The sequence below is a fragment of the Kogia breviceps genome, chromosome 2, assembly GCF_026419965.1.
Source record: "Kogia breviceps isolate mKogBre1 chromosome 2, mKogBre1 haplotype 1, whole genome shotgun sequence".
In the NCBI taxonomy this organism is placed as follows: domain Eukaryota; kingdom Metazoa; phylum Chordata; class Mammalia; order Artiodactyla; family Physeteridae; genus Kogia; species Kogia breviceps.
This window is the reverse complement of record NC_081311.1, coordinates 158,276,048-158,336,302: the sequence shown is the minus strand read 5'-3', so window position 1 is coordinate 158,336,302 and position 60,255 is coordinate 158,276,048. Positions and strand designations below refer to the sequence as shown.

General features: G+C 37.3%; 1 protein-coding gene across 4 annotated transcripts; it reads right to left on the bottom strand.

The window, feature by feature from the left end:
* Nucleotides 1-10,792: 10,792 nt before the first annotated feature.
* Nucleotides 10,793-54,203, bottom strand: NAB1 (NGFI-A binding protein 1). 4 transcript variants are annotated; one of them, XM_067026463.1, is made up of 9 exons: nt 51,613-53,907; nt 49,107-49,255; nt 44,707-45,544; nt 33,433-33,566; nt 30,736-30,787; nt 19,480-19,569; nt 17,096-17,258; nt 14,917-15,033; nt 10,793-13,329 (listed from the first exon to the last, which is right to left on the bottom strand). In XM_067026463.1, the coding sequence occupies exons 2-9, from the start codon at nt 49,127-49,129 to the stop codon at nt 13,241-13,243; spliced, it is 1,506 nt and encodes a 501-aa protein (XP_066882564.1). In that variant the 5' UTR covers nt 49,130-49,255; nt 51,613-53,907; the 3' UTR covers nt 10,793-13,240. The 4 variants fall into 4 exon arrangements, with proteins under 4 accessions (XP_066882564.1, XP_066882565.1, XP_058910645.1 ...); XM_067026464.1 differs by having other exon boundaries at nt 17,096-17,255; XM_059054662.2 differs by lacking the exons at nt 49,107-49,255; nt 51,613-53,907 and adding an exon at nt 53,943-54,203.
* Nucleotides 54,204-60,255: the final 6,052 nt, after the last annotated feature.

Genomic DNA, 60,255 nt, shown 5'->3' with positions numbered 1-60,255 from the left:
ATATTTTCTCCCATTTTGAAGATTGTCTTTTCATCTTGTTTATAGTTTCCTTTGCTGTGCAAAAGCTTTTTTTTTTTTTTTTTTTTTTTTTTTGCGGTACGCGGGCCTCTCACTGCTGTGGCCTCTCCCGCTGCGGAGCACAGGCTCCGGACGCGCAGGCTCAGCGGCCATGGCTCACGGGCCCAGCCGCTCCGCGGCATGCGGGATCCTCCTGAACCGGGGCACGAACCCGCGTCCCCTGCATCGGCAGGCGGACCCTCAACCCCTGCGCCACCAGGGAAGCCCTGTGCAAAAGCTTTTAAGTTTCATTAGGTCCCATTCTTTTATTTTTGTTTTTATTTCCATTACTCTAGAACGTGGGTCAAAAAAGATCTTACTGTGATTTATGTCAAAGAGTGTTCTGCCTATGTTTCCCTCTAAGAGTTTTATAGTGTCTGGCCTTACATTTCGGTCTTTAATCCATTTTGAGTTTATTCCTCTGTATGGTGTTAGGGAGTGTTCTAGTTTCATTCTTTTACATGTAGCTGTCCAGTTTTCCCAGCACCACTTTTCTTTTTAAAATAAATGTATTTATTCATTTATTTAATTTTTGTCTGCCTTATGTCTTTGCTGCTGCACGTGGGCCCTCTCTAGTTGCTGAGAGCGGGGGCCACTCTTCACTGTGGTGCGCAGGTTTCTCATTGCGGTGGCCTCTCCTGTTGCAGAGCATGGGCTCTAGGTGTGCAGACTTCAGCAGATGTGGCACATGGGCTTCAGTAGTTGTGGCTCACAGGCTCTAGAGCACAGGCACAGTAGTTATGGCACACAGGCTCAGTTGCTCCATGGCATGTGGGATCTTCTGAGAGCAGGGCTCGAACCCATGCCCCCTGAATTGGCAGGCAGACTCCCAACCACTGTGCCACCAGGGAAGCCCCCAGCACCACTTATTGAAGAGACTGTCTTTTCTCCATTGTATATCCTTGCCTCCTTTGTCATAGATTAGTTGACCATAGGTGCATGGGTTTATCTCTGGGCTTTCTATCCTATTCCATTGGTCTATATTTCTGTTTTTGTGCCAGTACTATATTGTCTTGATTACTGTAGGTTTGTAGAATAGTCTGAAGTCAGGGGGTCTGATTCCTCCAGCTCCATTTTTTCCCCTCAAGATTGCTTTGGCTGTTCAGGGTCTTTTGTGTCTCCATACAAATTTTAAGGTTTTTTGTTCTAGTTCTGTAAAAAATGCCATTGGTAATTTGACAGGGATTGCATTGAATCTGTAGATTGCTTTGGGTAGTATAGTCATTTTCACAATATTGATTCTTCCAATCCAAGAACATGGAATATCTCTCCATCTGTTTGTGTCATCTTTGATTTCTTTCATCAGTGTCTTACAGTTTTCTGAGTACAGGTCTTTTACCTCCTTAGGTGAGTTTATTCCTAGGTATTTTATTCTTTTTGTTGCAGTGGTGAATGGGATTGTTTCCTTAATTTCTCTTTCTGATCTTTCGTTGTTAGTGTATAGGAATGCAAGAGATTTCTGTGCATTAATTTTGGATCCTGCAACTTTACCAAATTCATTGATTAGCTCTAGTAGCTTTCTGGTGGCATCTTTAGGATTCTCTATGTATAGTATTATGTCATCTGCAAACAGTGACAGTTTTACTTCTTCTTTTCCAATTTGTATTCCTGTTACTTCTTTTTCTTCTCTGATTGCTGTGGCTAGGACTTCCAAAATTATGTTGAATAATAGTGGCGAGAGTGGACTTCCTTTTCTTGTTCCTGATCTGAGAGGAAATGCGTTCAGCTTTTCACCATTGAGAATGATGTTCGCTATGGGTTTATCATATGTGGCCTTTATTATGTCGAGGTAGGTTCCCTCTATGCCCACTTTCTGGGGAGTTTTTATCATAAATGGGTGTTGAATTTTTTCAAAAGCTTTTTCTGCATGTATTGAGATGATCATACGGTTTTTCTTCTTCAATTTGTTGATATGGTGTATCACGTTGATTGATTTGCATATATTGAAGAATCCTTGCATCCCTGGGATAAATTCCACTTGATCATGGTGTATGATCCTTTTCATGTGTTGTTGGATTCTGTTTGCTAGTATTTTATTGAGGATTTTTGCATCTACATTCATCAGTGATATTGGTCTATAATTTTCTTTTCCTGTAGTATCTCTGTCTGGTTTTGGTATCAGGGTGATGGTGTCCTCATAGAATGAGTTTAGGAGTATTCCTTCCTCTGCAATTTTTTGGAAGATTTGAGAAGTATGGGTGTTAGCTCTTGTCTAAATGTTTGATAGAATTCACCTGTGAAGCCATCTGGTCCTGAACTTTTGTTTGTTGGAAGACTTTTAATCACACTTTCAATTTCATTACCTGTGATTGGTCTGTTCATATTTTCTATTTCTTCTTGGTTCAGTCTTAGAAGGTTATATCTTTCCAATAATTTGTCCATTTCTTTCAGGTTGTCCATTTTGTTGGCATAGAGTTGCTTGTAGTAGTCTCTTAGGATGCTTTGTATTTCTGCGGTGTCTGTTGTAACTTCTCCCTTTTCATTTCTAATTTTATTGATTTGAGTCCTCTCCCTCTTTTTCTTGATGAGTCTGGCTAAAGGTTTATCAATTTTGTTTATCTTCTCAAAGAACCAGCTTTTAGTTTTATTCATCTTTGCTATTGTTTTCTTTGTTTGTATTTCATTTATTTCTGCTCTGATCTTTATGATTTCTTTCCTCCTACTAACTTTGGATTTTGTTTGTTCTTCTTTCTCTGGTTCCTTTAGGTGTAAGGTTAGATTGTTTATTTGGGATTTTTCTAGCTTCTTTAGGTAGGATGGTATTGCTATAAACTTCCCTCTTAGAACTACTTTGTTGCATCCCATAGGTTTTGGATCATCGTGTTTTCGTTGTCATTTGTCTCTAGGTATTTTTTCATATACCCTTTGATTTCTTCAGTGATCTCTTGGTTATTTAATAAGGTATTGTTTAGCCTCCATGTGTTTATGTTTTCTTTGATTTTTTCCCTGTAATTGATTTCTAATCTCATAGCGTTGTGGTCGGAAAAGATGCTTGATATGATTTCAGTTTTCTTAAATTTACTGAGGCTTGATTTGTGACCCACGATGTGATCTATCCTGGAGAATATTCCATGTGCACTTGAGAAGAAAGTGTAATCTGCTGTTTTTGGATGGAATGTCCTATAAATATCAATTAAGTCTATCTGGTCTATTGTGTCATTTAAATCTTGTGTTTTCTCTGTAATTTTGTGTTTGGATGATCTGTCCATTGGTGTAAGTGAGGTGTTCAATTCCCCCAGTATTAATTGTGTTACTGTCGATTTCCTCTTTTATGGCTGTTAGCAGTTGGCTTATGTATTGAGGTGCTCCTATGTTGGGTGCATATATATTTATAATTGTTATATCTTCTTCTTGGACTGATCCCTTGATCATTAGGTAGTGTCCTTCCTTGTCTCTTGTAACATTCTTTATTTTAAAGTCTATTTTATCTGATATGAGTACTGCTACTCCAGCTTTCTTTTGATTTCCATTTGCATGGGATATCTTTTTCCATCCCCTCACTTTCAGTCTGTATGTGTCCCTAGGTCTGAAGTGGGTCTCTTGTAGACAGCATATATATGGGTCTTTTTTTTGTATCCATTCAGCGAGCCTGTGTCTTTTGGTTGGAGCATTTAATCCATTCACTTTTAAGGTAATTATCAATATGTATGTTCCTATGACCATTTTCTTAATTGTTTTGGGTTTGTTTTGGAGGTCCTTTTCTTCTCTTGTGTTTCCCACTTACAGAAGTTTCTTTAGCTTTTATTGTAGAGCTGGTTTGGTGGTGCTGAATTCTCTTAGCTTTTGCTTGTCTTTAAAGCTTTTGATTTCTCCATTGAATCTAAATGAGATCCTTGCCAGGCAGAGTAATCTTGGTTGTAGGTTCTTCTCTTTCATACCTTTAAACATATCGTGCCGCTCCCTTCTGGCTTGTAGAGTTTGTGCTGAGAAATCACCTGTTAACTTATGGGAGTTCCCTTGTATGTTATTTTTCGCTTTTCCCTTGTCGCTTTTAATAATTTTTCTTTGTCTTTAATTTTTGTCAATTTGATTACTATGTTTCTCAGCGTTTTTCTCCTTGGGTTTATCCTGCCTGGGACTCTCTGCGCTTCCTGGCCTTGGGTGGCTATTTCCTTTCCCATGTTAGGGAAGTTTTCGACTATAATCTCTTCAAATATTTTCTCGGGTCCTTTCTCTCTCTCGTCTCCTTCTGGGACCTCTATAATGCAAATATTGTTTCACTTAATGTTGTCTCAGAGGTCTCTTAGGCTGTCTTCATTTCTTTTCATTCTTTTTTCTTTATTCTGTTCCACGGCTGTGAATTCCACCATATGTTCTTCCAGGTCACTTATCCATTCTTCTGCCTCAGTTATTCTGCTATTGATTCCTTCTAGTGCATTTTTCATTTCAGTTATTGTATTGTTCATCTCTGTTTGTTCTTTAATTCTTCTAGGTGTTTGTTCTTTAATTCTTCTAGGTCTGTGTTAAACATTTCTTGCATTTTCTCAATCTTTGCTCCCATTCTTTTTCCGAGGTCCTGGATCATCTTCACTATCGTCATTCCGAATTCTTTTTCTGGAAGGTTGCCTATCTCCACTTCATTTAATTGTTTTTCTGGGGTTTTATCTTGTTCCTTCATCTGATAGTCTTCTGCCTTTTTATTTTGTCTTTCTGTAAATGTGGTTTTCATTCCACAGGCTGCAGAACTGTAGTTCTTCTTGCTTCTGCTGTCTGCCCTCTGGTGCATGAGGCTATGCAAGCTTCCTGATGGGAGGGACTGGTGGTGGGTGGAGCTGGGTGTTGCTCTGGTGGGCAGAGCTCAGTAAATCTTTAATCTGCTTGTCTGCTGATGAGTGGGGCTGGGTTCCCTCTCTGTTTGGCTTGAGGTGACCCAGCACTGGAGGCTACCTGGCTCTTTGGTGGGGCTAATGGCAGACTCTGGGAGGGCTCACGCCAAGGAGTACTTCACAGAACTTCTGCTGCCAGTGTCCTTGTCCCTGCAGTGAGCCACAGCCACCCCCCACCTCTGCAGGAGACTCTCCAACACTAGCAGGTAGGTCTGATTCAGTCTCCTATGGGGACACTGCTCCTTCCCCTAGGTCCTGATGTGCACACTACTTTGGGTGTGCCCTCCAAGAGTGGAGTCTCTGTTTCTCCCAGTCCTGTTGAAGTCCTGCAATCAAATCCCTTAGACTTCAAAATGTGATTCTCTAGGAATTCCTCCTCCTGTTGCTGGACCCCCAGGTTGGGAAGCCTGACATGGGGCTCAGAACCTTCATTCCAGTGGGTGAACTTCTGTGGTGTAAGAGTTCCCCAGTTTGTGAGTCACCCACCCAGCAGTTACGGGATTCGATTTTATTGTGATTGCGCCCCTCCTACCGTCTCATTGTGGCTTCTCCTATGTCTTTGTATGTGGGGTATCTTTTTTGTGAGTTCCAGTGTCTTCCTATCAATGACTGTTCAGCAGTTAGTTGTGATTCCAGTGCTCTCACAAGACAGAGTGAGGGGACGTCCTTCTACTCTGCCCAAGATAACTATTGATAATTTTTTCTAGTTTTTTAAAAAAAATTTTTATTGAAGTAGAGTTGATTTACAATGTTGAGTGAATTTCTGCTGTACAACAAAGTGATTCAGTTATACATTTATATATTTTTCATATTCATTTCCATTATGGTTTATCACAGGATACTGAATATAATTCCCTGTGCTATACAATAGAACCTTGTTGTTTATCCATCCTACACATACTAGATTGCATCTGCTAATCCCAAACTCCCAATCCTTCCCTCCCTCACCTCACCTCACCTCCCCCTTGGCAACCACACATCTGTTCTCTATATCTGTGAGTCTGTTTCTGTTTTGTAGATATGTTCATTTGTGTCATATTTAATTTATTTGTTTTAAATTTATTTAATTATTTTTATTTTTGGCTGCGTTAAGTCTTTGTTGCTGCGCACAGGCTTCTTTAGTTGTGGTGAGCGGGGGCTACTCTTCATTGAAGTGTGCAGGATTCTCATTGCAGTGGCTTCTCTTGTTGCGGAGCATGGGCTCTAGGTGCACGGGCTTCAGCAGTTGTGACTCGTGGGCTCTAGAGCGCAGGCTCAGTAGTTGTGGCGCACGGGCTTAGTTGCTCCATGGCATGTGGGATCTTCCCAGACCAGGGCTTGAACCCGTGTCCCCTGCCTTGGCAGGCGGATTCTTAACCACTGTGCCACCAAGGAAGCCCATTTGTGTCATATCTTAGATTCCACATATAAGTGATACCATATGGTATTTGTCTTTCTGACTTACTTCACTTAGTATGATAATCTCTAGGTCCATCCATGTTGCTGCAAATGGCATTAGTTCATTCTTTTTTTATGGCTGAGTAATATTCAATTGTATATAAACACCACATCTTCTTTTCCATTGCTCTGTCAGGGGACATTTAGGTTCTTTCCGTGTCTTGGCCCAGTAGTTTCTATATGTGTGTATAGTTAAGCTGTATCTGCATTTCAAAGTGTTTATTGTGTTATACATTGATACAGTACAGGCCACTCATTTGAGAGGAAATTTGACAGGTTAGGGTGCACATGGACTGGCACCCAACAAGTGGACTGGCCCAAGTTACTACTTACTAGGGGTGTGATAACTAATTACCTAATCTGGAGACCTCCGTTTCCTCATCTGTAAAATGAGGGTAATAATAATTACCTCATGGAGTTGCAGAGAGGATTAAATGTACAGCCGTTAGCCCAGTGCTAGAAAATGGTAAATTTGATATATGGCACTACTACACCTGTAACTGGAAGTATAAGCCTCAGTTTTAGATCATGTGCTTTGCAAAGCAGAACTAGTTGTTTTTTTAATAAAGGAACATACAAGTGACTTATTTTTCCTATAAATTATTATATACATAATAGTTAAAATCTTGGGAAATTAGGTCTCTCTCCTCACTTTTAAATATTACAATATATATATTTTTTCTTCTCTTTGAATAAGTTAGGTAACCTAAAATTTATTTCACCTTCCATGTTAATCTTTTTTTTTTTTTTTTTTTTTTTTTTTTTTTTGTGGTACGCGGGCCTCTCACTGTCATGGCCTCTCCCGTTGCGGAGCACAGGCTGCGGACGCGCAGCCTCAGCGGCCATGGCTCATGGGCCCAGCCGCTCCGCGGCATGTGGGATTCCCGGACCGTGGCACGAACCCGTGACCCCTGCATCGGCAGGCGGATTCTCAACCACTGCGCCACCAGGGAAGCCCCATGTTAATCTTTTTAATAAGTGGATATTGCTTTTTAATATTCTAAGAATTGGAGTTAAGTACCTGGTTATACCTGTGATATGTATTATTTTACACAAGCTGTCTTCCCGTAAGTAAAACTCAGAAAGATGTGCTCCAATTTGAGAATTAGCTGATGCATGCAGAAGAAATTCACTCAATCAATGTATGGGCATGATCTGATGATAGTATAACTGGCTGATTTCAGAAAGGAAAAAGATGACCTAGTCCATTTTAACTGTTGATGTAAAACATCCTTACATTATGTTGTCAGAGACCTGAGGGTAGAAAGTGTGTACTCCTTTTTGGAATTATAACTAAAATGATGTGACTCTGGAGGACCCACAGTATGAGAACATGCTACCAAAAAGATCACTTTGTCTTCTGGGAAGGATACTGAATAGCAGGGCATGGGGTAGACCACAGATGTTTGGCTTAACAGTTCACAGTTGAGGATGGTAAGTAGTCTCAGAAAATTATAAAATGCCTCTGCTGAGCCAGTTACCGCTAAAATTCCACCTACGTGTGCACTACTTAAATACCTTCCTACATACTTGAGCCTTAGTGACCTGTCAGCAGAGGGTGTCTGTGACAGTTACATGAGAATGGCCTTATTTGCTTAGGACTGTGTGTGGGTGTTGAACACAGCACTTTTAGCATAAATTTATGAGGTGCAAGCTTTTAATGCAAAGATGACTCATAAGGTTTCAGAATGTGTAAATATGAGGCACAATCTAATTTATACCGTCACTGGTACTCACCCACAGCAAAACTAGCCTGGGTTGATTACCAAATTGTTTGGACTACTAGGGAATTCACAGAATTTGTCACTCTTAATAGGCTGATGACAAAAATTCTTGGGTTGATTGTAACACTTGTTTGGTGCTACCATCTTAAACCAGTGATACATGTACTTAATCTGCATTTTGCAATATTATGTTTGATGGCAGCATTCAATTAACTCTATTTCCGAGACTGTGAAGAAGTCAATTCTTTTGAGAAGTTACACTGGAAAACTTAGACAGCAACTGTATAATACAGTAAAAAAATTTAGAGGCAACAGAAAAAGGATCATAACTAAACATTTGATATGGATGTTGAAATAAAACTAAGATCAGCATTTTTTGTGATTCGTTTCTGATGAATTACAAAACTCGCATTTCTCTTGCAAGTTTTATGCAATTGCTATAAAAATGTCATAAAATTTTCCTTTAACTGAAGATGAACTGGTAAAGAATAGACCTTTAACCTTATTGGGAGCAATACTTGGAAGTAGATTATTTAGCTGTCAGAATAATAAAACCTTGGAAACTGTGATCAGATACAACCAGGAGACCCAGAATTCAATAGGATATTGTTTTAATACTTCAAAATGTTGTGGCCCTTAGGAGACAGGAAGAATATGAAAGAATAAAAATATAAAGGATTTTAAACAATTTTGTAAATCGAATCAACCATTATTCATAGCTCCCTTAAAATTGCTACTGATACTATGTATAAAATAGATAACTAATGAGAACCTACTGTATAGCACAGGGAACTCTACTCAATGCTCTGTGGTGATCTAAATGGGAAGGAAATCCCAAAAAGAGGGGACAGATGTATACATATAGTTGATTCACTTTGCTGTGCAGTAGAAACTAACACAACATTGTAAAGCAACTATAATAAAAATTTTAAAATAAACTTATGGATAGAAAAAGATTTATTTATAAGTTGAACTTTAAAAGTTAAAGTGTTTTTGGATTCTAACTTTACCAGTTTATTGTGAACTTACAAAATAAATTTCTGATTAGCTCTGCATAAAAAATTTAAAATACCATAGAGGTGTTTTTTTCCTTTTTAAAAAAATTTTGTAGGTCAGTAGAAACAAAGGCCAGAGAAGAGGTTTTAAAGCTTTAACTACTGCATACTCAGAAAGTAAGAAAAACACTGGCATTTAGCTTTTGATCACTTCTATGTAAAATAAGAATCATAGAGTCACTAAAGAAACAGTCAACACAGGAAGGATTTTTGAAATTAAACATATTTACAATAAAAACAAATTTCTGGACATTGGATCATTCTTTTATTAACTTTGGAGGCCCACTTGAGAATCTCATTTATGAGAACACCCACAGATAATAACAAATAAATAAGCCTGTATTCCCTGAAACACCACCCATGCACACAGCTGGACCATAAGTTGGTTTTTAGTTAAATAGTAGCTACCATATTTGGTCTTATGCTTCAAGCTGTTACAAACACAACACGTTTGCTCAATTCTAACTTCAGCTTTTTACTAACTGAATTCATTTCCTATAAGAGATAGGCCTCCTAGTTTCATTAGGTTAATGTCTTGTTGATTTTCTTTTGAAGACTCAGTGCAGTATTAAGTGAAGTAACCAGCAAAATGGGTACTGTGTCAGTAATACTTAAAACATTTGAGTAGCCAAGTGAGCAGACCATATGTTAGGAAATTCCTTGCATGCTTATTTAGGTTTCAAGTCTTTCAATACCATCAACTATAATTGTAAAGGTACACTAGGTGCTCATAATCACCAAATCTTAAAGCTTTTACCCAAGTGGTTTTACTAATTAAGGACAGGAAAAAGCAATTTTTTCCCCCTGCCTTCTGATAGGTTCAATGGGACTGTCAAAAGAATGATTATTCATGGCAAGCATTATTTTCAAGCATTCAGCTTAATAATTTTTTAAAAAGTGACCTCAAGGTGAAATGTACTACCATTATGACTTTATAATGAGCACATCCCGCCTCTTTCTGTTAACTATTCCTGTCCTGGCTGATCTCGAGTCTCACTCACTAAATGTACTTTCTTTCACCTGTAAAGTATCTACTACCATAATGCCCACTGAACACAGAATGCAGTTAAATGTCAGTTCCTTATTCATCCCTCTGTAACACACTGAAATTTGGATTTTATCTGAGTGGTAATAGTTCCCATTCAACTAGGTATTGGGTTCCCAAAGGGCAAAGACCATGTCTTATATTTCTTCTGTGGCCTCCACCCTCACCTGAGTGCATGGCTCAGCACTGAAGCTCTTTATTAATCTACTAAACTCATCAATTACAATTTTGTTGCAAAGCTTCTGCTAATTCTCTACCACAGGTTAGTTGAATTTCATATAATTAGCCCTTAATACTGAGACCAAATCACATTAACACCTTGCAAATATTAGCATACCATGAATGTTAAATCCTAATGTTCCCCCATTTATTTATTAATTTAGTTGGTTAGACATGGTGGGTAGTTTTCAAAATGTCTTTGTAACATTCTCTTAAGTGAGAACAAAATAAACCAAACTCTCTCTGACAGAGCAGAGTACCTGTCTGCCAAATAACTTTATAAAAATGAAGGTAGCTGACAATAATATTTAGTCTTAAGGTATAAGCCCCTGGCCCCTAACACTCAAGCCCAGACCAAATGAGACAGGGGAGACAGGTAGGCTAATACTACTGTGAGGAGTGCTATGCAGAAAGCTCTATAAACAGAGATACGTGGGGCACACAAAGTCTTTATTGCCACAGGAAGCAACTGCACTCATCCCACCTCACCAATAGCTTTAATAGTCACAGAAACGCAGACTTCACGTAATAAAGTACAAAACAGACTTGGGGAGAAATGGTCCCTTGGACTATATTGGTTGTAATACTGAGGTAACCAATTGACCTTGTTCAGTGAAAATACCTCTAACACATCATTTTTCTAATGAAAAAAATCAACTAGTTATAACATCCAATTCATATATACAATTCAAATAAAAATATATATTATTTGCTTCAATGTATAGCAAGTTTAATACATTAGTGTTTACAAAATAAAAACTGTATTCTACTGAAATTTTTCTTGTGCTTCCCCCTTATCACTAAGCATGAAAGACCAGAAAAGTATGATACTTAAGGAAACTTATTTATGGATTTAAAGATGCAGTTTGTGCGGTCATGAAAGACAGATAAATATTAGTTGGAAGATTACCACATCTTTAAAAATTTTTGCTTATTAAAATCTACAAACTTGAACCATAAGACACAATTTTAAAAAAACCCACAGAATTTCTCAAAATAGATTAGAATACAGGAAATGTTTCATGAAACTACTGAGATACTAACCAGTTCTATGGCTAATATTAAAAACTGAACAATCTATGTAAATCGTATTCATACTATTTCTACACACAGTGAACAATACAATCACAATAATCAACCTCAAGCTAGCAACAAAGTTGCAAGGTCCATAAGAAGCTTCTTCAGTGGGCAAAACACTATGGTACAATGAAAACATTTAGGAAGGGAAAAAAGCCTTTTAATAGTATAAAAGTTGTTTACTGGTGTTTCTACTGTAAAGCTATTCTACAAATCAAAATGAAAAAGGAATTATATATGTGACAGTGATCAGAGACTACAGTGCAGACATTTCATCTAACATTTGGCTGATGAATTTTAGTATAATAGATTATAACTTAATAGTTTTTACATAGTTATGACCTAGACCAGAACCAAAAACAACACAAAGAACACATATTCCAAGTCAATGCACTCTTCTCAGCAATATCTGGGTTTAGATGAATCTGGAGGAAGTAGGTAAAGCTGTCAAACATCTTCTCTTAAACCAACAGAAAAAATGTAAATTGGTAGAAGTAGTATTTGTTTTTCACTATGGATTCCAATGTGAAGTTCTAGTAAGTATGCAAGGATGTTATTAACATTTAAGCACACCCTCATATATAGGCATACAACCCATTAATTAAATAGGGAGAATTAAAACAGATTTTCAAGTTAAAATGAGTTTTAAGAAAAAACTGCATTCATAAATCTGAAAAGTATATGAAAATGAAATTGTAAAATAAATAATATGTGTCAACTAAACCTCCACAGAAATATGCCTGCAAATGTGGATGCACTGATTGTCTAAACTTGTGATGGTCTGCATGGGAAGACATTCCCCAGGGAGAGCCATCTAGCTTCTCTGACTCTGGTGCGTAGAGAAGAATTTCTAGATATAAAACAGTACTTACTCTACTATATATTATAGCCTTCATTAACAGTCACCATCCTTATCACATTTCGGGTTAACTTACTATGTCTTAATCTATATAACACATTCTGAAATAATAATTTTAAGTCAAGGCTTTTACACATCTGTCCACTTGTTTCTAGTTCTCTGTCCAACTAATAGCTTCCTATTTTTGTTATACCTTAAGTAGCTATCATAAAATGCAACCTGGGTCAACTAGGTAAGAGAGATTTTTCTACTCTATAGCTCATTTTTTTGACCTTACTCCAGTATTTATTGACTATGTGCCTAATTAAGCCAGTAAGAATGACATTTGACTACTAAGAAATGACACATTTCCTATTAAACAAAATCAGTTTTATCAGATATTAAATCTACATTTTCCCGACTTAAATTGAGTATTTGCTTTCCATTTTTCCAAAGTCACTGCAACTTTGCCAATAACTACATCACTTAAACTTTCTTTTTTATGACTGCAAAGATTCTAAACTCTGACATACAATAATATTTACGCAAAACACACTTAAAGTAGACAATGTAATTTCAAGTAAGATAAACTGTATCCACACCTATTGGCCCAAACAGGTCTCAACATCTAGATTGTACTTCTATAAATTATACAAATACATTGTACATTCTTAAATAATTAATGCTTACAATATTAATTTGTAAGCCTTTCCGCATAAAATGACTTACAGAGGAATGTGGATCAGTATTTCTGTTACAGATTGTAACATTCTCTTAATTTTCTTTTGTGGCTGTAGTTTTGTCTTCCTGGTTTCCACAGATTACTGTATCAGTCCTTAAGCTTTGGCTATGAAATCTGTTTGTGCTGAATGAGGCAACATTGGTTATTAAGGCTTATTTCTATGATGGAGCATTATCCTTAAATCTGATGCCATCTCCAGAGAACAGTGGGAGAATCATAGCTATCTTGAATCTTCAGGCTCTGTTTTGATGACTTTCTTTTCTAAGGTAAAAGCTGAGTGAGGGTAGTCTTTTAAAATCCCCAGGCTCTCTGTATAAAAAGAGAAACACAAAATGTATTGATACTTTAAATCAATGGTCACAAAAAAACAAACTCAAACAAACTTATAAACAAACCCCCAAATTCAAAAGCAAGCAGTATCAACTATTCATGACTCTGCAATTCCATATAAAATTTTTATGTTTACAGAGTTGAGGTTAAGAGTTTGGATTCTGGATTTATATTCCATTTCTGCCAATTACTAGCTGTATACATCTCTGGGCAAGTTATATACTTCTCTAAGCCTTAGTATCTTCATCTATAAAATGAGGATAGTATCTATACAGGGGGATATGAGACTTAAATCATAAAATGTATGTAAAGCACACAGCATATAGAACCTACTGATTTTTATTTAACGCTTGGTCCAAAGTGATACATAAAATATATAAAATAAAACTGGTCACTCGTACACAACAAAGTTACTGTCAAAAATATTTACTATCAATGAAGATATGAGGCAGAAAAACAACTTCCATGTTTAAACATGGAACTATTTTAAAAAGTTTCTCTAGCCATGAAACCTTAAGGTGGGAGAAATAGGGATAAAAGAATGAAGATTCTATTTTCATAAGGACTCATTCCTTGGAGTTACATGTATAATTATTTCAACCTCAAACAAATACTACAGAATGACAATAAAATGTAATATTTACATGAAGTACTAATACTGGGGGATACACACACACACACACACACGCACACACACACACACACACACACACACTTTAAAAAGGATTCTAGAAAAGTAACCAACATTAATAGCGTATCTGAAATTAGGCAGTTCACTTTACGAATTTCCCTCTCTATACAGAAATTCAGCATAAGAAGAGGAATAAAAATAATAGCTACCATTTACTGAGTTCCTACCAGCCAGGCAATTCATATAGGCTATCTTGTTTAATCCTCATAACTATTCTATGAGGCAGAAATTATTTCTGTTTTACAGATGAAACAACTGACTTCAATTAACTCCTAAAGTTACTTTAACCCAAAGACTGGATGATACCAGATTCTTTCAAATGGTGTTGGTGTCTAATACTTTTAAGTCTGTATAACTCACTTTACTTGGATAAAAACATGAAAACACCAAACTATAATAAGGAACAGCTTGTCCTTTTATGGAGTTCAGTTTACTTCTGAAATACAAATATTATCCCCCAAATGCAGCTGCATGAAAAATTTAGATTTTGGTACACAAGGTTTTCTTAGCAGGACAGCAAACATATAGTCCATCAATTTCATATTATGAAACGCTGGAAAGGGGAATTACATACCTGAAACCAGCCATTTATTATCTGGTTCAGAATTGTGTATAAAGTCACCATTCATGTAACAGCTAATCAAACTAATCTCAATCTTCAAGAGCTTTTCCCTGTCAGTCCTTTGGAATATCATGTTCTCAAAAAGACTGGCTATTAATATGGCAATCTATTACTTCCAAGGGGAGGAAACGGACTAGTAACATTATTAGTAATGACCCTTTTTTAAGGAGGGGGACAGTGGAAGTTAGGAGATTAGAATGGAAAGATGTTTTATTCAAATATTACTCCCTCTAATCACATCCCACATTCTCACCTGATGAGTGGGACTTCGCCTCACTGGAGTAATGTCTACTTAGCTCCCCATCCACCACAAAATGATGGAGTTGTCTATTCTGTAAATTAGGCATTTGGAGGTTCAAAGGTCTTTCGCCTAATGAAAAGAAAAAAAAAGCTATATGAGTAATTAAAGACGCATCATGGTTTTTCTTAAAAATAAGTTTTCACAAATCACCTGAATACTTCTTAGGAAATAAGTAAGGAAAGTCAAAAGGCACTGAAGAATTTGAATAGCTGGAGAAATATCTAAAGTAATAGTTTAGGAGGAAAATGGCAACTCATGCTAGTCTCAAGATTTACCATTCTGCCAGGACATTTTGAAGAGCTAATCACAAACTAAACAAAAGACTGAGATTTCCAGTATGCACTCCAACTCTGGCAGATAATGCATCACCTCTGTAGGGCATTTTCTTACTAGTGCAACCATTTTACCAAGGCAGGTCATTAACCACATAACAAATACTACAGAGACAGAGATGGCTTCAAGCCAATTGCCCATTACTAGAACAACAACAACAAAACCTATGGCAAATCCATGAAAAAATACAATTAGAACAGATATGGTAAAAACGGTTTCATATGCCAAATCATACTCTATCATAAACCTAAATCCATCATACTTAGAAAATTGTTACCCTACACTGGATTATCCTGGGGTCACAAATTAGAGTCATCAAATCTTTCATTAATGCCTTTGCATCTTAACTCCAGGCTTTAAAAAAAAATTAACTAATTAATTTATTTTTGGCTGTGTTGGGTCTTCGTTGCTGCGCACGGGCTTTCTCTAGTTGCAGTGAGCGGGGGCTACTCTTCATTGCAGTGTGCAGGCTTTTCATGGTGGCTTCTCTTGTTGCAGAGCACGGGATCCAGGCACAAGGGCCTCAGTAGTTGTGGCTTGCAGGCTCTAGAGCCCAGGCTCAGCAGTTGTGGTGCACGGGCTTAGTTGCTCCACGGCATGTGGGATCTTCCTGGACCAGGGCTCAAACCCGTGTCCCTGCACTGGTAGGCAGATTCTTAACCACTGTGCCACCAGGGAAGTCCCTTAACTCCAGTCTTAACTGTCAAGGATGACTGGAGAAGTTAAACAAGACTTCCACTAACAAGTATCTGTATTTTAAAAAGGAAGAACGTTCTTTGCCAGTACTCTGATCTGCTGATGTGTAATATTTTACTCTATAGTTGAAGAATACTGGTTAAGATGGTATTCTTACTTAGAAAGAAATCTTGTTTTTTTGACTACAGTAACCACTCTCTGAAAAAAGTAAAATAATACATTAAAAAAAGCCCTACAAAATTGTTTTTCTTCAAACACTATCACTATTTGAAACTAGAGGATCTATTTCTATACCTATATGCTATACTTCTACCTCCACTCAAATGCAAGCTCTAAGGGAGCAGGGACTTTATCTTATTCACTGCTGCATTTTCAGTGCCTAGAAGTGTGCCTGGCACATAGGAGATACTAAAAAAATATTTGTTGAATGAGTGAATGACAATGACTTGGGATTTTCTTCACATGAGGATACAAAAGAATGAAATAATTTTTAAAATGGTAAAAATGCTCATGAATCAAAACTTTCTGCACCTGAGTTTAAGAGAACAATTTCCGAAGTATACACCACACAAAATATTTTCATAGGGACTACAGGCCAATGTGAAGCCTGAAAGAAGACAAAATTTCTACAAGTCTCTCCATTCTTATACTGTCTCTTCAAATCTCTGTACTCGGTCATAGTACTTTAGAAGCAGTCACTACATTCTCTTAGGAAACAAATGTTATAAATTTCAGACAAATCTGTTTATGAAGTGTAAAAAAATCCAAAGTTTTACTCTTTTAAAAAACGATAAACATCTCCCATGGAATCCACTTCTTCAGGAAAAATGATCTGTACTGTTTACATCTACCATTCCTATCCACCCTCTACAAAATACATGTCAATCACATGTGCCAGCTATTGTTTAGGGATAATAAGGTTTAAAAAAAACTCTACAAGTTATATTTGCAGGAAGAATTCTTTCCTTTTTAGAAAAAGGGACAATTTAAAAATTAATTTTGATAGAGAACCTATAAAATAATCCCCATAAAATATCAAGTTTAAAAAATCAGCAATTTTTTGTTTCCCACTGAAGTACACAGAGTCACTCTAAAGATGTACCTTGTCCATCAGCATTATCAGAAGTCAAGCCATTAGGGCTGTGCTCTTCTGAGCTTTGCCTGTAAAGTCCTGCACACAGTCTTCTTTCAGCATGCTGCAGTCTGTCATAGCCAGCTTGGGTACAAAGGAACTCCATTTGCTTTGCCATCACCTTTTCAGGCTGCTAGTAAGTAAAGTGAAAATAAAGTAACTAAAACATTCTAGATTTTTTAATGGTTTAAATATGCCAATTTCAGACTGCAGCAAACATATTTAGTAGTCATTAAAATTAGTTCATACTTCATGTGGTATACACGTTCCATAAATACGCACTGATGTCTATATCATGTTAAAACACAGAATGTTAGATTTTGTACAAAAGGAAAAAAGCTTTCTGCTCAATCCTGTAAAGAGAATTCCATTCTAGCTCAAAAGCAAAATAACCTTAGCTTTGTTTTCTAAGATACTGAGTCCTTTTAAATATTTTTTTAAAAAGGAACCTCTCAGAGCAACAGCAACATCTGTTATAAACTGCTTCTAAGACACAGGGCAAAGTCTTGGCATTTTTATTTTAGGATCTAGCACTATACAAACTCTGATATGATGACAGTATATTTGGGGGAGAAAAGGTGTAAAACGGCTGTCTAGAAGAACAAGACGAACACACCTCCCTCTAAAATTAAGCAATGCAAATTATGCAGAAAAACATCAGTGCCAACGAGGATCTTCACCTTCATCATGGAATGAAACTGCAGTATTTTCCAACCCATCATAAAAAGACATGTTTTAAAGTACACAATTAGTTGGCTGACATATAAATTTATCTCTGCATGAGTTCTCTAAGTCACTTCTCTATGCACTGCTCTAAATTACCTATGTGTGATAATACCTATGATAGTCAAAGCAGTGATATTCTGCCAAGGAGGTAATAGTCAAAATACACAGATAGGAATCACTGCCATGCTATATAGAAGAGCAATACAAGGCATCTACTATATAAAATTATATATATGTTACAAACAATCCTGATTCACAGTAGTAAAAATCAATAGGTGAAATATATTAACTCACAGAATAGGATGAAAGCTTATACTATTATTCTGAATCAAATAAACGAATGGATAAAGAAGATGTGGCACATATATACAATGGAATATTACTCAGCCATAAAAAGAAACGAAATTGAGTTATTTGTAGTGCGGTGGATGGACCTAGAGTCTGTCATACAGAGTGAAGTAAGTCAAAAAGAGAAAAACAAATACCGTATGCTAACATATATATATGGAATCTAAAAAAAAAAAAGGTTCTGAAGAACCTAGGGGCAGGACAGGAATAAAGACGCAGATGTAGAGAATGGACTTGAGGACACAGGGAGGGGGAAGGGTAAGCTGGGATGAAGTGAGAGAGTGGCATGGACATATATACACTACCAAATGTAAAACAGATAGCTAGTGGGAAGCAGCCGCATAGCACAGGGAGATCAGCTTGGTGCTTTGTGACCACCTAGAGGGTGGTCACAAAGGGGGGGGTGGGAAAGGGGGGGTGGGATAGGGAGGGTGGGAGGGAGACGCAAGAGGGAGGGGATATGGGGATATATGTATATGTATAGCTGATTCACTTTGTTATAAAGCAGAAACTAACACACCATTGTAAAGCAATTATACTCCAATAAAGATGTTAAAAATAAATAAATAAATAAATGAGATCAAAAGGAACCATAACTTCAATTCATTTAAATTTGTTACTAATTAATTAATAAAATTTCAATAAGATTTCTGAGGGGGAAATGTATTTTTCATCCTCTTAACATGAAAACACAAAATTTGGCACTACTAAATCTGACCAAAAGCAGTCACTAGTGAGAAGATCAACAGGAATAAAACTTACAGTACTTTCTAAAAGGCAAAAATGACTTTTTAAAATGTTAATTTCTGTGAACACGATTAAATAACTTAGCAGCAAAAGTACCTGAAGCTACATATTAATTAATTTTTCATTATACATGAATTGAAATGATTCAACAATAGCTACAATGTTGACTATTAATATATTATTGAGAACTAGAACTATTTTATCTCAGAGTTGTATTACACACATAATCAACATGGCTGTTTTCCCGGTATCAAGTTGCTTCTTTCTTAAGTAGAGAATCTGCACTAATTCCTACAAAACTTCAAAGAATAAATAAGTAGCAGATGTCGGGTTCTGCTCACAAAGCAAACTACACTTAGTTGATACTGCTATCTCACTGATACAGCTGTGGATCAGATGACATTGTAAAAACAACCAGAAATAAATTCAGTCTTTGGATGAAACTGAATTTAAAACTGAAGCTAGTCGAAGCAGCCATTTATTTTTTAACGTACAGATGCTGTTATGAAATAGTAACTGGTGGATGATGTTACCTGTGAACTAAGAGCAGCGAGTTCCTCACTCTTAGCTTTAGCCTGCTGGAAGAGTGTCTGCACAGAGTCCTGGAAATCTGGAAACCCATCCTGTGGGTCAAAGAATATGTCCTTTTTACTTTAAAATAACCATATTATCAAAAACTCAGAAAATGAAGTAAAGAAATCCACCTTAATCCTATTACCTAAATAATCATGATTAAGATTTTAATGTACAATACTTCATTTCAGTCTCTCAAGGTACAATTACCTTATTTCTACAGTTGTAACCTCAATAAAAACATAAATGAAAAAGATTAAAAAGTTTATACATCCACAGTGTTTTACACTGGAACATAGATTTTATGATCATTGATAATAATGATTATATAACATTTCATCTGGTGGTTTGACAATTTAAAGACTAACTTCATATTGGACATTTAGATTATTTGCCTTATTTTTGGTTTTATGAAAAACACTGCAAAAATATTTTCATGGAGACAGCATTTTCCATAGTTTAGATGATCTAATACAATAGGTTCCCAGAAGTAGAATTAGTGCGAAGGGATGAACATTTTTATGTCCTTTACATACGTTACTCAAGGGCCTTTATTGCTTTATTTTATCATAAGCAATATATGACAGTTTTCCTTGCCAGTACTGGGTGTTGTTTTCTTAATTGTTGCCAATTTATACTTTTGTTTTGATAATCAAAAAATTTTTTAATTTTGTATACTATAGTTGTATATACTTATATTTTACTTTGTGATTTCTTCTATTACTATACAATTCAAAAAGACATTCTCCTTTAGAGATTTGAGAAGTACTCAAAGCTACCCTCTAGTTTTCTAAAGCTTTATTTTATTGCTTCTTTTGTTTTTTAAATTTAACTCTCTATCCCATCTGGAATTTATTTTGTTATATGTAATGTGGTAAAAATCCAAAGTAAATTCCCAACCTGAATTTCTGCAGAATTCTCCCATGCTGACTTGTGATTTCTCCTTTACCAGTTCAAAGGACAGGCGATAGGGCTTTGGAATTAGAAAGACCTGCACTTGTGTTCCGATTCCACCACCACTTACTAGTTACATAACACTGGATGAGTAACTTAACCTTTCTGAACGTTAGTTCCTTCATATGAATAATAAGGATAAGAGAACCTATCTATTAGGGTTGTTGTGAGATAAAGTGAATGAGATATTGCCTTTAGCATACAATAAATGCTGAGTATCAGTATGTATTCTTATATATTCTTATTTATATGGATTCTTATATTAAATAGTATATTCTTATATTAAACATAAGTATATTCTTATATTAAGTAGAGTGTACTTGGGGCACTGTACTCCTGCACAACACTTCAACTTAAATTATTTCCATTTTATACCACACACACAATACACATATGCAAATCCGTTTACTAATTTTATCAATTTTTTTTGGCCTGTTTAGTGCTCCACATGAAATTTATAACTATAAACATCATGATAGCATGGTTTTACTAACTTTACTGAAAACTACTCAAGAAACCCTCAAAGACATTGACTTTAACCTCCAAAACATTTCTCTCCTTGTTTGATAAAGCTGTATATTTGTAGCAAAGGGTGAATAATGAAAAACTGAAGTTATATAATAACAGAGCAGGAAAAGTTGTAATAATAACAAAATACCTTATTTGAAATATGAAACACTGGTTCAAAGGTTTTCCCCATTGGGGTCTTTTCAAAAAATTATTTCTCCACTGCAAATCTCATGTTTTCAAATACTTCATCTACCAAAATTCATTTCCTAGGTAATAATTAATTTCCCATTTTTTTAAAATTCAAAGACATGAAATAAAATAATTAGAATCAAGAGCAAATTTAACATCTTGAAATAGTTTTATGTAGCTCCATGGTGGGTTACACAATCAGCCTTTTTAAATTATTAAAAATAGGTACCTTTCTAGGCCCCTACAAGACCAAGGACCCTGGGCTTAGAGGAATGTATAGAATATAATCATTAACTGAGCTAGAATGAATTTTATACAAGTGTATATACTTGAAATCTAAATGAAAAGTACACCTTTCTTAGTCATTCCGTTTTTCTCCTAAGAATTTACTTAGGCCTAAAAATCCAGCTTTATCTTTAACACACTCTCCTTTAAGTTCTAAAGGTCAGTGAGGTAAGCTAGTAGGAGATTTAGAAAACAACATCAATAAGAGCAGCTATCATTTTTCAGGTGCCTACAATGAACCAGTTCCTGACTATGTTCTGTAATTTACTTATATTGTCTCATTTAATCTTCACACAAACAACCCTGGGTTTCCCTCATTTTACAGCTACAGAGATTAGCTTCAAAGCCTATGCTAAAATCACAAATTCTTTTGAGTTGCCACCTTTATGAGACTCACAACAGCAAATAGAGGCATTTCTTTTATTTCCTTTACTTTAGAAGACAGATCCAAAAAAAACATTGCTGTGATTTATGTCAAGGAGTGTTCTGCCTGTGTTTTCTTCTAGGAATTTTATAGTATCTGGTCTTATTACATTTAGGTCTTTAATCCATTTTGAACTTATTGTTGTATATGGTGTTAGAGAATGTTCTGATTTCATTCTTTTACATGTAGTTGTCCAGTTTCCCCAGCACCACTTACTGAAGAGACTGTCTTTTCTCCACTGTATAGTCTTGCCTCCTTTCTCGTAGATTAATTGGCCATAACTGTGTGGGTTTATTTCTGGGCTGTCTGTCCTATTCCATTGATCTGTGTGTCTATTTTTGTGCCAATACCATACTGTTTTGATTAGTGTAGCTTTGTAGTATAGAACTACCATATGACCTAGCACTTCCACTCCTGCTTATATATTCGAAAGAAACAAAAACACGAATTCGAAAAGATACATGCACCCCAATGTTCATAGCAATTTACAATTGCCAAGATATAGAAGCAACCTAAGTGTCTACCAACAGATGAATGGATAAAGAAGATGTGGTATATTATATACAATGGAATATTACTTAGCCATAAAAAAGAATGAAATTTTGCCATTTGCAGCAACATGGATGGATGTGGAGAGCATTATGCTAAGTAAGTCAGACAGAGAAAGACAAATACGTGTATCAATTATATGTGGAATCTAAGAAAATATAACAAACTAGTGAATATAACAAAAAAGAAGCAGATTCATAGATACAGAGAACAAACTAGAGGTTACCAGTTGGTGGGGGCATAATACAGGGGTGAGGAGTAAAGGTACAAACTCTCGGGTATAAAACAGACTCAAGGATGTATTGTAAAACATGGGGATATAGCCAATATTTTACAATAACTCTAAATGGAAAGCAACCTTTAAAATCTGTATAAAAAATAATTTTTTAAATAAATAAAAAAAATTCTTTAAGAAAATTTTAAAAAATGGGGATTACCCAGCTAACTTCAGAACAATTTTAAAGAAGCAAAAAAGTATTGAAAAACACTCAGCACGATGCGTGGCATGCAGAAATTAACCCAATAAATGTTTGTTACTGATACTTATTAAGTTAACCCAAAAAGCCACCAGATTTAATCAGAGTAAAACAATAGTATGCTGTAAGTGATATTACTATTATCTCTGTGATACAGGGGGAATAAGAAATTTTAGAAATATTTACATAGTACAGATATCTTAGAGAATGAGCTAGGAATTTAACACTAAAACCAAGAGAATTTTTTTTTTTTTTTTTTTTTTTTTTTTTTTTTGTGGTATGCGGGCCTCTCACTGTTGTGGCCTCTCCCGTTGCGGAGCACAGGCTCCGGACGCGCAGGCTCAGCGGCCATGGCTCACGGGCCCAGCCGCTCCGCGGCATGTGGGATCTTCCCGGACCGGGGCACGAACCCGTATCCCCTGCATCGGCAGGCGGATTCTCAACCACTGCGCCACCAGGGAAGCCCAAACCAAGAGAATATTGACTATATTAGTGGGGAACTATTTTAGTGAAAACACAAAGGAAATCTAGAAACACTTGTTTATTCACTCAATCTTGTTTGCCTAACAGGTTCTATCCTCTGAACTCCGTGATGGGGATACAATGACTCCTGCCTTCCTGACAAATACAGTGTAGAAAGGGAAATGGACAAAGAGATCCAGAGCACAGGGGAGTCACTGTGTCAGGGAAGGCTTCCCAGAGGGCATGATGTCTTGGCTGAGACTTGAAAGAAAAGAGACGTCTAGGGAAAGCGAGCAGCTTTATATAAAGGCCTAGAGGCAAAAAGAACAAGATACCCTTGAGAAACTGGAAAATACTTAATACAGTAATATAGGTAACACAGGGAATACACTAAGAGGGAGTGTTCTGAGAAGCTGGGCCAAATTCTATGAGGCCTTGTAAGTCATGTTAAGAATTTTAGATTTTATCCTAAATGCAAACAGAAGTCCTTGAAGGTCTAGGGAAAAGACTAATCAGATCTGCATTAGAAAACCCAATCAGAATGAGATGGGGATAATGTACTGGGGGAGGGGGGCCCAGGATGGTGGTTAGAGGGCTGTAGTGAAGACAGAGACTAGTGGCCTAGTCCCACACAATGGCAGATGCAACAGAGAAATACATGAATTCCGGAGATATGGCTTTGGCAACTGGGAGTTTGGTGATAACACTCACTAGAATCAGAAACTCAAGACCAGGAGGTTTGAGGAGAGAGCAGAAAGTTGATGAATTTTGTTGGGGACATATTGAGTCTGATCTGCTGCTGGTGAGACCTCTGGTAGGCAGATGCACTGACTCTGGAACCTGGGGTAAGGTCAGGGCTGGAGAGCCAGATTGGAGAGTTCCAGCCCATCAGGCCCTGAGTGGTGTGAGCCCAGGCCAGAACCGCCAGGAGCTCCAATATCTCAATACTATCTTTGATGGAGCTTGCAGAAGGAGAAAGGAGTGATCTAATCTTCTCATGTTAGGAACTAGAAGTGTAATCTCAGGCAAGAAAGTTAACCTCATTATTTCCAGTGTTCCCAGTTTTTAAATGGAGATTAAAACTAACTGCCCAATGGAGATTTGTGGGGGATTAAATAAAGTAATGCAAATAATAAAGCTTGAAAAAGTATACACTGCTATACAAATATATGGTGGCACCATTATTGGGATTATTAACCATGAGAATATTGAAAAGCCAGAAGGGGGAACTTCAAGCTCTACATGTGAAAGTTTTTAGAAAATGGACACTGCTCCATCATTAATAAAGAGAAATACAAGCATGCAATAAGAAATAAATAACACAGATCAGTGGTCTCTCTGCAACTGGGTACATTACTCATTCCGATTTTCTCTCAATCTTTGACAGTTCATCATGGATGGGAGACTACTGGACTGAGTAGCTGTCACTTCATGACATATAAAGTAGGTTTGTACCCCAGAATATATGACTTAGAAATGAAAGTGAGAACATTCCCAAGAAAATGGTCTCTTTCACATTATGTTTGCTATGTCTCTGAAGCTTTTTTCCCAGGAACCAGCTGTACCATGCTATGAGCAATTTATCTTCTTGTCATATTCTTGGCTGCTGCCATTAATCAGTGTTCCCTTACGAGACTCAGTCTAAGCACTGAGAAAACAAAAGATATAGGGTGGGATGCTGCTCATGACCTAATTACTCTCATCGCATTGGTCTCCACCCCCATTCCTCCTCATCCTTTCCACCAAACACTAGCAAGTTGCTTTAAAACCACTGCTTAGCTATCTTTAAAACAACTTGTTCCAACAGATGTTCTCGGCCTCACACGTGCATTTTCCCTTTCTCTACTCACACTTTCTATATGAATAGCAGATTGTAATGCTTCTGTTTTTCTGATCCAGAGGGGAAGAGTCTACATCAAATTAGAACAGCTTTCTTTTCAACAAGCTTAGTAACAGCGTAGGTGGGTATTCTGACCCTCTTCCCTCCCCCTTCCTCACTCTGCCACCCCCAATCCACTGGAACTGCTAGCAGATGTTTCCTCTGAGTCTTTCTCTTTCAAGCCCCGATTCTCTGACTTTCTGGTCTCTATTAACAAACTTCATTTCTTTCATCCAGTTATCTCTGATTGCTTTGCACTCCCAGCCCACACAGGATGAAGAATGCTGTCACCTCTCATCTCTTTGCCTAGTCTCCAGCAATTTCAGTGAACGAAGAAAACTGACAGATGAGAAATGAACAGTAACCATCCATTTAGTCAGCTACCATCGCCAGGGCTGAGACTGGTTGTTTTACACATCCTTCCTCTCTTCTAATACTTATTATACTGGAGGCACTGACAGGGTTTGTTCATAGGAGATGTTCTTGATGAAAAAAAAAGAAAAGATATCAACTGAATCCACTTATAACTAATTTTTTAAAAACTGAGAGGAAGACAAAAGAGCCAGGGACTTTGGCTCTTGATTTTTCATCTCCTTTAACTAGTAGTCAAGCCATCTTAAATATGTTCTGTCACAGGTAGAGTATAAATAAATCAAACTAATTTTTCTTGATTTACTGTTTATCTTCCCAACACATTTTCTTCATTGTAAAAAATAAGTATGTCAAATGGTGATATCTTATATTTAAATATATTTTGTCACTTATATTGTTAAATTTTCTACTCAAAATGTATAATTGTTAAACTTCCTTGCATTAGAAAATAATGTGATTCTTTCCTCCTTCTTCAAAGACTACCAATCCTGTGCACACTTTGCCCTTCTTACCATACTAGCAGGAGGAAAGGTATAATCCGGATAGTGTTTTTCACACCTAAGATGCTTTGTGAATGCTCATTAGCACCCAGGAGAGTGGTATTCCTTTGAAGTTTAGAAGTCAGACCTAGATTTGAAGCCCTGGCTCTGCCACTGCAATGTGGAAAGTTGGGCAGGTTACCCAGCCCTTTCTGAGTCTCTCCTTGGCTGTAAATGGAAATCACAAAGCTTCCATATAGAGTAGACAAGGTCTGTGATAATTTCAAATGCCTAGCAGGGACAGGCATACAACAGATTCAGTAAAAACAGTTATTTCAAAAAAAAAAAAAAAAAACAAACCAGTTATTTCTACAAGTGACCCAGAGCTGGATTTGAGGCCTCTGATCAAAAAGAAAAGAATAAGCGTAATCCGTTTGCAGTTTAGCTGAAAGCAGATTCACACAGAAAGTTGTATTCCAGGTGGACAAGCTATTCATCTAGCCTCAGTGGGATAGTCTCAAACCTCACATACTGACATATAGGGCTAAAGAGGCTTTCCTTAGAGGCTGCATTCCAAATGACAGGCTACCCTAATAAGGCCTCCCGAAGTTAGCAGGTTTTTTCCTCTGTGACTATCTCATATATTCTAGGAACTATAAAGTGCAAAATCTCTATGTTTTTTAATGTCTTACATGCCCTGTAGGAAGAAGCACTATTCAAGGACAAGAGATTATCCTGAGTACTTCACAACATATATACTGATATTAAACAATGACAACAACAATGACAATCAAATAAATAGTTAACTATCCTTAGGGCAGGAACAACCTACTATATAATAAGAGGAGAAAAATAAGACAAGAATTTAAAAATTTCATTCCACCCAACCCTTCACAAACATCAGGAAAATACGTCATTTAGCAATAAGTAAACAACGACTGAGCTTGAACAAAGCACTAATTTTTTTTAGTGTATACTCATGCACTGAAAACGGCATACAAGAAAACGTTTCTCTTTCCTTTACACATCTATTTTGAGTTATTTCTATTTCATCTACTGGACATTACATTTATTTTTGTTCTCTGATCTTAAAAATGATCTTTTTAAGACTGAAAAAACTTAGCAACTTGGCATGTATGCTCATTGGTTGCTGTCAAGGATTTTGGAAAAATAAAGATGAAAAGGAAGAGAAAAAAGGACTCATTAATTTGAGCCTAGTATTAGGAATCTTATACTGCTTTACAATGGGCTAAGCTTAAGTTTATTTTTATATTACTTTTTCTTAATAGAGTTAATAAGCTAAGAATCACAAAACAAATAATCAAATAAGACAAACAGTATGTTCAAAGAATTCTAAAATCTTTGTAGTTTTACTTATGACTGTCCTTTGTGTCAGCCACATATTCTGGACAAACTGGTCTCATTGTTCTCTAAACACACAGAGTATTTTCTTACCTCTGTGTCTTTGCCCATGCTAGTCTTTCTTTGCAACTCCCCTCTACCCTCCACCCCACATCCCTACCTTCTGAAATCCTACCCTTCTTTTTTTTTTTTTTTTTTTTTTTTTTTTTTACCCTTCTTTTAAAACCCATCTCAGATGCTATCTCCTCAATAAAGCCTCCTCTAATCTCTCCTCATGCCAGAAATTCTCCTCCTCCCCAGTAGACACAGAGAAGGTAGACATAAATATAGCACTAACGCTTGGTGAAAAATCTTCTTAGGGGAGTAGTAATCCTATACGACCAATACTAACTACCTCAGTATCAGCTTCCACAACCAAATGAACAGCTCTAGTATCTCGAATTTGACTTAGAGTATACCACAAGAGAATTTAGACAGCATTTATGCCAATATTGTGTACTTTGCAGAGGATTACACATTACACTATATACATGTGTAGGTAATACACACATGTATAACACACACATTTTGCAGATATTGATGCTCTGCAAAACACAAACTTTTTTAAAAACTAAGCAAAAACAAGACAAAATTAAAACAAACCAACAAAAGTAAACTACTGTCCTAAATTCAAAGCTAAAGTCGCTATTCATTTCTGGGAAACAAAATCAAGAGTTTAGTGTCTATAAGAACATTTACAGACACTTGGCGTTGATTAGTCACTTGTCTATTTAGGAAGAGTTAGAATTGTTATTCACAGAAAAAGGAAACACTGATTATCTTAATTCTAAATCTGCAACTGTTCAAATGGCTTTGTAATGTCTAGTAAAGTAACAAACTAATCACATAGAACTATAATTCAATTATCTCTAGTGGAATATAAAGGACTAGAAGGGTCACATCTAATGCTATAACCTAACATTGTGAGCTCCTAAAAAGAAACTCACAACACCGTAACTGGATACAAGAAACAATTTGTTTACATTTCAGATCAGGGCCATTGAGAGGGTCAGAAACACTTACCAACACAGCCTAACAAGAAAACACTATAGGGCTTCCCTGGTGGCGCAGTGGTTGAGAATCCGCCTGCCGATGCAGGGGACACAGGTTCGTGCCCCGGTCCGGGAAGATCCCACATGCCGCGGAGCGGCTGGGCCCGTGAGCCATGGCCGCTGAGCCTGCGCATCCAGAGCCTGTGCTCCGCGACGGCAGAGGCCACAGCAGTGAGAGGCCCGCGTACCGCAAAAAAAAAAAAAAAAAAAAAAAAAAAAAAAAAAAAAAAAGAAAACACTATAGCTCCAAGAGTCCATGAGACTCATGATTTCAAACTTCAATGTTAACTAGTGACCTCTGAAGCTAGACAAACCAGGGCTTAAATGCGAGAACAGCTTGAGTCATGATGACATGGAGAGCCAATGGTGAGAAAGAGAGGCAGACATAATTTCTAACCTAGTAGCTGTCTACCTTTCCTGGCCATTGGGTAGGTTTTGTACCTTCTTTCCTCTAAATCCTCCAATGGCACATGCCTTTTAGCAGTTTCTTTGTTTATCCAATTTCCCTTTCAGTGGTAAAGTCACTAACAGCTAAATCCACAAGGACACTCTCTTACTCATTATCTTGAGATACAACAGGAGAAAACTATTTCACTAGTTAGCTCTTTCAATGGCGTTAGATCATTTCAGCAAATTTTTTGAGTGGTATCTGAGGCTAACCCATCTTAAACATTATTCCAGAGCTAACAGTGAGACAGATTACAAATATAAGCACAATTTTTAAAAAGGTGCTCGTTTTGGACAACATTTTTCTCTTCTTTGAGAACCACTGCTTGGGGCTAAAGCTTTCAGAAGTCAAAGATGTTTACCCATGGCCATTCATCATTTCATCTAACAGATTTTATTAAGTTCTACTAAGTGCAAGGCACGATTATAACCTAAGTAAAAGTAGTGGATAGACAGATAAGAGCTCTATTGTCACCTAATGGGGCAGACCAATAATAAATTAAAAATAAATATATAATAGTTTCAGAAACTGGTAAGTGCTATGAAAACAAAACAAGCCAGGACAAAGAGCCTTAATGTGATGTTGGGGGTAGCAGTGCCTCTTTAGAAAGGGAAGCAGGGAAGTCAGACAAAACTCTCTGCTATGAGCTGAAGCCATGTGAAGATCTACAGAGGAGGAACAAACAGAGAGGGCTGAGGCACAAATGAGTTTGACGTGTTCCAGGAACAGAAAGTCGGTCAGTGGAGCTGGGACACAGTAAGAATGGGGAAGTGTGGTAACAGATGAGGTTAGAGATGCAAGCCAGAGTCAGATCATGCAGGGTCTTAGATGCCTCAGGAAAAAGCATAGATTTTATTCTAGACACAGTAGAAAGTCACTGGAAAGATTGAAGCAAGGGATTTATGTTTTTAAAAGATTAACTCTGGCTTTGGTATAAATGAAAGATTATTACATACAAACAGATGCTACTAACAAATTACTGTAAGAATAATTTGATGATGGAAATTTAGCGTAGTTAAACATAGCTTGTTTTCTTTAACTTGAAATTAAATAATGAATGGCTAAGAGTACGGACCTCTATCCCCTGCCCAAGGAAAAAAGGAAGGAGTTTCCTGACTTAAAATTTCTGCTCTGCTGCAGACTGGCCTTTAATAAAGTATTCAATCCAAATTAAGGAGCAGTCATTCTGAAACCAGTTCTGAGAGCCCTAAGAAAAACATATTTTTCTTGTTCAACTCACCTTACGACTCACAGGTCTAAAATCAGAAGGACTGCCTCAACCATGATCCCCTAAAAGAGGCTTTTAATTACAGTTAAAAGTTAAAAGTCCCCATAACTTGCAGCTACTAAATTGTCACTTCTCTCAGATATTTAGTATAAAGAAATTAAACCTTAGTTCCTCTCAGTCTATTTGATAAGATGACTAATGATGTAAATAAAATTATAAAAGGAATAGTTTAACCAGTAAAGAGTTTTAAATCTGTAAGAAACATCTATTTACAAATCAACCTTTGATAAACTGACTGGACATCAAGCTCATCATTGTTTCCTTCTAAGAACTTTCTAAGTATCTTAGTTCAAATTACTATAGATGCTTCAAAGCAACCAAATTCTATATAATTTTTAAGATTCTACAATTCACATTTTCTCACTAGTTGATGGGACCATTCTTTTTTTTTAGTTTGAACTAGTAAGCAAACATTGTTAGCATAAGAAAATATAATACATAATCATACCTCCACTTTAATTCTCTTCGGGGATAATTCATCTCTTTCTCCACATTTTGATCTGAGGGGAATGGGGGAGAGAGAAAAACTTGAGAAGGTAACAAATTTTTTCTAAAGACACCTCAATCTATAAGCTTCCACCAAAACATATAACCCTGGAGCCCTGCCACCAGAAATAAGACTTCATAATGAACATTAAAATAGTGAAAAAGAGACTTTTTTTATCATTTCTAAATTAACACTGGCGAAATAGGCAGACACAGTTATATAACACATTTAAAAATTATTGCACACTACCTAAGAATGCCTCACACAGAAAGTACTCAATAAGTATTAATGAGTACCACATAATGAAAAAGGAAAAAAATCAAGGAGGACTGTATTCCATGACATCCTTCATGGATCAGTATAATTTAGGATAAAATGAAAAAAAATGGCCATTTAAGACGAATGCTTAAGGCTACATGAGATTAAAATGCATTTTGTCTATCAGAACTATAAATGCATTTTCCCTTGACCTAGGGATCCCTCTGCTGGGAATCTCTCCCACAGAAGCACCTACATATACATGAAATACAACTGCCAATTGAACAATGGCAAGTCATAAATTTTAAGTTATACCTCAACTTGAAAAATGTTAAAATGTGGAAAAATACACCTCAGAATCAACAAAATATGATCTGTATGTTATTTACTGTGGTATTACTTATAATGGCAAAAGACTAGAAACAACTCAAGTATCCATCAACAGGGGACTAGTTAAATGAATCATGGTATATCCACACAAGGCAGTATCATGCAGCTGTATAAAATAATGAGGAAGATGTATATGTACTAATATAGCAAGATCTCCAAGACATGTTAAACTAAAAGCAAAATACAGAATAATGTAGACACATGCTACTTATTGTTTTTTCAAAAAAAGGTATAAGTGAGAAAACATTTATATTTATTTACATGTACATAAACAAACACTAGAAGGATGAAAAAGAAATTAATAAAAACTACTTACAATGAGAAGAGGAACAAAGTAAAAAGAGACAGAAATGAGAGTGCAACTTTTTTGCATTAGCTTTATACATAGTTTTGGCTTATAAATAATGTAAAAGTCTTGTGTTTTGTTTTGTTTTGTTTTTGTGGTACGCGGGTCTCTCACTGTTGTGGCCTCTCCCATTGCGGAGCACAGGCTCCGGACGCGCAGGCTCAGCGGCCATGGCTCACGGGCCCAGCTGCTTGGCAGCATGTGGGACAAACCCACACGGGCACGAACCCGTGTCCCCTGCATCGGCAGGCGGATTCCCAACCACTGCGCCACCAGGGAAGCCCATCTTGTGTATTTTTAAATGATTTAACTTTAAAAATAAATAAATGTAAATAAATACTACAAAAAATAACTAAAAGTTGTTGAAAGCAGTTGCCTCTGGGTCGTAGTATTCAGAAATAAGAGGGATGGAGCAGGGGAGCTGCTGAGTTTTGTGCTAAGCCTTGTGTACTATGTGACTTCATAAATCATGTACACGTACTACTTTGATTAAAGAAAAGTATTTAAGTAAAGCAGTCAGAAAGAAAATATTGTATAATACAGTGAAGAAAACAAAGTCACAAAAATCAGCGCTTGATCACTCAACTCAAAAAGAATCTTGTAAATAATCCTATAATATTGCTGTATATTTTTATCCGGTTCATTTATTTTGCATAATTTTACTTGTTCCCAGTTTGTAAGTATATGGGCTCTTGAGATAGGACAGACAACAAAGCTGCTATGAGCTGGGGAAAATAATGGTGATGACAGCAAGTGCCTGTATCGGTGATTTTCAAACTTGAATATACACAAGAATCATAGGAGATGCTTGTGAAAGTTTGGACTCTAAGGCTCCATCCCCAGAAAATGTGATTTATTAGAGCTGGAAAGGGTGCTCAGGATGTGTTTTTCTTTTTTAACACACACTCAGTCACACTAATGCATCTCCTCAGAGAAGCAGTGGCAAGCACAACCAATGGTGCACTGGAAATCAGAGTCCATGTGGAACAAGTGAACAAAATCAAAATGGTCTGCTATCTATAGACAATGCTTAGGCTTCAAGTGAGGAGAAGATGAAGAATAATAAGGTATGTTTACATTAAATTTTTAAACTCACCACTACTTTTCAACATGGGGTTTTTAATTTCAAACACGTTACATATTGCCCTTGCTAGTAACCTAGTATTTTCCAATTTTTCTTTAAATACTGGGCAATGGAGTCTTTTTATCTATTCAGCTAATCTCATTAGATCGCAGACACCTTGCAAAAGGAAACACATTGCTTCCGCAGAGAGTTCAACAAATTCATGTAGTTGGTAGGGTATACAAATAGGTCTATAAATGATGACTAACTAAATCCCATCATCACACTCAAACCCAAAGAAAGCATCTGTGTGAGAGAAGAATGTCACCAAACATTCTTTGGTGTGAGAGAGAACCACACCAAACCAATGCTATAGTCCTAGGGAACTATCTTTCAAAAGACAATAAAAAAAGGATTAACCAAATCAATGAAAACCACTTCAGCAATAATGTTTTGAAAAGTCACTTCACTGTTTAATCTTATAGACCTATAATCACACTTCAACTTTTTCAGATATGCTTATATTCTATCAACGGATGGTATTTAAAGCTCTACTTCTAACAAACAATGCAAAACTACTGCCAATTAGTTAAACACTTACTTGGTGGTTCTGTAAGTATATTTATAGGTGACTTCTCGAGAAATCTGCCTCGCCAGGGCAAAAAGTTCATCTCTTCTTGTCAGTAGAGCGTTATCCTTCACACAAAGCTGAGCAGCCGCTTCATTAACAGTGAGCTGCATGTTCAAAATAAAGTTTTAAAAATTATAAACATTTTTATTTCATCAATACAGAAAATGTTTCACTTAGGAATATAAGTCACATCATTATATAAGGAAATCATAATTTATGAAAATCAGGATAGCCTTTACTCCTAATAATGTCCTACTGCCTAATTTCAGAAGAAAATCAAGTTATCTGCATCTCTCAGAACTCGAACTAATCAAAATAGTCATCTTGGTTTTATTTATTTATATGCTTTATTTCTTTTTGTTTAAGTAGGAGAGTTTATAGAATATAAGCAAAATAAAAAGTTTAAAAATGTTCTGCATTTTATTTTGCTTATGAGAAACCAAGGGATATGATTATATGATATGCTGATAATATTTCCTTAACTAAAAGTGAGTATACATGGTCTTACAGATTTTTTTTTTTTTTTTTTTTTTTTTTTTTTTCGGTACGCGGGCCTCTCACTGTTGTGGCCTCTCCTTTTGCGGAGCCCAGGCTCCGGACGCGCAGGCCCAGCGGCCATGGCTCACGGACCCAGCTGCTCCACGGCATGTGGGATCTTCCCGGACCGGGGCACGAACCCGTGTCCCCTGCATCCGCAGGTGGACTCTCAACCACTGCGCCACCAGGGAAGCCCCAGATATTTTTTTTAATGTGAACTGACATGAAAATTTTTAGGAAGAAATAAAAAAATAAAATAAAAGTATTTATAAAATCACTTAGTAAAAGATAGCATTATCACAAATGAGGATTATAATGGAAAATCAAGGTCTTGGAGTCACTATATCTCTAAGATTCACCTAATTCTACTCTTCCATCTAAGTGTTAAATATTGCCAATATAGAGTTGCTAGTTGACCAAACACCTGTACTAAAATTTAAAATATCAAATGTTATCCTAAACTGAAAATCTATAATTTGCTTAGTAGACTACAAAATGTTTTTCACATAATTTTGTCAACTTAAATGGATGTAAGGAACTGCCAATAGGTATATCAGACTTTCTTAAAAAGCAAGAAACATACTCATTCCAGGCATGATTGACAGCAAACTGATGGGATTTGATGGCAGAGAGACCTAGGATGAGTCTTGCTCCATCACTTACCAGCTGTGTGATTTTGCACATGTAAAAACTTCTCAGAGCCTCAATTTTCTCAGAGGCAAAATGGGATAAATCACTACCTCCAAGGACTGTAACAAGAAGTGAGAAGACAGCTGGCACAAAGTTGTTAGTGTTAGTTCTCGTTTTCCTTTGACAAGGAATCAGGCATTTACCTTTCTCCCTACCCAGGTATCCCACTTTATTCACAGTTTTTCCTATTTAAAATTTTTGAAAATACAGAGAAGCAAAAGAAAATGAATGCAGCATGCAGTCCTTCCATCCAGAATGACTATTAATATTTTAATGCATATTATTCCAATATTTCTCTGTGTACATATATACATGTGAATGTAGATGTGTAACTTCCTTTCCTTCACTTACGTATGCTGCATTTTTTACTTTTTCATATATTAAGGCAGAGACTTGGCTTGTTTACATCAGTATCTGGCATGGTTAGTAAGCTTAATAAACACTGACTGATGAATGAATTTAAATATCCTTTACAATGTAATTTTTACTACCTAGACATAAAATATTACATTGTAGAAAATAGCAATACATTATTTAAATCAACCTCACTCTGGACATTACCCTCATTTTTCATGTACTACAAAGAAAGCTGCAAAGAGCATTCTTAAATGTGCATCTTTACACACATATTCAGTTATTTACTTGGAATAAATTAGTACAGAGACTTCTTGGTCACAGAATATACTAAATTTTAAGAGATTTACATATTTCATCAAATTACTCTCCAAAAAAATTGTTTCAAATCTAATGCTGCCAACAATTATATGAAGAGTTCATTTCCCAGAATCTTGACCAACACTGGCTGTTATCTAAAAGCTTTACCAATCTGATGTATTTTCAATGACGTTTGGTTATAATTTGCATTTCTTTGGCTATAACACTGAAATTTTTATGTTTTTGACTTATTTTAAAATCTGCTTGCTCATGGTAGCTGCCTGTTTCTTTTATTGCATTATTTTGTTTCTTAGGGACTTGAGGAATTCATTATGTATTCAGAGCATTAACTCTTCATCACATGTAGTGGTTTTGTTTTTTTATTTTTTCATAGTTTGTCATTAGCCCTATAGTTTTGTCTTGAGTGCTATGCACGGAAGCTCCCTTCTCACCCTAGTACATATAAATGTTCTCCTATAATTTAGTCTAATGGTTTTAATTTTTTCCACATATTTACTCCATCTAGAATATGTTATGATATACAGTATATGGTATGATATAGGTATCTAATATCCTTCTCCCCAGATTTCCAACTGTAGGTTACACTGGCTTATTCTCAAATACAGGCATACCTCATTTTATTGTGCTTCGTTTTATTGCACTTTGCAGATACTAATTTTTTACAAACTGAGGTCTGTGGCAACCCTGTGTTATCAGATGATGGTTAGCATTTTTTAGCAATATTTTTAAATTAAGGTACATACTTTTTTTAGACATAATGCTGCTGCACACAATACACTACAGTATAGTGTAAATATAACTTTTATATGCACTTGGAAACCAAAAAAAATTTGTGTCTCACTTTATTGTTGTGGTTTGGAACCAAACCTGCAATATCACCAATATGCTTGTAATGTGGCTACTGGCAACAAGGTTACAATAAGCCCAGGCTTCTTATTTTAAACCCATAACTGAATATAAAAACATAATAGGAAGAATTTCTTTTCAGCTTTCTTCCCTCCTCCTAAAGAATCCTCAGTAGATCAATTTCTTCCCTAAGTGCTTTTGACAGGCACAATGCTACAGGAGTTAAAAGTAAAATATACTCAAAGAATAATTTCCTAAATAAATTAACTTCAATTTCAGCTTAGCAGTAACTACAATGACCTTGAAAGATCCTTCTCAAGTTGCTTTTTATGTAGCTGTTTCTTTTTTGTACTCATAAATTAGTATGGAGAAATTCTGATTGTCAGTAAGACATTTTAATTGACAGTATTCAGAGGTACCAGCTCATTCACAACTGCAGAAAATAAAACAATGTTCTAGTATTCCTTCCATCATCCTACCAGAAACCAAGGGAAAAAAAACATAACACAATCTTTGTTATTGAATTCAGGCTCCAACAGACCGAAAAACCATACTAAACTCTCCAGGCCCTCAGAGAGCCTTCTGGTAGAAAAACTGAGGCTGGAGAAATAACGATAGCTCACCCCAGGCTGTAACATGTAGTTGATTGATCAAGCTTTCCCCTCAAAAATGTATTTTCTGTATCTTCTGGATTTCATGCTCCCAGTTGCTAATAATTAAATCAATAACTATTATGATATATTTTAAATAGAAAAATGATACAAATACTCCAAAACCAGTAGTCATTCACTGCAGCACCAAGCTAGTTTTTTAAAAGTTCTAAGTTTCTAATTTTGTTAAAAGTATAAAATAAGATATTCTCCCTCATTGGTTTACTTACTTCCTCCACTTCCTCCTTTCATGACTAAAAATACCAAAATTCCATTCATATCTTCATGTGAAAGATTTCTTAAAGTTAGCTTTCTATTATTTTTAACTAGATTTTAAAACTTTCTCTACTGGCAGTTATAATCTTTAACAATCAAATGATTGTGACTTTCAATTAAGTTTCAAGTAAGTGTTAGCATAAAAATACTACATGAATGCTGTGCGATAGGGAGGCTCTAAAGGCAATCAAGACTTTCATTTCTAGCACAGGGAGGGCTAGGTACAGTGACTGGCCCCTCTCACATTTCTCACAGGAAAAACGTTGGCTAAAATAGAAGGAAAAAATATCTTAAATGCATCAATAAGCCAGCAAGACAGTAAGAACAATTCAGGCCAAAATGAATGAAGACAGTATCTCAAAGGAGTAAGTTGAGGACAGTTGCTAAACCAGATGAACTTCAATCTTTACACCCTCATTGGGCTGGTGAGTATGGGAAGAGAATAACAGGAAAAGCCGAGTATCTATCAAAAGTGAGGCTGAGGAGTCTACAAAAAACAATATGAAAGTACTACAGCCTGATGCAAGACAGAATTAGAAATATACCCGTACCCCACAGGAGAATGCAAGGAGGATTACCTGTCTTCAAACTTGTTACTAAGTGGGAGAGAACAGAAGATACTCTCCTGAGATTTCACAACCCCAAATCAGCTCTTCACATGGATTTTCAGCCCTAATTCACACTAAACAGCCTGAGAATTAATTTTCATAGGGTCCAAGAGTTGTTATGTGCAGAGTACAAGTGCCTGGTAGAAGCAAAAATAGCCTCTAGGAGAATCCATTTTCTTCCTAGGCCTCAAAACATTTCCACAGTTCCAAGAAATATGAGTTCATAGAGAGAAATCATAAAACATCCAAGGAAACAAGGAACCAAAAGTAAAAACCAGCAGAAACAACAGACAGCAGAAATAGACCCTCAAAGACTTCATTTAAAGAAATAAAAGGAGTTGAAAATATAACTAAAGAGTAATATAGTAAAAATGACTAAGAAAAATTGAGAAGTCAGAAGGAGAGAAGAAATTGGGGCACAGTAAAACAGAAGATTTCAAAAGCAGACAACAGTCAGATAACCACTGGCTTCTAAACAACAATGAAAGCTGAAGGCCAAGGAAATGATATCTTCAATTACTAACAGAAAACAACTGATAATATAGAATTTGATACCCAGAATAAGTAGCAATCAAGAATGAGGGCAAAATAAAGATATTTTCCAATGGGGTGAGGAAGGACAGAGTTTGCTATCAGTAGGCCTTCATTAAGAAAATTCTACATAATGCACTTCAGGCTAAAGGACACTAATTCCAGATGGTAAATCTGAGATATAAAGAGGAGGAAGGGAAGAAATAAAATAAAGGAAATAAATTCAAAACATCAGTCATTATAATAAGTGTAAATGGACCAAATGTTGCAGTTAAAAGACAAGGAATATAAGAGAGAATTTTTTAAAAATCCAATTATTGGTAGTTAACAAGAGATGTATCTAAAACATGGATTCAGAAACACTAAAAGTAAAAGGATGGAAAAAAGAAGTAACAAGAAATTACTAACAAGAAGAATGCATATGTATTTATATTAATATCAAACAAAAAAGTTTTTTAAAACAAAATGCATTATTAAAGATTAATAAGGTTGCTGCATAATACATAGAGAAATAGACAACTCCACAATCAGCGTAGGTGATTTTAACACAACTCTTAGCTACTGATAGAGCAAGCAGACCAAAAAAAAAAAAAAAAAAAAAGTCTATAGGTTTGAAAAACAGTTAATAAGCTTGTTAAAACAGACATATACAGAACACTCTACCAACAACTGCAGAAGCACATTAAAAACACTGACCACATTCTGGGCCGTAACTCATATCTCAACAAATTTTACAGGGCTGGCATCATACAAACCATGTTCTCTGACCACAATGTAATTCAGTTAGAAATCACTGGGAAGAAGAATAAAGGAAAAACCCCCTCATATTAGGAAATGAAAAAAACTTCTTAACAACTCATGGATCATAAAAGAAATCATAAATAAAAAGAGAAATAATCAGAATTTAAAAATAATAAAATAACCTCATATCAAAACTTTGGGAATAATGCTAATTCAATACATAGTGAGAATTTATGGACTTCACTCCTTACATGAGAAAAGAACAGCTGAACATTAATGAACTCAGGACGAAATATAAGTTAGAACAATAAAATAAACTGTAAGAAAGTAGATGTAAACACAAACACAGCACAACTAAAAATATCAATTAAGCCAAAAGTGCTTCCTCAAAAAGAAGTAGGAAAGCTTTTCTGTAAAAGGTCAGATAGTAAATATTTTAGGCTTTATAGGCCAGTCTGTGTTACAACTACCCAATGCAACATCATAGCTCAAAAGTAGCCACAGATAATACATAAACAAATAGGCATGGCTGTATTCCAATAAAAGTTTATGTGCAAAATCAGGAAGTGGGCTAGATTTTGCTCACAAGCTCTAGTTTGCAGATCCCTGAAAAGATTAATATAGTTGACAAACATCTGGCAAGACTGATCAGGGAAAAAGAGACAAATGTACAAACAATATTAGGTCTTAAAAATGATAAACGACTTTATGCCAATATGTCTGAAAACTTAGATGAAATGGACAAATTCTCAGAAAAATGTGACTTATCAAAAGTGACTCAAGAAGAAAGACTACCCTAATAGTCCCATAATGCACTTTTTTAAATGATCAAAAGGAAATGTCCAACATTTCTTTTCAAGTATTAGATGTTGAAATTGATCCACTCAAGCTGCGTGTTCAGAATTCAGCACCGTAACTCACTAGTAATATGTTCAGATCTAAGAGGTTCCCGGATTTGGCATTCCCCCTCTCTCAGAACTAAGACTGTTGGGCTTCTCTGAAACACTCAGCCTTGCCTTCTCAACACTACAAGGTAACTGACCTAAACTTGGCATCACCATGTATTCTATGGGCCTAGGTCCTTATGTTAGTAACCCGCTTAGCACTCCAGTTCCTGTAGCATTTCCACTAGGTCTACAACTTACCTACTAACTCCACATTCTCCTCTTCTTCCCCTTCCTATCTTTGAGTTCCAGAGCTCTTCGGCTGAAAGTTGCTATCTGCTGACAAATATTCTATTGATATAATGCCAACTTGTCTATGTGCTTTTATTTCTGAATATTACAAGCCCCTACATTCTCCACGGCCTTGCTATTCTCAACTTTCAGTTTCTCTCTCTTTATCCATTCATTGCTTTAAGATTTGATGCATACTGCTTACCTAGTTTACCATATACTCTGCCAACACACCTTTGGACAGATGGAACTCTGCCTGCCTGGACTTCCTTCTAGTACTGCTTCTGGGTTTGTCCCTTAGCACCTGTCCCACCCTAATAACTAGTGTGGTTCTAGGCCTCAGCCCCTCACACCATCTTCATGGTCTGACTCCTATGACCAGGTCATACCTAGCCATGTCCTAAGACCATCACTGATTCTCTAGCTTATAAACAGTGTGTATAACAATGATTCATTCTACAATTCTTTACTGTAAAATGTAAAGAATTATACAATATATTTACAATGTATACTTGGAAACAAGTATAAAAATGCATATAAGAATTTTATATGCTTGTGAGTTGAAAAAATTTTTTCAGGTATAGGTAACTTCCTGATTTTCATCTACTCGTGACCTACTTATATGTCTTAAAAGAGAGTGTTCAGTGTTTATATGAAGAAAACTCTCAGAAATACTACCAAAAGTGAATTAAGAATAAGTCACATATTTCATTATTTAGAAATTGAGGACAAATTAGTAACATTCTTTAATTTTAGGAATTTAGAAAAACTCAAAAATCTTTCTTTCATTGTAAATAGTCAAATGAAAAAATGTGATATTATCACAAGTGTACGTAAAAGGTACACTTGACAGTAACTTCTTTCTTTTAAGTCCCTCAGGATATTGTGATTTCCACCAAACTCTTGAATGGTTACTAGTTTTAAGTATTCTGATTCATAAACTTCTATCCGAAACTATATTATTAGACCAGACTCACATACTTGAGTTACAAATAATAAGTGGTCTAAGTTAAGCTTCACAAGCCACACTTTCCAAAACCCCCAACCACACATCTCAGCCGCTGGCATTCATTTTGACTGTTCCCTTATTTTGGGAAACCCACAATGGTCTCATTACTTAAATACCACCTGTGCCTATTTATCCAAAGAAGCAAAGAGCCCCTTAGCAAAAGCGAAGTGTGAAATAATTCACTTTGGATTTTTTTTAAAGTAGGTTAGGATTTTTTAAGTGAGGTTGATAGGCTTTATTAAAGTCATCTCTTTAACATACTTTTGCCTTAATAAAAAGACAGGCCCTTGACTGTGTTTCATCTGCTCTGTTTTAAAAATTATATGAAAACTGGATTATAGCATGAACCTAAAACTGCCAACATGTTTTGCCCTTTGTTTCCTATTACTGACAACCTTGTAGTAGATTTCTCTATTGGTGCATAGGTAATGAAAGTGTCGAAGTGTATCCGAATTATAATGCTACCTGTATTTTCTAGATCTACTCACAAGTTCTTGTGAGTCCACTATTGTATGGCAACAATATATAACAATTACAAAAGGACATGCCCAAAATAGATCAAATCACAGAATCCCCTGTGACTAATTTTGCTAACCACTTCTCTGATATTAAGCACCAGTATCCATTCATATCTAAAATAATTTATTTTAAAATATCAGATGGTGAAATTGCTGAAGACAAGATTAATATACAAAAATCGGCCAGTGATAGTAATTTTTTTTTTTAAGCTTTACAGTATATTCTGTTGGTGAGGTTAGGAGGAAATTTTTTAAAAATTAATTGCCAATGTTTTTTTTAAATTAATTAATTAATTTATTTATTTTTGGCTGTGTTGGGTCTTTGTTTCTGTGCGAGGGCTTTCTCTAGTTGTGGCAAGCAGGGGCCACTCTTCATCGCTTTGCGCGGGCCTCTCACTATCACAGCCTCTCTTGTTGCGGAGCACAGGCTCCAGACGCGCAGGCTCAGTAGTTGTGGCTCACGGGACTAGTTGCTCCGCGGCATGTGGGATCTTCCCAGATGAGGGCTCGAACCCGTGTCCCCTGCATTAGCAGGCAGATTCTCAACCACTGCGCCACCAAGGAAGCCCAGTGATAGTAATTTTAAAAAGCAGGAAAAAATTTCATTTACAATTATACACCTTTATATCTTACATACTTGTATATATAATCAAAATAAATGTATGTTTATGATACAGACATTTAATAAACATATATAATACACAGTATTTGACCTAACAAGAAATGTACAAAACCTACGAATAAAGAACTAAGAAATTACTGAGGAATATAAGAGATATAAGTAAATACATATACTATATTACTATACGGGAGTTTTCATTATTGTAAATATATCATTTTTTTCCAAATTAATCTATATCTTTAAGGCATTTCTAATCAAAACACCAACAGAAATTTTGGGGAAATTTGACAAATGCATTAAAAATTTCATTTGGAAGGAGAAATGTGTATGATTACCTAAAAAAACAGAGGCTGCAGAACAGTACTATAGAAGGGGCACTTGCCTTTCCATATATTAAAATACATTACTTAGCTACAGTAATTAAAGTAACTCTGTACTGGTGAAGGAATAGAGAATTAGACAAATGAAATCACACAGGACAAGATCAATGAATATTACTATATAAAATTAAACTTCCACACGGCAACCAGTCTGAAAGGTCAAAGGACAAATGATAATCTGGGAAAATATTTACAACATAAGACAAAAGATTAATATCCTTAAAATATAAAAAGTTCTTACCAATATTTTAAAGGTTAGACAAAACAACCAAACAACTCCAACATTAAAACAAAGGATATGAATATAAAATTGGATGTCTGTTAAACATAAGAAAAGATACTCATCCTCACTAAGGAAAGTTAATTTGAACAATTTTTTCATCTCTTAGACTGACAAAGATTAAAAATGATAAATGCGAGAGAGTGGAAAAATGGACACTTGCATACAACGATAGTGAAAATGTAAATTGCTGCAGCTTTTTTAGAAGGCAATTTAGCAGTATCTACTAAAATATTAAATCTACTTATTCTTTGATCCCATAATTTTACATGTTGGGACACTATTCTATAGGAAAACATGCACAAGTCTGTAAAGATATATATGTGTAATGTTCACATCCTACCATATATAAAATTTAAAAAATGGAAACAACTTAAGTGACATCAAAAAGTGAATGGTTAAGATAAATAACAGCACATTCATATTGTGAAATATAACCCATAAATGAATAAGGTAGCTCTATATGTAATCACTTAAAAAATATATCTAATAGTACACTGTACTTTGAGTATATTGTTAAGTTTAAAAAAAAAGAATTTGGAGGAAGAGTGTACAAAATATGATCCCACATTTGTATATGTAAAGAAAAGAAGCTGAATGTTTACAGAATTCAATTACTTTACATCCTTTTGTAATGACTGAATACTTTTTCAATAAATATATAATATTTTTTGTGTTAAAGTATAAGTCTAGGGGGGAAAGATCTAATGTTTCTAACATGAAATACTGCATTCAACTGAACATTTTTTCAAGGAGAGTTTCTCTTTCTTCTAACGGATAAATGGCTATAAATTTTAGTTAGGAAATCATTTTTTAACTTTTGAAATGCATTTATTTTTCAAGCACTTATTGGGAACATTAGATTCTGAGGATATAAAAATGTATGAGACATTATCTCTGCCTTGAAGAATCCCAAAGCATACTGTGAGGAATAGACCAGTATATATATACGTACAATAAAGTGTTGAAGTTACTGTGACAGAAGTATATATTATACAGGGATAAAAATGGAAAGGAAAGGTCACTTGGGGGAAAACATATCAAAAAAGACTTAAGCTTATGCTTGAGTCTTAAAGTCTTAAAGATGCTTGAGTCTTAAATATGATGTGTTGGCCAGATAGACAAGAAAAAAGGAGTAAATGAGAAAGAGACATACGTATATGCATTCTTCTGCTTAAGCAAAGTATTTCTGGATAGAGTGCTACAAAAATGAAATGAGAATTTTTAATGCCAAATGTCAAACCAAAACAATATTCAAAGCTATAATAATTCTTCTAACATTCATCTAAAATAACTGTTTTCTATGCTAGCTGAAAATCACTTTAAGTTGTGGTTACAGTTTACAATTTTTTTTTCTAAAAAAACTCTACAAAAATGATTTTTGTTCTACTTAAAATCTCATTTCTTAATTAAAAGACAAACTGCCATGAAAAGACTTTATGCTTTCACTGCTTAAATTCTGATATTTTTCTAAAAGTCACCCTACACTCTAGTTCCAAAGCTCAACATGTTTGAATTCAACACAGAAATACCCTAATACACACAATAGATATGGTCTATTTTCACTAAAGAGTTACATTTTGCTAAACCTAAATATCTTTAATACTGTTTTCAGGTAATGTATCTCAGCTGCAAACTGTTACCAAATCAATCTCTAAGAGACACAACACACCACATATGCACAAAGAAAAATGTGGGCTTTTTACCTCATGAAGCGTGAGATGTTTCCCATCCTTTCTCTTGGAGTCAAATCTGCCATATATTGCACTATATTTTCGAATTTCCTCCTCTTTGTGTGGATCATCATCACTCATCTCAAAGATGTGACCAATCATTTTGGCCAACTTTTTGTTGGTTTTTAGCAGCTCTTTCACTTCGTTCAAGTCACTTTTCGGCAGCGTGGGGGCCATTCGTTCCACACACTCAGCTACAGAGAGCGTGGCAGCAGCATCCAGCGCCTCACTACTTTCTTTTGGGGAAGCTGGAGAGCCAAGGTCAGCTGGGGAGAGGCTGTGCTCGCTCTCGGTGGCATGGTGGCCTTGCCAGAGTCGGGACTCACTGATACTCTGCAGCGCTAAGCTCCCCACCACGTCTGATTTCCCCTGTCCCAAGCTCTGCACACAGGTGGTGGCAGCACACTTGGGGATTTTTAAATGAGGTTCCCGGGCATTGCTGTTCCTTTCATAACTGCTGCAGGATATTCCCAGCCAGGTTGGTGATCCCTCTGGTAATTTATAGATGGGTATGCTACTGACAGGCAGGGACGTCAGGGGCTGATTGAAAAGGCCAGGGTTTGTAACCCAGTCTCTCAAAGCCTTCTGTAGCCTCCTAACATGAAGGGGCTTGCTAGCCATGCCCACGAGTGCCATGATTTCCAAGAATTCTTCTTCTCCAGCTTCACAGAGTTGCTGGACATCATCACCACCTTGTTGGATAAAGGCATCAAAATAAGAAAGCAGATTGGCTTTTTGTAATATTCTGTACAGCTGCAACTCCCCCAGGGTCCTGGGTAGGGCCGTGGCCATTACTGTGGATGGGCTTAACCTGCAAAAAGAAGAGGAAATACTCACCACACTTGCTCCAAACTTCGTAAGCCTATTTGTTAGACACTATAGGATTTAAGAGATCAGTATGGGAAGAATAAAAAACAAGCAGCATTTGCATAGCAACTGACTGTTAAGGAAGCATTCTCTCTATGCGTAAGTTATCTTATTTTACTCTCCTATCAACCTTAATGGTCAATATTCAGTAATAGTTTCCATTTTAAAGAAAAAAATATAAAGGCTCAAAGAAGATAAGTAATTTGCCTGAGATCTCACAACTAGCTAAGCAGAAGTCTAGGGACTCAAACCAAGGCTCACAGGGTTCTATATCCCATATTTTTGACTATTCACTTTGCTGCTTCCATGGTGTGGACACAGAGGCAAAGTGAAGGATAATCAAATTCAGAAGGGGGTAAGAAGTATACTATGCTACCATGCGCTGAATACTTATTTTGTGTCACACTGTGTGACAAACACTTTATATTATGTCTAATCCTCACAACAGCCCTGTGAGATAGGTATAGTTAATTCCCATTTTATAAAAAAAAAAAAGTAGCAAGATTAGTCTGGCAGGCAGAGGATGAGAGATTTCAGTATGAACTGGAGTTGATAAGATAGAAGGTAGTATATTTAGGAACTGAGAAAAAAAGAGGCAGGAAAAATTCAGACAAGACTTGGTGATCACTTAGGTGTAAGTGATGAAAAGGAGAGGAAATGTCTAGAACTGCAACAGGCATTGGGGATACAGAAAATCAGGGATGATGGAATTCCCTTTCAAACACATGGCACTTGAACATGGCACAAGGTAGAATGCTTAAGTAGAACTGTCCTGTGTGCAAAATAACAGACTGGAGCCTAAGTGTGTCTCAGGATTAGAGACAGAGGATGAAGCTAAGGAGGGTAGGAGATCCCTCCAAAGAAGCAGCAAAGAGCCTGAGACAAAGACAAGGAACTAATACTTTTAGAGCTCAAGCGAGGCAGAGAAGTCTGCCTTTAAAGAGACAGAACAAGACCCAGAAAAGCACTTCTTGACCTTTTAGCAGCCTTTAAAAGTTATTCACAGTTGCCTTTAAAAGTTATTCACAGTTGCCTGGAGACCTTCCACAGACAAAGTGGAGTTGGCCAAGTACCTCCATTTAAGAGAAACAAACTTGTTATCAATGCACCCTTAGGATTAAAAGGACCCTATAGCCCTCTAAGGGCAAAAATTATAGTAGGCCAAAAGAATACATACACCAAAGCAAAGTGAAAGCTCCACTCTCAACTCAGAAAGTAAGGAGCAGTTGTTAACTGGGAGATAAGACAAGCAGAGGAATATCAGAACACCCCTGAAGGCCAGATCACCAAATTTGGGACTTCTGCTTTATGCCATCAACCAGAATTCTACCCAAAATTCCAGTTTCAGTCATCCCATCCAAGGAGAATGCATTACCCTACCACCCTAAGGACTGACTCCTGGGAAGCCCCCATCTCCTGGAACCTCTGTGTCATCCACAATCTGTTCTAATCAATTACTGACCTCCTCAAATTTTATGGTTCTTTATTTTATAAGGGCATTGCCAGGTGACCTGATGACTTCCCAAGATACATAAAAAAAGACTGAATGTGAGCCCAATAAACGTCTGCTGACAGCCAGGAAATCATGTGGGGTGCTTCTGAAAAAATATAATTTCCTAGTCCTTGGGTTGCATCTCAGGAGACTCTCATGATTTGGCAAATTTGGCAAACTACACTAGAAGATCCCTATTTAGTACACTCTCTGGGCACCATGAACTCCTACAGGTTTTGAGACCACCGTCATGTTCATGCCACCTCAGTTCTCTGGAAAAAACATTCCTGCATCTTCTGAATCACCCACAGGAGGATCTGCTTTGTCCTCCCACTCCAGGGGAGACTTTTTGGGGAGAGAATCTATCATCCAGCTGGACACAAACCCACAAAAACAAGCTCTTGGGAGTTACAGACACAAGTTAAAGTCTGTGTTGAACAACATTATACCAAATGGAAGCGTTTCTAGAAAGTGTCTGAGGTAGATAAAAGGAAACCTACTTTCCCTTCATACACCTAATGCAATAGCTCCACAGGCTTTCAACTCAAGAGTATACACACACAAAAATATCTATACACACATAAATATATATGTATGCAAATACACACACAAAATCATTTTTATAAGAGGACTGTAATCTTGCAAGATTTATGATGTCATCAATTATCTCACCATATATACTCCCCCAAATTATGGAATAAAGTAAAAATTACATGAGAAGATCTAGAACAGAGTTCTTGAATCTTTTTATGAGCAATAAAAGAACAAAGAATATATGATGGACAAATGTAAAAAGAGAAAGTTAAGGAGAACTAAAAACCCAAACTTAGGTTTTATTCTTCTGAGATAAGGCAATGATTTTAGAAAATATTAATTTTCAACTTTTATCCTTTCTCATCTTTACCCAGAAAGAAAGGAAACCCCCTAGTTCCTAAGAGAAATCATTTATGTTCCGGTAAGAAAGTAGTTATGATTATAATATCCCCATAAGGACTGATAGGACCCAGTGTACATTTCCAAAGTCAAGACACCAGATGAAAGATAAATAAGTGAACTATTTAGACTCCCAGGAGGCTTTCTAAAGGCCCACATTTACTGCTGGGAAAGGAGTTTTCTCCTTAAGCTTTTTGCTTTAAGAGAATGTTTCAGTTTCCTACAAAGCCTGTTGGGATGATTTAAACAACCACCACTTCATACATTAACTTGATTTGATTTAAAAGAAAATTTTTATGATATTTTCTGCTTTTACAAACTCTGTATCTATTCGTGCTTCGACATGCAGGTCAAATAAATCAAAAGAAAACTGCATCTCTCCAATCTGAAGTAAACATAAAAGTATCCTAACACAATGCTATATAATATAGGAAGCTGCGAGTAGAGTAAATCTACTCAGCTGCAAACTCCAGTTACCTGGCCTGTTCAAGAGATGCTGGAACAACCATGCTGAGTGTGACCTTTTTATAAATTCCAAAATTAAGAGAAATTCCATCCATGTTGTTGCAAATTGCAGATTTCATTCTTTTTTATGGCTGAGTAATATTCCATTGCATGTATAGACCATATCTTCTTTATCCATTCATGTTTTTGTTTTCCTCTTCCTTCCTCCAATCTACATGTCCTTAGGCCACATCACCACCCTTTTTCTTTCTCTGCCTCAAAAGCACCTAATTCTAATTTTCCCCTTGCTTCTTGCCCCAACTTTGAAAACAGCTACCACACCTTCAATACATCCCATACTGCAATGCCAACTTTAACTTCCTGAAGTACAGGTGTGGCTCTTTTTTTTTTTTTTTTTTTTTTGCGGTACGCAGGCCTCTCACTGCTGTGGCCTCTCCCATTGTGGAGCACAGGCTCCTGATGCGCAGGCTCAGCGGCCATGGCTCACGGGCCCAGCCGTTCCGCAGCATGCGGGATCTTCCCGGACCGGGGCATGAACCCGTGTCCCCTGCATCAGCAGGCGGACTCTCAACCACTGCGCCACCAGGGAAGTCCACAGGTGTGGCTCTTTACTCACCTATGCAAATCTCCCCACTTCATGGAGGAAAAAATCCAAACTACTCATATAGGCATCCCAGACCTGTCCAGCCTCCTCTGTGGTCCTTAACCTGCCCCTATGCTCGTGCCAAACACTGGACTTTCCTCAAATGGTTCTTCACAGAGAAACTGTAAAGAATCAGGATACAGACGAGTAAGCACACACTTAACCACTCTGATAAATACTATGCCAAATGTTATCTTCAATACATAAGGAGCCATGGAACACAGAAGCAGATTGACATGGTCCTGTAGAACAGGTTACCTTAGGCTACAAGCTCCTTGATGGTAGGGACTAGTTCCCATTCATCTTTTATCCCCCCTCTACTCCCAGCAAAGTGTTGAAGGTAGAACAACATCTCTATAAAGGATTCTGTTGAATGAAACCCAACGTATGAGTCAGAATCTGATCAGCAGCCTCCTTTTATATTCCAAAAGGAATAACCTCTGTGTAAATTAGGGTCCAATTTAACAAAAGCACATCCTGCTACTTTACCTACAATCTTTTTCATTCTCTCATCCTCAATACTTCCCCTTTTTTATAGCCTGTGTGGTGGATTCCCATAAGATGGCCGGATGCTCTCCCTTTACAGGAACACACGTGGTTGTGGCGACAACAGACATCATGTTAGCCCAGCCCCAAAAGCAGCCTTTTAAGTCACTTTCAGGCACGAGAGATTCCCAGGTCTCTTTCCTCTTGGTTTCGACCAATTAAAATGTTATCCCCTAATAAACATCAATCCTATAAATGATCATTAGACTCAAATGGATTCATGAACACTACACTTGAATCCTCCTCTTTGTGATACAGGAAATATATATGTATACACATGCTTTTATGAAGTCCATGGCATTCCAAAGAAGAGACTCTGCCAGGAGTGGGGAGAAACCAAGGGCAAAATCCTAGTAAAATCTGACTTATTTATGCAGAGGACTATAAATTCCTGCCTCCCAACACAGCCTGAAATTTTTACTTTAAAATTATCTAAGTTAACAGCAACCTCTTAACAGACTTCTAAAAAAATGTGAAAAAACTTGGGAAGTGTTAGCTCATGAGTCACTTACAGATTAAGGTGAATTAGTTCCACCAGATTGTTTTCCTCTAACACCTAGATGAGATCCAGTACACGCTAAGGGAATTAAAGCTAGAGATGACGGCGTTGAAAGCCTCGGAAGTATTGCCAAGGTTGGGAGAATGTAGCCTGAAGGTATAGGAGCCTGGTGAAAGGATACAATGGGTACACTACAGGTTGAGACTGGAAAGGTTTATGACAAGCCAGAAATTGGCTTAGGGAAGGATAAGCCTTAAGCCTAGGAAGTGAATTCTTCTCATTTTTGTCCCAGTCCCAGAACTCAACCTAAAATAATTAAATGTAGTTTAATTACATCATGGGTTATTTAAGATAGCAGGTCGACCCAGGTCCTCACTCTTGTGTATGTGTTTCAAGTACCAAACAATTTAACTAGGCATATTTATTAATAAGCATGCAGGGAAATATCTTAAGTCAAGATATTTTTGGATAGCTTCTAATGAATTAACAGTAATTTAGGAAACTTAAAATGTTCTCTCCTACTGATTTTTTCTGAATTATGAATGAAGCTGGAAAAATTTCTTATAAAGTTTCAATGTATAACCCTAAATTTATCAAAATTAGAAAAAAATCAGATTTATTTTGCAATTAAACAATAACTATGCATTAACTTAGCTGTGATACCAACAGGTAAACACTAGTATTTCATATAATATGGCAGGAAATTCTTCAATCAACTAACAGTCAAGTTATTCAACAAACATTAAGTGCCATTTGAGCATGTAGTATGCACACAGTACATATAAATTTTATCATTTTTTTCCCAGAAATTTATCTTTAAAAATTATTAAATTGACATACTGTACAAGTTAAGGTGCAACTCTCTAAATACAATGTATTGAGAAATGACAAAACTATTTGAAAGCTTAAAGGTTTGTTTTAGCTGTGAGAATTCTGATAAGACGAGGATTGCCACTTTTTCCCCCAAAATCAACTTCTCTAACTTCCCACTTGTTCCACTGTTAACTTTAAGGGAGTATATTCTACTACTGCACTAGTTTTTGAAAATGTCAGATCAAAAAGGAAATTTGCATTTAATATAATAACTGTACTGTTCTTCATTCTACTAAAAAGAATGAACGAAGCAGTTAAAATAAAACTAAATCCAAAGCAAAGGGGCTAGGAACCTTGTATTATGCTTAAGTGGGCATTATTTATTCCTTATTATATTTAATAAAACTCCACATGAAATATGCATACACAAGATGATTATACAAGCAAGATCTTAACCTGTTCAAAACATATTAAAAAATGGTCATTTCCATGAAAGTAACATAAAATATATCATGCTTCTGTGGTATCCAGAATACAGCTTCACACTTAAAGATAAATTGTACAAAGCTTTTATTTCCAATAATGCACATAAATAGCACCAACAAAAACAACTTGACTTACCATAATGGAATATATGAACTCCAAGTCTTAGGACAGAGTCTAGATCAACAGACACAAAAACCTGACATACTTCTGTTTCCATGCAACCATCTTTTACTTTAAATTTTTAAAGTTCATGCAATAAACTCTTCAAAGGCCTCCCCACTCTGTCACATACATTATAATTTCTTCTTTCAAAGCAGCCACGGTACAAACACCCAAAATCTTTAATAATAAATCAATATGCTCTTAATATGTGATTAAAAGAAAATATCTAATACTTTAACTGATTCTCCAAATAGCAACGAGGAGAATGAACATATATTAACTTTTCTACAGGGCAATGGATGTTATTTACTAGTCATCAAAAAAGAAAATGTTTTAATTAATTTAGCTGAGATTATTCAATTTTATTAATAATTCTGAAACAAGCCAAGATGTATTCACCAGATATATCAAATTATTTATTAGCTATATAAGCTCACTAAATTTCCTTGTATCAGCTATAGTATTCCTAAGGATTTCTGTCATGTTCATTACATCCACAATTAGCAGGAAGAATGAAATAAAAATCTACACTGCCTCAATGTTTTTATTATTATTATTGACTTATTCACATATAATAGGAAATCACCAGATCCAAGGAAAATGAAATTTTTCCAACACAAGGATGGCATATTAACTTTTGTGCAAGATGTTAAAAATAGTAAAATTAAAACAAGAAAGCTTCCAGTGGTTCCTTAACATTTTTTTTCAAGACTTGATTTTCCAATAACTAATACTTAAACAGGAATAAAGAAGGCTGACCTTGCCAGACATCTATAAACTCTCAAGAGAACACTTACATGCAAGGTAATACCTATAAGGACAACATAATTTTTAAAACTTAATGAAAATATTAAATGTTTCAAATGCTGGAAAATGGAGGAAAAAAAGGATATCCCCTGAATCTAAGCTACTTTTACTGGCACTTAGATTAGACTAGAGGCAGCTTTTTAGGTCTTCTGGAAAATATCAGTACCCACCCAAAATAGAGAAAGTAAAGCCTCTGCATCCTTTCTCCCAATATTCCTTCTTAAAACCCACACATAAATCAGGACGTGTCATAATCTGGTATGTTTTAGAGGGGAAATTTTTCAAAAAAGTGAAAATCTAAGAAGGTATTTCATTGCGTGCGCACTTCTCTAACAAAACAGCCTAGCATTTCCTACGTGACTAATCTTTTTAAAATTCAGTTCCTATGCAATCTAATATTATCTATTAAAACTGCCAAAATATTTTTAAACAAGATCTGAGTATCTCCCTCTCAGCTCTGATCTTTGCACTCCTTAAGTTTGCAGACACGTCACTGGCAAACCAATTGGTAGTGACAGGTTACTCCAAATCAGCTCTTTCGGAAGGAAATTTTAAATTGACATCTACCCCCAAATTTTCCATGCTTCCCGGATCTCACGTAGTGAGGAATTAAGTATATGCAAGTCAAGGGTTCCTCCTGATCACCTGCTGCAAAACTTGGTCTGCGGAACCTATAAATGCAAGTATATTCCAATTCAATTATCCTTTCCCCCAAGATCTTACAATTAGGCTCACTCGAAGTGTCGTTTCATATCTTGAGCCTTGTGAACCCTGACAATGCAGCCCATAAGCATTTGATTGCACTTGCAACGTTTCTCCATGAATAAGGTCACAGACTACTGCATCCAAAGCCTGCATGTCCATGTGTTTGCAAATTCCACACTCGGCCTTAACGAGCACGAGTCTCTCGCTTCCATTGCACCTCAGTGCCAAGTTTCTGTAAGCCACTTCCAAACAAAACTATCCTTCCGCTTTCAAAAAGAAAACTACATTCCAAAGGAGAGGATACCCAGGACGAAAATTAAGGCTCTAAGTGCAACACTCTTACAAAGTAAACAAACCAACAAAAAGATTCTGCCCCTGCGGAAGGTGGCTGCAAAACTCTGGGGCCGGCGTGCGCACCCACCGCGCACAACACACCACGCAACCCACCACCGCTCCGCGCTCCGCGCTCCGTGCCACGCGCGACAGCCCCAGCCGGGTCAGGAGAATGGACGCTGCGCCCCCGGCTTTCTGGGAGGATAATGCACAGGTCGGCCCCGCTGCCTCGCTTGCCCTCTTCTCGCTGCCCCTGCGCACCGAATTTCTCTGGGAATCGCCCACACGAGCCCGATGCCGCCCTCTCCTTCCGGCGGCGGCCGCGCGGGGCCAGCTGCCCTGGACCCCCGCCTCCCCAAGTGCCGGCACAGCCCAGAGACTCCGCCGCTCCAAGTTCGCCCGCGGTCGCACGAGCTTGAACACATCCCGCAGCTGGCGGACGGCCAGTTGGTACGTACTCGGCCAGCGGCTGCAGCGGTCTTGGCGCGCTCTCCCCCAGGACGCCTCAGCAACTCCGAAGTGACGGCCCCCGGCTCTCTCTCCTCAGTCGGCTGCTGCGGCCGGGACGCCCCCGCTCCCATCGAGAGGGGAAGGAAAGGTGGTGGGCGCTCTCTCCCTGCTCTCCCCCCCCCCCCACCCCAGCTCGGGCCCGCCGCTCCTTCCCGCCCGCCAGCCCCGACGGCGCTCGCTCGGCCGCGGTGGCGGTGGCTCCTCCCGGCGCGGGCGGCGGCGGCACCTCCCCCGCCGCGTCCTCCCCCCTGCTCCCCGCCTCCCCTCCCCTCCCCTCCCCCTCCCCCGCCCGCCTCCGCCGCCGCCGCCTCTACCCCCCCCTGCCCGCTGTCACATTGGGAGATTCCGCTCTTGCTACATTCGCCGCTCTGGCTCCCGCCCACGCGCGGCTGAGTGACGCAGATCCCGGCGTGGGCAGCCGCCGGGCGGGGGCGGGGGCGGCGGCCACCGGGCCCTGGGCTCGGCCTTGGCCTCTTCCCGCCGCCCGCTCCGCGGAATCCGGAGGGCGGCCCATTCACTCGGCAGCTGGGAGGAACCAAGTGGGCGCCCGGGAGGGGGCGGCTCCCGCGAATCCTGCTCCCGGCGGGGGGAGGAGGCGGGAAGGAGGAAAACGGGGGTGGCGGGAGGGAGGGGACGCCGCCTCGGGCCTGCTTTCCAGCTGCCGAGGGAACTGGGAAGGTTTGCAATTAAAAAAAAAAATTTTTTTTTAATGTGTGAGGTTCCCAATATAGTGTTTCAAAGAGCACGCCCCGCCAAATCCAACATCCCCCGGGAGGCTGACTTTAAAAAAAAATGGCACGCTCAGCCCACTAATCTGGGCGCCCGTCTCGCCTCTGCTCCCGCCCGCGCCTGCTCGAGGCTGGTAGACCAGGTGCGCCCCTCCCGGCCGGCCCAGCCATCCTGCGGGAAGTGGGCTGCGACCGCAGGGAGTGGGGGTGGCAGGTGCGCGGCGCTGGGAGGAAAATTGACAGTTCCAGAGCACCTCAGCCCCGCCCATCTTGCCCAGTCCCCACCACTGTCCTGGCGTAGGGAGGAGGGGAGGAGTGGGAACCCACAAACCCGAAGTGCGGCGTTGACAACTGTGTTGCTTGCTGGGTAGCTTAATTCCAACCTTCTCAACCCTCCTGAAAACCTGCTTGTTATTTTACTGGTTACTATTTTCTATTTCCACGGTGTGAAACTCCGACAGCGCTAGAACAGTCCTAGCGTGTGTTCGAATAGAGTTCCCAAGGCACGCTATAGAATATTTGAGTTTGGTTTACGTGAACTTTTTCTAACCAAAGAAAGTATTAAAACACCTCCAAAAATGTACTTAAACTATTGCCAAAAAATTTGGAAATTTGTTTTAGGGTCTATTTTTCCTTTCTTTGCAAAAACGGGAAAAGGGAAGAATTCCTCGAATTTTAGCATTGTGTTCTTGAAGGGTAGAGAGCGTCTAGTAAATCTAAAACTACTGCAAATACAGGTAAAATTCCGTTTAAACGTACATATACAAACTCAGCTTTATAGGAGGCCAGTCCCACATCCTGGCTGGCCTCCCAGAGTGTGCCTACTTTGCTGATGGGGATACAAGGCATTCTTTGAGATGGGAAATTCTTCATACCACATCTTTATGTTGCAGCAATGGATGGGGATGATAACATTGAAAGAAAAAAACCTTATTAAATCTTTCTTTTTCTTTTTGCAAAAACATGTTATAGGAATGAGTAATGCCACAATGGAATATATATAATTAAACCTTTCTCCAGTATTGGTGAAAGGTTCTGTCTGGAATAGTTGTGTTGATTTTCATATGAATAAGCATGCTTACTTCCTTGAATTTTTCTTCAACGGAAGAATCACTAATGGAAGTGTATCTTAGCCTAATTGTCTCGGTTTTGCAGCTGTGGACCCTATTCTGCTAAAGAGAAAGTTAACTTCGATTGTAATAAAATAAAGACAGCTTTTGGGAAAGATATAGGTTAACAGATTTTCAAATGAACAAATGAAATCTGCAAAATTATTTTCTTACCGTTCCTCTCTGGAATCCTGATGTTTTGCAAACATTGTTTGTTCTGAACAGCTAGAGAAAGATAATGTTCTCCCATAAAGATGTACAATCAGTGATTCATAAGTCATGAAATGCGTAGTCTTACCTGGACTGTTGAGCCTCCCAGTAAAATTGTTTCCAGAGTAGGAAGAAATGACATTAAATCCTCTTCCCAAACTTGTATCTGTCTGACCAGCACTGAACATAATGCTGAAAAGGAAATGTGTCAGGGCAGGTAGTTTTTTTTCTGACTTGTAACTGGTTATTTCTACAGTTAAGCACTGAAATCTCTCTTTGTTTGTTTTCTGAGCACATTTAGGTAGTATATTTTTCCCACATTAAGAATGGCATTTTTTGGGCTTCCCTGGTGGCGCAGTGGTTGAGAATCCGCCTGCCGATGCAGGAGACACGGGTTCGTGCCCTGGTCCGGGAAGATCCCACATGCCGTGGAGCGGCTAAGCCCGTGAGCCATGGCCGCTGGGCCTGCGCGTCCGGAGCCTGTGCTCCGCAATGGGAGAGGCCACAACAGTGAGAGGCCCGCATACCGCAAAAAAAAAAAAAAAAAAAGAATGGCATTTTTGGCCCACTTTGCATTGCCTTAAACACCCATGGTGCTGGGGGAAATGGGAGGAAGGAAAATGAAGGAAAGATAAAATTTTAAGCTTTTAGCATCCAATTCTGTATGTCTGTATGACAACAGTGTAGTTAATATGGCTGCTCAAAAAGAGAATGGAGGCATTCACCCGTATCTGAGACAGCTCAGATAAAGAAACATTGATTCTTATTTACCTCCTTACACTTACTTTCATCTTTCATCGCCAGTGCTACCCCTGAACACTACCTCCTCTGCAACACACACACAGTCTTCTGCCATTCCCAGGCCCTGGTGGTTTGTTAAGGAACAGCATTCCATCCTGTAAGGTAACAATTATGGTTTCTGATTATTCTATATTCCATTCTATCCTGTAAGTATGTCTTATACTTCCCTTGAATTCAGTAAATGTATGTTTAATAGGATCTTTTAAAAATAATTATTAAAAATACTTCGGTGATTAGTGCATTTGCAAAAATAAGGGGTTTTTGGACAAAAAAAATTCCACATTGTGAAACTAAAGATAGTTTTTAATTTTAAAAAAATGTAGAAAGTTGATAGTGCTTCTGACATTAGAGTGAAAGTTTCCCTGAAAGAGCATTAGTTTATTACTTTTAGAAAGATTTCTTTAAAATGCTTCAGTGATTCAAAACAAAAGAACAAATGATTTTAAATGTTCTTAGAGGAGAGAAGGAATTACACTATGGCTTGTGACCTACAAGATCTAGGATATAGTATAATTCTATCCTGTTGTTCTTCTGTTGCCTTAGAACAATTCCATACTTAACGAATTTTCCACTCTATGTGGTGGTGGTCCTAGAGTTAACTGAGTCCTGTGTAATATTCATAATATCAGAAATACAATTTACATTTCCCTTATGTTACAATATGAAATTTAAAGTTTTGGATGTGTATGTAGATTAAATAGATTTTTTAGTGTATAGAGATTTGACTGTTTTATATAGGGAGATTATAAACAAGTTTCTTAAAGGTATGCTAATAGGAATATATAACTGATCATTCCAAGAGCTGTGACTTTAAAAACATTTGCTCTTCTAAAAAAATAAACAAATCTTCATATTTTGCATTTTATTACGACACTGTAGAATTTTTTTAAACATTTTTATTGTAGTATAATTGCTGTACAATGGTGTGTTAGTTTCTGCTGTGTAACAAAGTGAATCAGCTATATGTATACATACATCCCCATATCCTCTACCTCTTGCATCTCCCTCCCACCCTCCCTATCCCACCCCTCTAGGTGGACACAAAGCACCAAGCTGATCTCCCTGTGCTATGCCACTGCTTCCCACTAGCTATCTATTTTACATTTGGTAATAATATATAAGTCCATGCCACTCTCTTGACACTATAGAATTTTAAGAGGTAAAGGATTGTGAAGTTCACCTAGTTCAACCTCCTTTGTATATTCAAAGTATTTTCAAATAATTTTCAGAAATTCAGCATACAACTCGTCTAGCTTCTAATAAGTTGGTTATTTGGAACTTGTATTGCAATCCCTGCTGGGAAAAAAAAGGAAATTGTTATATTCCCAAGATGGACTATAAATCCTTATAAAATGCAAGTGAAAATACACAATTACAGACTTAATGGGGAGCGAGGTAGGATCTTAGGAATCATCTAATCCAATTGACTTCTACAGATAAGGACATTTATACTATATCTTCCTGATATAAAGAGCAGAAAAATACTAATATAGTATTAGAAAGTAAATACAGCCAAACGTTTAATTGAATGAAGAGTAATTCTGGTTTCATTAACTGCTCCAATATAAAATAAAAATTTCTTTAAAAACTGGCATTCAGGGACAATAATCCTCTCATTTTGCAAATAAAGATTCTTGGAATTTGAGAGAAAAATAAATAATGTTAAATGGTTAAAAAATAATTAATTAAAAAAAAACGGTTGTCTTCAAGACAGAAGAGAATGTAAATGGAAACTTTTGAAAAGACTATCAAAAGAGAATTTCTGAACATTTTTTAGGGATAATGCCTTGTTTTTCTTCCTCCTCTGTGCTCTCTGGCAGCAGTGGTTACAACTCAGCTACTCTTTCTCTTTTCTTCCCACCTTTTCCCATTTTTCTGGCATTCACTGTGCAGGACCTGTATAGTTAACTGTTCCATGACACTATTTCAGGCCTCAACAACACTGACTACTGTCCGCTCATTCCTGACTGTTACAGACTGAATGTTTGTATCCCCACCAAATTAATATATTGAAATGCAAACCTCCAGTGTGATGCTATTAGGAGTGAGCTGTTGGGAGACAAGTAGGTCATGAGGTCGAAGCCCTCATGAATGGGATTAGTGTTCTTATAAGCGACACCCCAGAGAGCTGTTTTGACCGTTCTGATATGTGAGGACATAGCAAGAAGACAGCTATCTATAAACCAGGAAGTGGCCCCTCACCAGATACAGAATCATCTTCCAGTGCCTTGATCCAAGACTTCCAGATTCCAGACTGTGAGAATAAATGTTTGTTGCTTAAGCCATCAGATGTATGGTACTTTTTTTAAAAAATAAATTTATTTATTTAGTTATTTTTGGCTGCATTGGGTCTTCACTGCTGCGCGCAGGCTTTCTCTAGTTGTGGTGCGCGAGCTCCTCATTGCGGTGGCTTCTCTTGTTGCCACCGCACAGGCTCTAGGCGTGCAGGCTTCAGTAGTTGTGGCTCATGGGCTCTAGAGCACAGGCTCAGTAGTTGTGGCGCATGGGCTTAGTTGCTCCGCAGCATGTGGGATCTTCCCGGACCAGGGATCAAACCTGTGTTCCCTACATTGGCAGGTGGATTCCTAACCACTGTACCACCAGGGAAGTCCCATATGGTACTTTTTGTTATAGCAGCCTGAGTGGACTAAGGCACTGGCCATTAATAATTCTCAGCTAACTACACAAGGCACAGTGGAGAGTAGGTTAAAAAAAAATACTCTGCTCAGCCTCTGGAATCTATCTAAACCGTCTTCCATTTGCACACTTCATTTTTGGCTTTCTTTCTTGTTCCTCACAATCCCATGTTTAGCTTTTGCTCTTCTCCACCCAATTTGCTGGATTGACAGCAAGTCTGTGCTCACTCTCCCACCTTGTCTCTGAACTTGTCTTTTTCTTCATATCTACACTCTGCCAGCAGAGGACCCACCAGCTCAAGTCCCCCTTTTAAGCATTCCACATGAGAGTGGATGGAAGATTTTGTTTGTTTCCTTAACAAAGGTGTATGACTTGTTAACCAAGATGTGGAGCAAAGGAATAAGAAAAGAGCATGTGAAGGAAGAGAACCTTTCTTGAAGTAAATGGGCAAGAGTTGGAAGAAAGTGGGAAGAGATGAAGAGACACAAATAAGATAACTGCATTTGTGAGAAGCTGACTAAAGTGGACATAAGCCTTCTGGAAGAAGTGAAAAACCAAAGAAAAAGTACCCGAGTCCATGGTTGTCCTGAAGGAGAAAAAAGAAGAGACAGAGAAGAGATCATCCCAACATAAATTCTTCTAAGCTTGCCACAAAAATGTGCTCTTGACCTGGGACAGATGGTAATGATGGAATGGAGTATCGGGGATAAATGTGCAGGAAGAAGGGACAGAGAAACAGCAGGCATCCTGCTCTCTTCACTTGAAGAGAGCCTGTA

What these genes read in the sequence shown, in the direction of transcription:
- NAB1 (XM_067026463.1), bottom strand. Translation starts at nt 49,129, where the DNA reads ATGAAGTGGGGAGATTTGCATAG. An exon ending in AAGTGGGGAGATTTGCATAG is followed by an intron (nt 45,545 to 49,106) that starts GTGAGTAAAGAG and finishes TTCTTTTTGCAG; the next exon opens with GTTAAGCCCATCCACAGTAA. An exon ending in GGCGAAGTCCCACTCATCAG is followed by an intron (nt 13,330 to 14,916) that starts GTGAGAATGTGG and finishes CTTTTTATACAG; the next exon opens with AGAGCCTGGGGATTTTAAAA.